The sequence below is a fragment of the Nicotiana sylvestris genome, chromosome 12 (assembly GCF_000393655.2).
Source record: "Nicotiana sylvestris chromosome 12, ASM39365v2, whole genome shotgun sequence".
NCBI lineage: Eukaryota > Viridiplantae > Streptophyta > Magnoliopsida > Solanales > Solanaceae > Nicotiana > Nicotiana sylvestris.
In genome coordinates this window covers 74,020,671-74,092,759 of record NC_091068.1, presented here as the reverse complement: position 1 = coordinate 74,092,759, position 72,089 = coordinate 74,020,671, and the positions used below count along the sequence as shown (strand labels likewise).

Below are 72,089 nucleotides of genomic sequence, written 5' to 3'. Positions count from 1 at the left end.
TTTCAAATGGAATTTAATTAATTTGTTTCATGTTGTTATATATTTTCCAGAAAATTATTAATGTTGTTTGAGTCATTTAATCCGTCATGTTTGTTGTGATAAAATAGATTTAATTCATATTCATACTTTGTTTGATTGTTCTTGAATCCGAACTTTGTATAGCTTGATTTCTTGTTTACCATTTATGATTATTTCTTGAATTTGTCTCATAATCTTGTTTAAAGTTTAATATAGGAATTATTTGTTGTAATGTTGTTAGAGTTGATTTTAAGCTCAATATTATTGAATTTAGAAATCTAAATATACTTGTTTGTTATTGTTGTTGAATCCGAAAATAGGATTGCTTGTTGCTAAAATATTGTTCAATCAAATTTTAGTTGTTCTTTGTTGTTCAATTTGTGTTCATATGATTTGTGGTTGAAATCATGTTCATGTGATTTATTGTTGAAATGTTGAAGAAATCATGTTCATGAGATTTTGTTGTTTGAACATTGTTGGAAATTGGTCATATTGGCTATATTTTGGTTGAGTGTGATTATTTGCTTTGTTATAGCTGATGGGGTAAAATGGTAATTGCAATAAGGTCGGAGGGGTAGTTTGGTAATTGAACATTTTGTAATTCTTAATGTTAAGCATGGGGGACAAAATGTAATGGGGTGGGCTGTGATATAATTGTTTAATATAAAGGGGGGACAAGACAAACTTTAGTGGGGAGGAATCTTGTATTTGTTTAAGTGAAGCATGGGGAACAAAATATAATGGGGTGGTGATGATATATTTATTTAATGTAATAGGGATGAGTGGGAAGATAATGGGTTTGGTAGAGAAAATGGGTTGATTTTAATTGATTAAAAGATTTATGGGATGGGATATAAGTAGAAGTCTTGAAATCATAACAGACAGAACACACACAGATAAGAGAAACGAATCTGAAAGAACAGAACAGAAAAGAGAGAATACAGAAATAGAGAGAAAAAAGGGCTGAACATTTAAGAGAAAGAAAAATTCCGAAAAATATTTAAGCTTTCAAAATAAAAATAAAAACTAAAAAAAAATCTTCTGCTTTCTTTGTTTGAAATCAGTATTAATTGTTGTTGTTTCATTCAAAGCTTGAAGTTTTTGTTTTTGGGATTACTGCTCTACTGGTTTGCAAACTCTTTTCCTGGGTGGTTACTGTTGCTGGGCTGTTGCTGCTGGGCTGTACTATTATTACTGCTGCTGATTTTCATCTTCATTTTCTTTTGCTTCCAATATCAGGTATATATTTTAGACTCATGTTGTGGAAAGCTTCAACATTGCCAAATAAATGAAGTTCGGAATTATAATTATGTCTTTTACTCGTTTAAATCTATTAGTTTAAATTTCAGTTTTGTTTCAGTTGATTAATATAGTAGCTTACATTTGATGTGAGAACTGTTAGTTAATCATCCCTTTGAAATTCGCATAAGCTTTGTAATAATGTTATTTATTTCAGAATTTCATTAAGTATAGCTATATTCAAATTATAAGATAGGGAACATGGCAGAAAGCTAGCCATTAATTAAATCTTATGATATTGTTGGCTAAGTATGGAATAGTATGGAACTATCAAGAAACTACATTACTAGCATATTTTGTCACAAAAGTCCGATTTTATTTAAAACTAGATTGATGTAAGTTGTATGTTGTTCGTACATGGCATGATAACAGTTACATGTATAACCATAAGTGAAAGGTGAGTTGATATAATTCGTTACGAGGTTAGAATATTAGGAATGGTTCATACGTACAACTATATTGCATGTGATGCAATTTTATTGAATCAATTTGTATAATAGTTCTCTTTCTTATCAACTTGATTCTTATCTACCATTGTAAACAAATTAACCAAACAATTATAACTTTGGACTAAAAACAAGTATATGAGAAGGATATGGGATTTATAAGCACGAATTGCAACATTTTATGTCAAGGATATGTAGAAATAGAGTTCGCATTAAATATAACAATGAAAATTCTTCAGAAACTATTAATTTATTTATCAAATTAATTCTTTTCCAGTTTTATATGCGATTCGATTTTTGGATATATTAATGTTGTATCCACGATAAATTTTTTTAGTTACATGTTGTTTGTTTCTTTTTCATATCATTAATTCTTTAAAATTTGAATAGTTTTGAAGTATATAATTCATACGCGTAAAATAAGACTTGCAGTCAACACATAATAACTTTTGAATTCTTTTCAAGAAAATTTAGAGACGTCTAAATCAGTATTTCTCTATGGCTTTCATATAAAAATAATTGGATGCAATAAACAATTACTAGAGAATTTTATCAAGAATATTTTGTGAAATTAGGGATACGTTCGCGTGGCCTAAATTATATTTTTTTAAGGCAGTTCGGATTATGCGTTCGCACAACTTTGAGCCAAAATTTTAATAAAAAAAGATTCGTCGGAGGATATTAAATTAATTTCATAAAACCCGAGATGTGCGGTTCACTATTTAAGAAAGGCGAATGTTCTTAATTTTATTTTAAGCACAATTTCGAATATCAAATAAATTTTTTTATAATAAAAATATAAAAATATTATCAACCTTTTTGTGTACGCGTATGCATGGCACGATTCTCTACAATTATAAAAGGTATATAATACGAATATACGTACGCGTGATTCGTTTATATAATTGTAAACAATCTAAATAAAAGCGGTAATAAAATCGGGCAACAAGAAAAAAGGTATTTAGTAAATCAAGATAATTAAGCCAAATATAAAAATGGTTAAGCGACCGTGCTAGAACCACGGAATTCGTGAATGCCTAACACCTTCTCCCGAATTAACAGAAATCCTTACTCAGGATTTCTGGTTCGCAGAATAACAACAGAGTCATATTCTCCTCGATTCAGGGATTAAAACCGGTGACTTGGGACGCCTTAAAATTCCCAGGTGGCGACTCTGAAACAAATAAACAAATCCCTTTTCGACTGTCCTTTAATTGGAGAAAACTCCTTGCACCCCCCGCGGGGGCGGAAAAAGGAGGTGTGACAATTCTTTTCAAAAAATAGCACGAATAATGACAAGATATTAGCAATAGACTGCTTTCATATCAAGGAGGGAACAAATTTTGGACGCTATTTGGGTTTTCCAATGTTTCACACACGTCAAAAAAAGATGGACTTTCAATTTCTGTTAGATAATTTTAAAGTTAAATTAGCAGGATGGAAAACAAAGTTTCTTACAATGGCAGGACGATCTACTCTTATCAAATCAACTCTCAATAACTTGTCAAACCATATTATGCAATATATTCACATTCCAGCGTCAATTATAAAAAGGATGGAACAATACTAACGAAATTTTCTATGGGGATCTACAACAAGAAGGAAAAAGATTCACCTTATTAAATGGGAAAAAATAACTCAACCCACTGATATGGGAGGTTTAGGAATTCAAAGTCTTCAGCAAAAGAATAATGCTTTACTGGGTAGTTTAGCATAGAGGGCATTACATTCGCGTCAAAGTTTATGGGCTAAAGTTTCAATTAATAAATATGTTCCTTTAAGTTCCACCACAAATCACTCCACTATTTGGCATAACATAATAAAAGGATGGAAATCTTGCCAAATAGGATTACAGTGGCAAATTGGTACGGTGAACATATAAATTTCTGGGATGATACGTGGATAAAGCCTGGCCTAACGGTTCGTTATTTAATGAGTGGCCCATTACCAAGTTCACATCTTAATAATAATATTAGTTTAATTTACAAGTGCAATAGTTGGAACTGGAACAACCTCCCTTTCTAGTTCCCGGAGGAATTAAAAAATGTAATTGGGAGCACTTATATCTCCAAGTACAAGTGCGAAGCTGATCATATTTTCTGGGCATTAACTAGGGATGGGAAATTTACGGTAAATTCTATTTATAAAGCTCTACATAATCAAGTTAAAAATGAACATAGTACCACTGTCTATTTCAAATGGATTTGGGACCTGCCAATACATCCTAAAATCAAATATTTTATTTGGTTGCTTAACCATAATAGACTATCAACCTTGCAATACCTACATCATCTTAACATCACTGATAAAGCAGAATGCACTTACTGTCACAAAGAAGAAGAATCCTTAAATCATTTGTTTCTTACATGTATGAATGCTAAAAATTTCTGGAATACGTTGGGCATGGGGAGTTATATAAATAGTTTGTTAACTTATAACACACCCCAGGAGTGGTTAATTCCTCTACTAAATTAAAGTCAGAAAAAATTTTCTTATAACTTAAATAGGCGCACTTATCTTCCATTAAGTCTTTGGAATATTTGGATAACTAGAAATAAAAATATGTATGAGGGCAGACAAGATCTCATCAATAAGAATTTCACCACGCAACAAGCGACTGAATTCTGTTATCTAGTCGCCTTGTCACATAAAATACAAAAAAGGATTAGAGTACCACTAAAATGGATACCTCCGAAACCTAACATATATAAATTAAATACGGATGCAGCACATTCGCAACACACTAATAAAAATGGTATTGGAGGAATAATTAGGGATCATGAGGGAAATTGGATACTGGTCTTCTTAGGTACAGTACTCTCTCAAGCACCTATTACCACAGAAATACTTGCTCTATTATAGGGACTTACGTTGGCGGTTCAACACAATTTAATGCCAATTCAAGTGGAAATTGACGCTAAAGAGGTACTTAGCCTACTCCAGAATAATAATATACTATATGCTAATCTACTAAATGATTGTAAGCACCTACTGAGACAGCTACATGATCCATCAGTAATCCATGCGTACAGAGAGCAGAATAGATTAGCATATCGACTAGCAAATGCATAAAGCTTTTTGAATGGAAACTCTACTATGCAGACTTTTGTTGAACCACCACTTTTTGTTAGTAAGATATCGGATGAGGACAAGCTTGGTGTATCTACTACACGCTTGCTACCACATTGTAGATATGAATTGCAAGTACAACCTGCAGTGTGTGAAACTAGAGGTTATGTCAGTAGTTACAATATTTTGGGATGTTGTACTAGTAACTTGCTTGCTGAAACTACAAACAATATAGCTAGTAGTAGTAATGGTTTACCTTATGTAGTGCAACCTGAGCACGAAAACCTTTGTACGCATATGTTTGTTTAATAGAATATCTATCTTTATTACCAAAAAAAGGTCTGGGGGGATAGTGTGTATGCATATTTACCCACTACCTACCTTTAAGAAGGTACAGAGGTTGTTTCTAGAATCATGTATTGATATGAATACAACGCATCAATTAGGATCTGGCATAGGTGATTTGCATGTGTAGGTTGTATAGAGTAAAATCAGTTCATTATATTAAAGACTCGAATAATAGAGCAACACGTGGAACCGGGGACAGACAGCAAAAGAGACAAATGAAAACCAAGATCGGGGACAGCAGCTTCGGTTGGCACCAGGCAGACCTCGAAGGGAAGATTATTAACGAAGACAAATGAATGGTTGTCACCCGATGATATTAAATAAAGAATATTTTCCAGTATTAAATACACAATCCATTACAGAGAATTTTGGCATTCATAGTCTGTCGTTACACGTTCATCAATAGCCCCCATAATTGTCACTTAAGAGAGGTTTGATCCTAGGACCTTATTTTTTAGGTGTAGGTATAAATAGTGACTTCAACAACCATTGCAAGGTCACGAAAATCTCTGACAATTTGATACTACACATTGTTCTAAGCTCAATAATACTTTATTTTCTGTCTTTTGATATTCTTATTGATGTCTTCGAAAGTCATAATCTTGGAACCAAGTTATTTGCTATCTTATCTCGATTTCAACACTAAGCTTTGTATTTTATTTAATTTATTTATCATTTTGGGATCAAATAGATTTGCTTGTGTGCAAACTACGTTACAAATTCAACTATATCGTTTTAAGGTTAAACAGTATGGTGCTGGCCCACCGTGGGGTTTACACAGCTACGTAATTGAGTTTATCCTTGCATCTATTATTAATCCGTTTGATTCTTTGTTCCTTAGAAAAAAAATCGTAAAAGATGGCAGATAACGATGTCAAGATTACACACAACATTGAGGCACACAAAAATTCATCTCAACACGAAGATTCAATTAGTGATACATGCAACGAGGAGGACGTAGCCACACTGGTCCATGGCGGGCAGTATCTAGGACACATACGTGAGGCAACTCTTGATGACACTGAAGACAAACATGTTGTGAAAACGGTGAGAATCCTGAGAGAACAACAAAAGTCTATCATGGGTCATCTCTTAAGGCAAGATTAAGCCATGACAGAATTGAGGCAAGCATTGTCGGTTGCTTCCAACAATGCAAATGGAAGGGGTCCAGTTCCTTCCAGTGCTCCCGTAAATCAAACAGCGCAAAGGGTTGATAACAACACCCCGAGGGGCTAGGTCAGCTTCGACTGGGTAAGGGGAACGACAGCGGATCTGGTAACAATAACGGTAATGATCCCTTTAAAACCGAACTCATGCAGTTTATGAGGGAAATAAATGCCTAAATGGACCGAATCCCGGACACACCACCAGTGTTAAAAGAACCGGACTCAAAGAAATACACCCAATTGATGTTCAAACCAAGCGCGGTACTGGAGTTAATCCTGAAGCGGTTTAAAATGTTAGACGTACCAAAATATGATGGGACTTCGGATCCTTAGGAACACATCATTGCCTACACAACGGTGGCAAAAGGAAATGACTTAGCTCCGTACGAGATTGAGTCAGTCTTGCTAAAGAAGTTCGGGGAGAGCCTCACGAAGGGGGCCCTGACATGGTATTCACTTCTACTCAAGCACTCAATAGATTTCTTTGAGATACTCGCAGATTCTTTTACCAAGACCCATGCGGGGGCTAGGAAGATATAGGCCCAAAAGGCAGATATATTCAGAATTATGCAGGGAGAGTCTAAATTGTTGCAAGAGTTCATGACCAGATTCCAGAAGGAAAGGATGTTGCTACCAGCCATGTCGGATGAATGGGCAGATGAGGCATTTACTAAGGGGCTGAACCCGAGGAGTTCTGACGCTTCCCGTAAACTAAAAGAAAGTTTTCTCGAGTTTTGGGAGATGTCCACAACTGCTACGAATGAAAGATAAGAATAGAGGATGACTAGATTGGTTTTCCAGCATCAACAAAGGGTCGAGATTAAGAGAAGAACAAAGAGAAGATGAAAGATGATTTAGACACAGATCGACGGTTTTCTAAAGGCTGGTTTTTGCCCTACGAAAGGGCCGAAGAACGTGGCAGAGGTTTTCGGTCGGCGAACAGGTTCGCTACCAATAAGAGAGTTGATCGTGGCCGGAATAATAGATCGTGCCCGGGATTCCACCAACCCCAGACTGTCCGAGTATAATTTCAATGTCAGCGTGGTGGAGCTAGTTTCGGCGATGAGGGACACTAAGGAAGCACGGTTCTGAGGCCGATGAGATCTGATCCCAGTCAGAGGGATCCTAATCTACGGTGTGAGTATCATGGGACTAACGGCCACCGGATTGGGGACTACCGACATTTGCGCGAGGAGGTGGCGACGTAGCAGAAAAATGACCATCTTAGAGAGTTCTTAAGCGGTCGGGCTAAAAATAACTACGGTCGCAATCGAGATAATGCGGAACCCTCGAAAACAGGAGAAGATCTTCCTCGTCTAATGATCAACATGATTTTCGAAGGGAGCGAGATTGATGGTGTAACCTTTTCAATAGTAAAAAAGACAAAAGTATCGTGACCCATAGTAGAAGTCCGGGAAGTCGCGGAGGACAATATCACATTCACGAATGAGGACGCCCATGGACTCCTACTACTGCACAATGATGCCCTGTAATTTCTCTTAATCTTTTAGATTTTAAAATTAAATGTGTTTTGATGGACCTAGGAAGTTCAATCAATATTATTCAATAGAGAGTGGTGGAACAAGTCAAGCTAACCGGAAGCATCATTCCGGCCACTAAGCTCCTTGCCGAGATCAACTTAGCAAGTGTGACAACCCGAGGAAAAAGCCTGCTGCTCACAAACGCCGACGACCTTGTTTGAAGCAGTAGACGGCGACATGGGGAACTCAAAAGAATTTCAAAACAATATTCAAGGATGTAACTGGATTTCAAAAGGAAATTTGCGCATGTAATATTTTGAAGTGACTTGTATTTTTATTCTGTAATTTCTGTGGAAAATAAAAGCAACTGAATAATTTGCAGGGTGTAGAGTAGATGCGTGGAAAACCGAGCTTGAACAATAGTAATAATCCAGTGATTTACATGGAAAAATCATGGGGCAACGTTGACCCAAAGGACAAAGTACAGCTAGTGACTATAAAACAAACAAACAACAGTGTTGAAACTCACTGCCAATATATTTTGCTTTTAAAGCATTAAACAGTCTGCATATATATATATATATATATATATATATATTTACCTGGAAAGGCCATTACATTCTGTATCCTTTCAGATGCTCTCTCTTTTTATCCTTCTTTCGGAAAGAACCCTCCTGCCTTTGCCATGCCATTTTATTTTGTCCTTTTCGCTTTCCCATATTTAATTTCCGCCCTTTGACCTACCTATTAATAAACACTTGTCATTTGTACATTTTGTTGACTCGTGCCAAATATACACTCCTTTATTTACAAGTCCTTTCATTATTACTACATTAATAAATACTTGTATATCATATGTGAGGAGTATCGTGGTTTAAGGTTTACTTAGAGATTGGTAATTGGTCAGGACTGGTGTTCTTGTAATCCCTTTCCTGAGTCCCATTCGGAGGCCAAACTTGTTTGCATAGCCTATATGTATAAATCAATGTGAACCCCTATAAGGGGCTAGATTACTTTCAGATAATAATCTGAACGTAGCATGATCACTATCTACGGTGATAGTCTCTTCAGTAATTTTAACTACTTGTTTTAAACATACCTTTCAAAGGTACCTAACTTGTATATTACATTAGGCTTGACTAATGGTATAGTCCACTTACTAAGCAGATCTAATTGTTGAGGCAATTCATATTCTTCTTTTCTAGTGTTTTTAGCAGTAGATATTCATTAAGAAAATAATGTTAAACTTAGCTTCTAAAGTTTTTTTACTAATATGGCTCTGATACCAAGGGGGTACAGGATCGCTTCCGAATGGGACTCAGGGAAGGGATTACAAGAACACCAGTCCTGGCCAATTACTAACCTCTAGGTAAACCAAGGTTTTACACCTCAAACTCTGGAGCATCGTCCTAATGGTCTCACTATTATCAGACCATCTTCCAGAAAAGTGTTCGATGATATTCATGACTAAAGAATAAACTGAGTTTTGAACAGTCTTATCGTCTTCAGTCTTGGTTGCATTTATTATCTGAAAGCGCTGGTCATAAGTGAGATAATTATCCCACCAGCCTTTTAGCTGACCAGTAAATCCGGCAATAATCATTTCTGCAATTGTCCTATCTGTATTCTTATTAACCTTACAGATAGTACTGTACATAAGCATTCTATGTACTGTCGTATAGATCTGTCTTTCAGCAAGACCATCTATATTCCACTCATATATAGGCCCCTTATAGGAATTCACATAGATTTATACATATAGGCTTAATACAAGTCGCATTTAAGCCACTTACGTTAAGAGACTTACCTGAAAGTTTCATAGCAGCTCTCAGAGATGGCAGAAACCAGAACTGGAAAAGGTCTCTTATAAGGACTGTGCAAACCAGTTTGGCCTATGGCCCTGTTTATTTTAATGCTTATCCCAATTTGCAAATTTCTCTTAATGATGAGAATTCTTTAAATGCTTTAATACTTAGCATTAAATTATATGATTATGATTATTTACCTGGTACAGAAGTCATATGTATCTGTTATAGGATTTATTACAAACCTCTATATACTTTGAATCCTATGTGATGGGGAAAGAACACTAAAATTGATAAAGAAAATAGTATTACTTTAAAATTTAATTAGTCAATACATTCAGATATCAAATATGTTTAATTTTCTTTGATCGATGGTTTTTTATATGTCTTTTAAATTACTAATTATTATGACTTATAGTATTTTGGGAAAATTTCACATAAAAATAATTGAGCTCTCTACTTTTCAATTTTATAGCCCATATTTTAATTTACAATCAACTAACCCAAAAATAATGGGCTAAGATTCAACATCCAAGTTCAATAGGTTCTCACAATTACTATTTAATTTTTAAAAAAGATTACTCAAGCTTTTAAGTTAATTTTTGAATCAGTAACTGTGACTCAAATATTAGTTCAACACACCAAATTTATTTTGGTGGTGAAAATTAGATTTTTAACAAGCTTAAATATGTGGGTTTAAATTTCGAAATTGATTTTGTGAGAAATTTGAAGTGGGTGTTATCTAGATTTGTTAGAAATAATATAAGGAGGTTGTATATAAAATTTGAAGTCATTTAATGGAGATTTGGACTGGTTTTGAACAAGAATTGCAACTGAAAATCGTAAAAGAAGTTCGTCTACAGACGCTTGTATAAACGTGTATAAAAGTGTATAATAATGTATAAGATATGTTTATACACTCATAAACACTATTATACAAGATTATACATAATTATATAAAAAACTAACTTCGTCTTCTTCCTTGCGTTTTTTCTGAAATTTAACTCAAATCTTGCTCAAATCTACTCCAAATCACTTCAAATTAAATTTTGAACTTCTTTTGATATTTTGAATCATTTGGAACAATACTCAATCCAAACAACTAACAAACTCAAAAAGTCCTATTTTCGAAACCAAAGTTTTGAATGGCCTTCAATAGTGGACTTCTACTCTTTAATTTTTTTACATTGCAACCAGGTGATATAGGGGGAGAAGCAGTAATAGCGAACGTCCCCTTAAAGCATATGTAAAAGAAGTGAGAAGAAGAGAGAGTGAAAGCAATGGTTGTGAGAACACAAATTTAACTCCATAGCTTTTAGAAGCAATGGTTGTCGGAACACAGATTTTGAATTTGCAAGAGCTACTGTTTTCAAATATGTACAATATGGGCTAGGTGGGGTAAAACTTAAAAACATGAGCTATTTTTTGTTATGGTGTGAACTCATGTGTATTTTCTTGTAATTCTTTCTAGTATTTTTTACATAGCCTCCAAATATATAAATTACACTTTAAAAGAATTTAAAAAATTCATGTCCGAATTTATGATTAAAATTAAAAAGTTTACTCTCGAAATTGAAAATATATCAAATCATCCGTTGGGACATAGAGAGTATTACTGAGTATAAGTTTTCCCTCGTATTCCCTCTCCCATCACCTCTCTCTCTCTCTTGGCTTGATGATGTCTTCTTCTTCTTTTTTTGTCATTCTTTCAAAATTTCCAAAAAAAATGGAGCTACCCGGAAAAGAAGTTTTATTTAGAATAGCAAGTTTTGAATGAATTAATCATTTAATTACTATCATCACTTCACTAAACATATGTTTACAACTCCTAAACCACAATTTCCACTTCACTCCCCGTAAACTATAAGCAACGGATTATTTTACAACTCCTAAACTAGTATAAAGTTGTGCATAATTTGGTAAATATCGAATTACCGTATCGAAATCGAAAATTTCGATATTTGATATTCGATAATTCGGTAATCAGTATAGTATTTGGTTTAAGTTTTAAAAAAATATGATATTAGATTATTTGGTATTTTTTAATGAAATACCGAAATATATAGTATATTACACAAAACACATATTATTAATTATAACATAAATGTAAAAATCGAAAATTTACTTTTCTTTATTCTCTAAGTTCATCAATTAACTCTAAGCAAGTAAGAAGATATTTCTAATGATCGAATTTATTCCTTCATTTGCAGTTTTCTCTCTCTAGGTTGATATATTTGCTTGTTTTGGACAAAACTTTTGTCAACAAACGTTTTCTGTTTTGTACTTCTGAGTATTTTATTTAAGAATATTATAGTCTATAACTCTATGCACTTGTTAGATTCAAATTGTATAAACCGAAGTTACTGAACCGAATAAATCGAAACCGAAAAGAGAAAAACAGAACCATACCGAATTTAATTAGGTACGGTATGTTAGGTGTTTGCCATAATTTTCTTACCATATTTGGTTTTCCTATTTGTTGAAGGAAAGGGCAACATGAACACCTTAATTGGGTTTTCCTTTTTGTAGAAGGAAATTAAAAATCTTCCATATTTGGCTGGTCCTTTTTCTTGTAGGAAAATGTTTGGACTTCTATAAATTGAGGATTATTTCTTCTCATTCAGTAGCATCTACAATGTAGCCATAGGGGGGTTGAGAGTCTTGTTTAGTGGGAGAACTTTACGGGACAAGTGTTAATGTGTCACTTGTGTTTGCCTCTTCGTGAGGTTGTTCTCTCGATATTTTGTATCTCTCTTTTATATAGTGGATTGCTCATCTCCGCGGTGGACGTAGGTTAGTTGACCGAATCACGTTAAATGTTGTGCCTCGTTTTGGTATATTTCTCTTTCTTGTATGATTTATCGTCGTTGAAGGTTTTCTTTGCTAGCTTCCGCATGACACCTGACTTTTTTCGGTCCTAACACGGTATGGTATAGCATTTTAAGAAACCGAATACCAAAAATACTGAACCGAAATATTTAAATACCGTACAGTATTAGCCGATGAGCACCCCTAAACCGGTATAGCTTTGGCATTTTGGGGGGAATAACACACTTGAAATGTTAATATTACCTTAAAAAGTGAAATGAAAAGGAACCACCTAAAAGGGAAAAGGGAAAAAACAAGAAAACAAGAAAACAAGAAAAGAGATAGAGGAGCCAGCTAACTAAGAGTTTTAAGAGAATTTTATCGACGCCCTTTTCCATTTTGTTGATAATTAAGCTCTATTCTTTTTTGCTCCATCCGCTTAGGAACAAAATTGTCCTTTCCAGTATATTACTATTCATGATCTCTTGCACTCTATGTGCTGACACTTTATTCACCAGAAAAATATAAGGTTCCTTCTTGTTTATTCTCTTCCTGTGAATATATGTGCGGATATATTATATTGTATGAATGAATTATCAGATCAGTTTACAATCAAAAGTCGCCAGAATCATTTGAACCAATATATATACGTTTTAATCCAATGTGTCGTGTCGTGACTTTTTATATTCATTTCTGTACTTCTTTTAGGATCTCTTGTAAAAGTGATCGATGCCACATAAACACTAATTCTGATTAGATTATCATGCCATATAAAATATTTAATGGACCAAATATATACACAAAATTTATGGCCAAACGGCTCCTTTAAGTTAAAGATGAGTAAGTTAGATGAGTAAGTTTAGTGAGTTGTTAGCAAAAATACATTTCTCTTTACCAAATCATGTTTTTAACATGTCCCTTATGTGTATGTGGTCAGCAGTCTAGTAGTTACTTAGCTTTCTCAAATTCTGATTGACTGATTCCCACTCTCAGCTTCATCAATTCTCTCAAGTTTCTTATTCAGTAATCGTTTTTTTTATCTTGGTGGCGACAAGATTTGAATCCAAATTAAAACTTATATACATGTTCTGATATCATATTGAATAGAGTAACCATCTTACCTAAAAGTTCAAGCTACTTGAAAAAAAAAAGCATATTTTTCTATACTTAATAATGTCTTCAACAAATTTTTCATTGCATCCTTAATATGGTAAATCAACAAATAAAATAACTGATAGTATAAAAATATATGCACATAATCCATTATTCTCGCGTCTAATGAGTGCAAAACGGACCATGAGCACTATCAAAATTGCTGTTAACAATTAATTAATTAGGTTAAAACAAGAGCAATGTCGCAAATACGCTCAAAAAACACCAACTTTTTCTTGAAAATCGAATTATTGTTTCCTTCCCAGTATTACCACTCTATAGGTTCCCAGCCTTTCTAACTCTCCCCTCTTCCAATTAATGCCAGATACATAAAGAGTCAGGTTTAATATTTCCGATAAGGTAATAATAACTATTATAAAAAACAGACCCCGAAAAATTGATTGACAAAGAAAAATAAACCATGCTCAATATCCTCGGAAAAGTAAATCCAAAAGAATTGGATTCTTGCTTTTAATGAAAAAGATCTAGTCCTTTGATTTTACTAGTTTTACAACGATAACAGACCAATGTTTCAAAGAGAGAACAAAAGAAATACAAAGGGATTATCCATTATGAGAGAATACATAAAAGAGTTTATGTTAGTGTGTATTAACAGTGTAAAATATTTGTCCAATCCAATTATTACTTGAAAAGAACTTAAGCTAATAGAAAGGTTTACAAAAACAGTGCATAAAACAGAAATTTAATTTAAAAAGCATTGATTATTAACTGGAAATGAATAATAAATAACTTATCATAACATATTAACTTGAACCATACTACACTCGGTCTCCATGGAGTAATTGATTAATAAAGGAAAACAAAACATGCACAACCCTGGGAAAAGTGAAAACGAAAAAGATGGAATTCTTGCTTTGAATGCAAAAGATTTTTACAACGAAAACAGACCAATGTTGCAAAGACAAAGAAATTATCCATCCAACAGAGAGAGAGAATAGTAAAATGCTAAACTTAAAACTACACTACACAAGTATGTGAGAGGAGTATGACTGAAAGGGTTGGGTTCTTTTCCCTTGATCGAGGTAGAGAGATCAGAAGAGTGCTTTTTTGAGTAGAAAAAGAGAGATTTACACGCAAACCCATTGGGTGGTAGCAAGCTGTTTCCTTTGTGCCAGTTTTCAGCCATGGGGAGTGGTCGATTTTTTAATTTTCCCCTTCCACATGAAACATGAAATGAAATCTTTTCTTTTTCTTCATAGGATTTTGTAAATGTCAACAAGACAAGTATAAAATCTTTACATGCAGATGGAAGCAGCAAATGATCTTGAATCATTGTTGTTGTCGTCATCGTAATCTTCTTCACCAACACCAACACCAACACCAACACCAACGCCGCCGTTTCTTGCTTCTTTGTCATCATTAGTTCTGTCCATATAGCCATTTTCATTATCATCTACTAGCCTACCAACTTCTTCCACTAGTAGTTGTTCTACCGAATCAGACTCCTCTTCTTCTTCTTGTTCCTTATAGGAAGTGACGGCAGAAAGGAGTAATGGAGGAGGGTTCATTCCTCGACCCACTATAGGAACAGCTTCTGTTAATAACTTGCCATCTCGAGGTGGTGAGAATATTACTGGCATGTATTCCTCTGCTTCACATGGGAACTTTGAGTTCTTGAAATGTTCTTTTAGTGCTTCTATTCCCTTCATTCATGCATTTTTTAATCACAAACTAATTACTCCATACTAAAACAACAAATTTTTAATACATGAATTAACTACTTATTTTAACACATTTTTTCTGTCTCTAAAATAATTTAATTTTATTGCTAATACACATAAAATAATACATACATAAATTCTCATGTAACTTATTCAATAAATTAATGCCAACCAAAATAAAAGTTTTTAAAGACAAACTAAACAATGAGCTCAATGCTGGAAAAACAAAAAATAATTTGCTACTAATATAGAGGGAGGTGGAACATACTTGTAATCTAGCATAAGTAACTTGGCAGATTTTTCTAGAGTTGAAGACCTCCCAACTTTGATGGTGAAAAGCTTTGTAGAGTCTCAAAGTTGCCTGTGGTGAAGTCATGTTCACGAATCCATATCCCACGTTGCACTTGTTACTAAAAAAAAGTTTATATGATTACATGTTAGAACTAATTAAATTAATGGATAAAAATTCAATCTTAATTGAATAACCCACATGAAATCAATGGGAAGATAAACGAAATCGTAGGAGGATTTTGGCTGCTGCTGATCATCGCCGTCGGCAATCTGCTCGTTATAGTGAATGCAGTGGTTGTCCAGCATGTTCAGCAGCAGCTTCTGACTGCACCACACCCCAAATATATGTCAGTCAAATATACCAAATACCAACATTATTACACTATTTTACAACATAAAATATTGTATAAAATTAAACTAAATTTGATTAGAGGGGTACTTAGAAATGCAATGCCATTTGATCAGCTGTATAAGAAAAAACAATTCCCACTTAATTTTATGCAACATTTAACTGGTGGCTATTATCCCAGTAATATGTTACCTGAAATCTAGTACTCCTATATATATTATACGAAATGACATAAAATTAAAAAAAAATAGCCTTTGACAATTTTTCCATGTATTATTATTCACTCCATAACAATTTGTACATTATTTAATCAACATATAACCTTCATTAGTTATTCACCGCGTAAAGGGGACTTCCTATAGCATTTAAACATAAAAGGGGAAATTAATTAGAATATGAATAGATATAAGGAAATAAAGAAATAAAATATTGAATTTAGGATGATTACCTGTACTTGTTGGGTATGTTTTTAATCATGACAGTAGTTCTGGTATCACTGCAATTTGATTCCATAATGGCATCTTCGTTAATTAGGAAACGAGGATCATAATCTCTGGCCTGTTTCCATGGTTTATTGCTCTTAACTTGTAGTAAAATCTGCTTCGACGAAGAAGTTGTAACACTGCTACTGCTTGGACTAATAGTTTTAGTACATGTTTTGGCATTCTTGATTTTCCCAGGCCTACCATTATTTGATATACACAAAGATGCCAATGAATCTTGAACAGACCCACTACCTGAACTCTCACTTCCACTAGGGTTTCCATAATTTGATTTCTGGGAATGTGAAGTGTACACCCTTTGAGATTTTTGTGGAGGAGAATAATTGTTGTTGATTGAATTACGACTGAATTTAGGTGATGAATAATTAGGTCTTGAAAATCTTCTGCTATTTCCACCTGGCCTACTGAATTCAATCAACAATTGCTTCCCATCTATCTCTTTTCCATTCATCTCCATTAAAGCCCTTGCTGCATCTCTTACATCATAAAACTCCACAAACCTTTGATGCCTCTTCATTGGTGTCTCTCTCAATTCCTTCACATTCCCTAAATATATATATTCAACACAAACATAATCAGCAAGTAAAACATATATTCACCAAGGACCAAAGCGAGGAATATGAGAATTCATTATACTATTAAAAACCAATAAGGAAAAAGACTAAAAAATTAGCATATATACCAAAAGCTTGAAAAATATCTCTAAGATAAGTAGAAGAAGTATGAGAGTCCAAATTGAAAATCACAAGTGTCCCTTGGTTATTCCCATCAGGAAGACTAGAAGTCAGAGGGAAAGTAAACTGAGCCCAAACAGCTCTTCCAGCAATAAGCCCACGCGCCGGGGGAGGAAGTGGAAATGGAAGAGGGGGAAGAATTAAACCACCCATAGTAGTAGAATAAATAGACTCCTCATAATGCCTCCTTAAACGACACTGCTGTTGCATGTTCTGTTCTTGAATCTCTATCAACGCTGCTCGCGCGTGCCTCAAATCATAAAAATGAACCGTTACAATCCCTTCTCTTAACCTTCCCATTTGCACTGCTCGAACATCTCCAAAAACTTCCAAATCCCTTCTCACTATAGACTCACTCACTTCAACTGGAACCATACTTAACAACAAAGTTCTTGTAGCCATTGAACTTGGAGGTGGCAAAAAAGGCGTAGGCATAGGTGGGTTTGAGCTAACGTACGCCGTGTGTGTAACTTGATGGTATCCAACATCATCACCGTATGGCGGTAACGACGGCGGCAACGGCGGCGGCAACTGAGGTGGACATGGATAAGCAGGATAATAAAATTGATTAGGGAGCAAAGGTAAAGAATTGTTAGGGGGTTGGTGAAAAGGATATCTTGGTATGAATTCTTGGGCTCTAGGATCAAGATTCCCATGAACCATACCATTGTCCTCCATTTTTTCTACCGGAGAAACAAACTTTATCAGCAGAGATGGGCTTTTTTCTTTGAATCTATGAGATTGAGATGGGGTTTCTTTTCCTAGGAAATTTGGCTAAGTTATGGTGGTGCTACAGTGCATATAACAGGTGATGATAATCTCTGTAGCTAGACTATATTTTTTGAGACATAAATTAAGACTAGTAGCTCTTTGGTTTTTGCTTACTCTATCTAGTTTTCTCTCTCTAGGGTCTATGTTTAGAAGCACACTCTATACACTGGAGTCTCTAGAGTCTTGTCCATGTAGCATGAGAGAGAGAGAAGAGAGAGAAACCAATTCAAGAACGTTAAAAGAACATATGAGACGACTAATGCACGACCATCTTTTTAACCAAATTTTGCTTCAAATGTTTTTGGGACTGTCAAATGATATATTGAAGTTACCGAAATACCCCCATTTAAATATTGAGATTATGTCTTTTATCAACGACATAGACCATCAAAATCTCGCCGGTGGAACCTGGGGAGGGAATAGAGGTCTTACCCCTATGAGATCTTACCTCTATCCCGAATGGAACGGAGATGTTGTTTCAGATTATGTCTTTTATCACTTCAATATATTAAAACTAATGTGGTTTTGATGAAAATCCCAAACGTAAAAAATAATTTTTTCCATATAATAATTGTACACAGTAACGTACGCAAAAAATTTCATAAGGCGTGTCAATAGTGGAAGAAATGAACCAATGAATAAATTACTGTAATGGCAAGTGATATTGTATAATTGTACATAATACTTTAATTATATTTATTATTTATATATATAGATTAAAAAAAATTACGACTAAACGGTATCAGTGATAGTGGCAAGATATCTATGCCCCTAGGAACTAATTGATAGTGCCACGTTCCTAGTACTTGTTTTGGTAGAGGAGTAGTAAAACACACTTTTTTTTCTTTTTAGTTAGTCCAAAAAAATATTTTCCTATAATATTTTCCTATATTTGCTATCACTTAAATTTTAAATTTCTCTTTATACTATCGGAAAGTTTCTAACTTCGTAAACTTCTATGGTAAGGGTTAATATTCAATTTTTTTCTTTATTTCTTATATTTCGTGTTCAATAAAACACATTTACGCAAATTAGGACAAAGAGACTAATGTAGTAGTGTGTATGGTATTTTTTAACTTATAGCCCGTTTGGCAGTGTTGTAAAAATCAGCTTATTTTGAGAAGTGATTTTTTTCAAAAGTGTTTTTTTCAAAAGTACTTTTGGTGAGAAGCAGTTTGTGTTTGGCTAATTAGTTTGAAAAGCACTTCTGAGCAGCAATTAGTGTTTGGTCAGGCTTTAAAAAACTGCTTCTAAGTTATTTTCTCAAAAGTGTTTCTCAAAAAAGTGCTTTTGGAGAGAAGCTATTTTTTTCTGCTTCTTCAAAACTGCTTCTGCTTCTCCTCAAAAACACTTTTTTTTTTCCGGAAGCTTGACCAAAAGTGCTTTTGGCCAAAAAAATACTTTTGGCCAAACAGGCTATTAGTTTTTAACTATATCAAGTTTATTTAAGAATTCTACTCTGCAATGTTGATATCAATGCAAGATTGTGATTTTTCATCCTTGCATAAATTTTACTAGGTGATACATGTATAATGATCTGAGGAGTATGTTCTTTTTGCGTCATTTCTTTGGGTGTGTTTGATATGAAGCAAAATATTTTCCAATTTTTTCATATTTGGTTGGCTAAAATGTTTTGAAAAACATTTTCTTTATTAATTCATTTTCCTCCAATTGGAGGAAAATATTTTCCTTATCAAAAGAAGGGAAAACATTCTCCAAAACTCCTTTTCAACCTTCTCCACTCTTACCAACCCACCCCACCCCCTAGGGGTGGACGTTCGGGCAGTTCGGATTGCATATGAAATTTCGGTTTGGATTTTTAGTTTTTGGATTGATGAAATGACAATCCAAATCCAATCCAAATAAGTTCGATTGGATCGGATTTTTTAAGTTCAGTTTCGGATTAATCGGTTAGGATATTTTGGATTTTTGGTTTTGACCTTATAAGTTGAGATGTCTCTTCTTTTTACAAAAATGAATATCCAAATGAAGTACTTATGTTAAATTGCCCTGAAAAGTCCTTCATTCTCACTGCAATCATCCAAATGAAATATTAAAGTAATGAAATTATTATATAAAAAATAAAAATAAAAAATACAATAGAGACATTAATACGACAGATAAAAAATAAAAATAGTAAAACCATGTCCAAATAGAAAGTATTCTCATAATAACTTAGTAATTACTATTGAATATATATGGTAATATCTAATGGGTAGGGTATTGGACTTATTACTATTGACATATGGATAATGGACTAAAAATAAAGTATAATAATTTTGGATTATCGGATATCCAAAATTTTGAAGTACCAAATCTAATATCCAATCCAAAATACAAAAATTTTAAAAATTAAATCCAAAATCCAATCCGTAATCCGAAAATCCAAGAAATTCGAATTTCGGTTTGGATTTCAGGTTTGCCCAAAGTATGCCTACCCCTATCACCCCCCCCCTCTCCAGAAAAAGGTTTTTTTTTTCAAATTTCAGTTTTTCCGTTACCATCCACCCTACTACGCCTCCCCCCCCCCCCCGCCGCCGCAAAAAAATAATTTTTTTTATCTTCATTTTTTTTTTTGCAATTTAAAATTTCTGTTTTTTCATTCTACACCACCCACCCCAACCCCCCACCCACACACACACACACAAAAAAAAATTTTGTAATTGAAATTTCTGTTCCCCCCCCCCCCCGAAAAAAATTTAAAATATATTTTTTCAGTTTTAATTTTATTATTTATCGGTTTAAAGACTCAAAATTTTACAAGTTCCAAAATTATGAGTTCGGAGGTTTATGTGTTTGGAAGTTTATGGGTTCAGAAATTATAAAGTTTACGGGTTCGAAATTCCGCGGTTTTTAAAGTTTAGCGGTTCGAAAGTTTATGAAATTTGTAGGTCCGGAAGGTTGTTGGTTTGAAAGTTTATGGCTTCATGTTTATTATATCTAAATTATTTATGAATATTCTTGAGAAGTCATTTTCGTTAATTTGCGTACCAAACACCGGAAAATGAATAAGATTATTACTTGTTTTCCAAGAAATATTTTCCACGGAAAACACACCCTTTATCTCCAATTATTTACTCTTTTTAGTGCTTTGATGTAACAAAATGCTAATTTCATTCGATTTTGTTTGAGAGATTTTGTCAAACTTGATCTTGATGAATGAAAACAGTCAAATAAGTGGGAACGAAAGAATTATTACTTATCCCATTTTTTCCTGTCTTTTTCCTTTTGAACAAATTTTTAATGTACATTAATTTCAAATAAGGAAAATATTTAATAAGCAAAAAGTATGGAACTACTTAATGATATCTTCAATTATACACTGTAAAATTGGTTTGACTAACTGGATCATCTAAACTAATTATAGAATATCCATCAAGTTTGTTAATTTAAAGGGAAGTACACAAAAGGAAAAATGCAAAAACACGTAAATGCATTAAAAAGTTAAATTTGGCCAGCGAAAGTCCGAGCTGTTTTGAACTTGTAAGAATTGCAGTCAAAGCAAATACATAATATTAACAATCTTATTCTAAATTGAGTAACTGGTCTGTATATATCTAATATTTTTCTAATTTTAAAGGATATTTTTCAAAGGAGAAATTATTATTTCAAAATTACTCGATTAAAAAGATAAACATAACCCAGTTGCCAGATAATGCAAAACCATTATTATTCTCTTATGTCATAATCAGTTAGATTTGGAAAAAATGATTGTGGATCAGGTTGTTCTTTTAAACCAAGGAAAAAATAAAACAAAAAGAGAAGAGTAGGACAGGTTGTTTACGTGAGGAAGATAATAATTGCTCTGAGTAAAGAGTACTTTTTCATGTGGCTATTTTGACTACTCACTCCATATTTGGCTTTATATTTGCTGTACACATATTATAGAAATGACTCTTTTTCGTGAGTCCCAATTATGGTTCTTTTGGACTCAAAATACATAAATAGGTGGGGAAAAAAAGTTATATTTTTATATATAGCGTCACAGTACATGGCGCTATATATTAACAGTAATGGCACCGTTAATGTATAGCGCCAGGTATTGTAGCGTTATACTGTAAAATCTGACACGCTCAGGTATAACACCACAATACCTGGCGTTATACATACATCATTAATGTATAGCGCCATGTATTGTGGCGCTATACTCCTTTTTCCTGGCTACCAACAATTCCTGACTTCAATAATTCAAAAGCATATAGTGCCAACTTTTTGGGCGCTATATATATATATAAATTCCGGCTAGCCATTTCTTATATAAAGAGGTTAGGATTGTATAGAAATTCATTCAAAAAAAACTTTAACTCTTGTTGAAACGTTTATTGTTGTTAAATTCTCCAACATTTTTTCATTATGTCTGAAGAGCTAGAATAAGAGTTTCATTATATTGGGGGAGTGAGGTTGTGATGGAGAATAACTCTGTAGGCTACACTTTACCTGCTCAGTGTCATGTTAAATTGCCACTTACAATAGAGTACGATAAATTGATATCGTTGTTATGCAAAAAAATGAGTGTGAGGAAACGTTCAGTGATACTTAAAGTAACTTGAAGATATTCGTATTCCGTCACTCCGCAAGGGGTTGCTTTTTACTCGGAGTTTAACATCGACGATGATGAAACTTTGAGTGATTTTCTGAGGACTCCGGACGAATGCCGGGAATTTCTTGTAATCACAATGTTGGAGATGTACGTGAAGGTTGAAGTCGTTCCAAAAAACGAGGTTGTGCGTAGTAGAGATAACCCCCAGTCATCGGGTGGTTATTCTGGAGCAGCTTTTGCCGGACAGGTTCCGGATGAAAGAGTTTTCCTTGATTTAAACTTATCACCGCCGACGAATGATCAGCGAGAAAATAATTTATACCCTGCTTTCCATAATTCACAAAACGAGTGGTAAACTTTAATTTTCATTTGTGTTAATTATGTATATTTTTGGCGTATTGAATTTGTATTAACGCTCATATATTTAATAGGGGATACCGTCCGGATATGAATTTTACAAGTGGCTCATCCGGTAGTCATCACCTAATTGAAAACGTCCAACATGAAATTTCATCATATTACGACTTGTAAGTGAAGTGCTATAGCCATATGGAAAGCATTTATTAATTCAGTAGCTTATATTTTTGTTGGTTGTGCAGTGAAAACAAGCAAGTTTAACCACCCGTACTCACTCAATTGACCGAAAATGACATATTACATCGGGATCTAGCAGATGCACAGAGTGAGGAATAGAACAGTGATTACGATAACAATGCCGATGAATCCGGAGACGAGACACCCTTTTTCGTGAGGATGGTGATGAGCAGGATGAGGGGGAATGACCTGATTTGAAGAGAGACCCCCCTAGACGAAGAGTGTACGAGTCTGAAGTGTCGTTTCATTCAAGGGAGATTCCTTACATTGATAACTTGTCAACCGTACCGGATGTGGAAGCTCTCACATGGGATTTTGATGAAATCCGAACAGCAATGTGGGATGAGTCTAGACCAACGGTGCTTGCAAAGGGGATGCTTTTTCCCGATAAAGTGCGCTTAAGCAGGGCTTGTAAAATGAACAACGTAAAAGAGTGTCGTGAGATGTAGGTATGGGAGTCAAGTCCGATGGTATACAAGGTTGTTTGCCGCAGGTGGTTTTGGCCATGTAATTGGATGTTGCGTGCGACCAAGAAAAAGACAGGTATGTGGAAAGTGGGTAAATATATTCTCACCCACACATGCGAAATGGACACATTCAACGGGAATCACTTAAACTTGGATATTGACTTGATTTCTCTTGTACTTATTCTGCACCTCGAAGCGTCCATAAGGTATACAATCAAAGAGTGCATTACATCAGTCCACCAGGAATATGAACATACCATTACGAAAAGAAAGGCATTTCTCGGGCCCAAACGGGCGTTTAAAATTGTGTACGGTAATTGGGATAAGTTATTTGCATCTCTGCCAAAGTACATGGCCGCACTGCAGCACTTTAACCCCGGGACAGTTGTTGAATGGAAGCTTAAGCAGAGTTCGGGAACACCAGAATACATATTCAATTACGTGTTCTGGGCCTTTAAGCCAGCAATTGATGGTTTTTCGCATTGCCAGCCCGTAATATCCATAGACGGAACTCATGTCTATGGAAAGTACTATATCAAGCTATTGATAGCCGTGGCAGTGGATGCTAATGGACAGATATTTCCTCTAGCTTTTGTTGTTTGTGCCAATGAAAGCATGGAGACGTGGACGCTGTTTTTGAACCACCTGAAAGAGCACGTTGTCAAACAGCGTTAAGGTATTTGTCTAATATCTGATCGGCACGGTGGTATATTAAGTTTTGTGGAGAACTTGCTTGCATGGCAAGAACCTTATACATACCACCGTTACTGTGTGAGGCACATTTAGGCCAATTTCCAGAAGGCACATCCCCACAAGGATCTACATGATTTGATGTAGATGGCAGCAAAAGACCACCAACAACATAAATTCCGGAGGCATATGGATTCTATCAGGCAAGAAGACGAGGCAGCCTATCGTTGGTTAATGCGACATGACCCTGAAAAGTGGACGTTGCATGCAGATGGTGGCAGACGATGGGGAATTCTTACTACAAACGTGTCAGAGTCCTTCAACGGGTTACTGAAGTTGGCAAGAGGATTGCCCGTCATAGCCATGGTGCGGATGTCGTTCAAGCAGATGGCGGAGAGGTTTGTTGAACGGTCTGCAGCTGCAACGAAATTGATGGAGAGGGGTGTTGAATTTATGCCAGTGCCGATGCAGAGATTTGAGAAATACAGACGGCGGGCACATTGGTATTCATTTTTGCAGTATGATAATGAAAGAGGTGTTTTTGAAGTTCGCACCGCTATCCATAATAATCGGGGTAATAATGTACATACCCTAAATGAATCAGCAAGGTTATGCTCCTGTGGGAAAAGGTCCATCTACCACATGCCTTGCTCACATGCCATCAAGTGTTTTCAACGTGTTGGTTACGCGGAGACCAACTATGTTGATCAACAATATAGTATTTCCAAGTACCTAAACACATATAGTGGTCAGTTGCAGCCAGTGGGTGCTGAGCATTATTGGCTTCCGGAACCATTTAAAATGGTGTGTAACAAGTCCTATTTTAGTAAAAGACAGGTGCAGAAGAGAACGCGAATACAGAACCAAATGGATGTTAGTGACACCGTTTATGCGCGCAAATGTGGTATATGCTCGCAAACAAGACACGACCGTCGTAAATGTCCTTCGGCTGGTTTGGGTGGCAAAACTAATCAAGCTCATGGTGGGTATTCTTCTAGTGTACCTAACTACCCATGAGTTGATGTTGAAATAATTAGTTGTTATGTCTATGTTGCAAAATTTATGAAATAAAATTATGCTTGTTAACTATGATTTGTACTTTCCCATTTTATCTATTTAAATAATAATTTAATAAAATTATCTGTATATTTATTATGTGTGTGTTGTCTTGTCAAACTGAAAAAGCTGACTAGCTGACATAAAGTTGTCTTGTCAACATCATGATATTTAACACGCAAAGTATAGCGCCATTAGATAGTACGTTATGTGTGTGTTGTCTTGTCGAACTGAAAAAGCTGACCAGCTGACATAAAGTTGTCTTGTCAACATCATGATATTTAACACGCAAAATATAGCGCCATTAGATAGTACGTTATGTGTGTGTTGTCTTGTCGAACTGAAAAAGCTGACCAGCTGACATAAAGTTGTCTTGTCAACATCATGATATTTAACACGCAAAATATAGTGCCATTAGATAATATGTTATGTGTGTGTTGTCTTGTCGAACTGAAAAAGCTGACCAGCTGACATAAAGTTGTCTTGTCAACATCATTATATTTAACACGTAAAGTATAGCGCCATTAGATAGTACGTTATGTGTGTGTTGTCTCGCCTATAAATAACGGGCTCATTGTAGTTATGTTGTGTACTCAAAATTTACTAAAAGCAAATATTTTATTAAAAGTAAGTTTTTTTTACTAAAAGCAAATATTACACAAATGACCCAACCTCTTCGTCCACCAAAGTGAAATTGTGGAAAAGCATGCTTGATGCAAAATTGTTGGGACGGTGGTGAAGTTGGACGCCGTTACTGGCACTTTATGAACCAGTTTTACAAGGTTCCCGGCGAACCTATTTGTGATTTTCAGGAATGGGTTGATGAACCATGTTATCAGGAATGTTACAGAGAACAACTGCAGTTTCTTCATAATATGTGTTTAAAACAATGGAAACATGAAAAAGAAAGCAATAAAATTATTGCAGACTTAAGGGCGAACCTGAAGGAGGTGGGAGAAGAAAAATGGAAAACACAATGGAATTGTGAAGCGCAAAAGGATCGTAAAAAAATATATAAACTAGAACTTGCGGAGGTAAAGGCGAAACTGAAAGAGGTAGAAGAAGAAAAAGAACAACTGGAAGAACGATTTAAGTGGTTAGAGCGGAGAATAAATAGCAACCGGGGCTAAATATTGGCATGTATGTGTTTAGTGTATTTTTCATATTTCATGTATTTTTATTATGTTGGTCTGCTATGTTTGTGTTTGTGATTGTGTTTGTGCTGTAGTAATGATTTCCTTGTTTGTTGTACTAAATTTTATTTTAATTGAAGTAGAAATTAAGTTTAAGTGCTTGTGTTGTACTACATTTTATTTTAATTGAAGTAAAAGTTAAGTTTAAGTGCTTGTGTTGTACTAAATTTTATTTTATGAAACTATCAAACGAATGGAGAACTAAAAGAAGTAATGCGCATATTCGATTAAATATTGTTTTTAATGTATACAAAAATATTATTTACACCATGTCAATGTGTCCCACATCCGGTGTGTCTCAATGCAGCCGCTGGCCTGAGGCGCATCCCCTCCCGCTCGGGTACGCTATCACGATTATCATCATCAAGTCTTCTCCTTATAGCCGGATGCGGCGCATGATGACATGTATCGGTGGTGCTGTCAGCTCCAGTAAAAGGCTACATAATAATATGAAACTTAGTATAGAAAACTACATAACAATTCACAACAATTTATATTGTCTTACCATCATCGTCTCTAGATCCTGAATGTAGTCATCTGTCGCTGCATCGCATGAAGCCTTAAAAAGGAAATTAATAAAGTTAAAGAAAATAAATAAGTTACAGTTAAAACAAATTCAAATCAAATACTAATAAACTCATACCTGCGCATGTGATGTGGAGCCATAACTCAGTCGACGCCCACTGTAAAAATCTTGGGTCGGTCGATCCTCAATAGTGGTAGACGGGCTTGGGAAGTATCTACCCCAATCCACTCCTTGAATATCCGAGCCCGTGATCAATAATTGACCCGATGGGGTCACCTGCGATGGCACTGGAGTGTGATAAATTCCAAGGCTGTAAGACGGCATGTCCGTCTCATGCATGCCACCTGCCATATCAGTAGCAATATCATTAGCAGGAGCCTCAACGCCCCTTTGCTGGGGACCACCTCCTCTCCGCCCACGACCACGTCGTCTGACACCACCAGCTCGTCGGCCACCACCAGCTCATGGGATACCACGACCTCGATGGTACTGCGCTGGGTCCATATAATCAGCCTCGTATGCCAAACACTGATCCGATCAGGCTCGCTGCAGTGTCTGGGCAGCCACATCCATGAATCGATGACTATACTCCTGCATGGCCACAGGATCGTGGACATAACTCTGCATCTGCTGTCCCATATGATAGACGGTATGCAATCCAATCGCCTGCACAAAGTAAAAAATATAAACTACATATTTGGCACTAAATTGCAGGTATATACCTAATAATAACAGAAAACATACCAGGGCCTCGTGTCTCCCGGCATATGGGACGTACCGACCATGTGCCTGATGAACTGGGTTCCCGATAAAAAGTCGTGAAACAGTGCGGTACCATGCCATATAACGTTGAATAGGAAAGTGCTGCGGAGGTGGGGTCAAGTCCCCTCGCATGTCCCAAGTACCCAACTGCTCGTTAAGCCATGCCATAAATGTGTCGTCCGCCCTGGACCGATCATACCTCTCATAATGTAAAGCATGCCATGCAGGCGGAGTCGGTATAAGTTGCGGCAGGCCAAACTGACGAAATACCCGCTCGGAGGCATGGTGCTCGACAATATCGAGGAATATGAGCGGGACAGAAGCCCTCCAAATATGTCGGCCGAACGTGCAATACGCTGGCAGGGTACCTATCACCTCATCGTTGTACGACGTCCAGATGAACTATCAAATAAGAACACAAACCGTTAGTATGCACAATACTAAGTTAATCCATAACAAGTAAGTTTAGTTAGATATTCATCTGTGCGTCCTCCAGCAGATCCAACATATCCCTGCAGAGGGGGAAATTATGATGGGCATCATACTCTCGTGCAAGAGTACGACGCATAACCCACCTACAGGCTAGAGGGAGTTGCGAAATTTCTACATTAGCCGGTAGCTGTGGTAAAGGTGGCTGAAACTGCAAAAATTGCTCCCAGGCCCAAACCTAACATACAAAGTTGACGTAAAGTATAAGATTAACTATAACTAGGTAGAATTGTAACTAATGGACATATTATTTGAATATGTTGTCATCTGTAGAAGCGACAGAAAGCCACCAATGTCTCTCTGTGTGCCGATGCAAGCCCGACACATCTGCCTGTATAGATATGAGATGGCAACACCACCCCACTGTAGATGGCTGTATCCGAACCGGGCAATATGATGCAGAAAACGGAGGCTCACTAGGTTCCCCGAAGTGTTCGGGAACAAGACCCCCCAAATAGAAGGAGCAACAACAGCCTCGTATATCGCTGTACATCCACCTCCGCTGACTCGTCGGTGATAGTATGGTGGATCTGCACCAGGTGGTCTTTAATGGGGACCAACTGTATACGACTGGACCCAGACGCTACCGCCTCGTCCTCCGGCATGAAACCCGTGAGCATGTGCAACATATCCCAATATGCCTACCGCGAATAATATCTCATGGTCGCAGGCAGAAAAACTGGCAAGCCATCAACGGACAGGCCATATAAAATCTCAGCGTCCTGGAGTGTGATGGTGGCCTCGCCGATGGGCAAATGGAAAGTGTGCGTCTTCGGTCTCCACCACTCAATCAAGGCCGTGATCAAAGCATAGTCGAGCTATATCCGGCCAATCCTAATAATCCTATATAATCCCATCTCCTCCAGGTAATGGACCACGCGGGGATGTAAAACGCGGGGAGGACTCAAAAACTCCCACAATAGATCCACTCTCCTAGCACGGAAAGTCTGCGTAAGCAACTGTCCGTCCCATATATACTCGGATCTATGCTGGAGCTGTAGGGCTAATAGATCCAACGTCCGAGGGCCGGGATGTATAGTCGCGTCCATGTCGTCAACTGTAAATTCATATTTTTAATAACTTAATTGTACAAATTATATATATATGGATTCGGGACTCGATATTTTGAGGACCAGTGACACCAAACTATCATTAATAATTACGTGTTTTTATTATAATTTAAATTCATATATTTTAATAAATTAATTGTACAAATTATATATATATATACATATGGGTTCGGGGCTCGATATTTTGAGGACCAGTGACACCAAACTATCATTAATAATTATGTGTTTTTATTATAATTTAAATTCATATTTTTTAATAACTTAATTGTACAAATTATATATATATATATATATATATATATGGTTCAGGGCTCGATATTTTGAGGACCAGTGACACCAAACTATCATTAATAATTATGTGTTTTTATTATAATTTAAATTCATATTTTTTAATAACTTAATTGTACAAATTATATATATATATATATATATATATATATGGGTTCAGGGCTCGATATTTTGAGGACCGGTGACACCAAACTATCATTAATAATTATGTATTTTTATTATAATTTAAATTCATATTTTTAATAACTTAATTGTACAAATTTTATATATATATGTGTGTGTGTGTGTGTGTGTTTATATATATATATATAAGTTTTTATACAATTATTAACTTAATTGTACAAAGTTTGCATTTTCAACAACCAGTATAAGATACTTAAACAAAAGGAATTCTAAGCTAAAATATTACACATTACTACGCTACAAGGTTCTAAATTTTACTACGCTAAAAGGATCTGCGTTTTACTACGCTAAAAAGGTCTAGATTTTACTACGCTAAAAAATAATCTGAACTAACCATAAACAATAAATAAATTTAATTGCAAATAAAACACAAAACGACATGAAAACACATATATATAAATCAGGATATTAACAGACAAATTTATTTTACAAATTTATATTTTTTTAGAAAACACTAATATTAAATCCGGATAAATTTAACATGCTAGTTTCGGAAAAAAACACACAAACCGAAATAGAACACATACAAATCTAATAATATGCATTATTATAAATGTTTCAACTTAAAATAAATCGAAATATCTCGATTTAGAATTTTCGGAAAGCAAAAAGATTGAAATTTTGATTCCGGAAGTGTGAATCAACAATAACACAAAGCTCTCCTCGAATGTGGGACCTAAGTTCTTCAAGTTTTATGTGTCGGGGGGACCCAATTTTTTTTTTTTTTTAAAAAAGAGGGCAGAAGCGGGTATGGGGTGGGGACCAAGAAGAGAGGGGAAGGTTAAAATAATGGAGGAGGAGTCGACGAAGAAGACGGAGGGTTTAAAAATGTATGTATAGCGCCACAATACCTGGAGCTATACATTAATGATGTATGTATAGCGCCAGGTATTGTGGCGCTATACCTGGGCGTGTCAGATTTTACAGTATAGCGCCACAATACCTGGCGCTATACATTAACGGTGTCGTTACATGTCCTAAACTAAAGTTTAGTATTTATACATGCCTAATAATTTTGGATTTCAGATCGGATCGGATCGGATCGTATTAAAATTATACCAATCCGAATCTGATCCGAAATCCGAAATTTTACTAAACACAATCCAAAATTCAAAATCCGAAATTGAATGGATCGGTTCGGATTTCGAATATCCGATCCAAATGAACAAGCCTGGTCGAAAGGTCTTGTTGGTTTTGTCTGTTTGGTTCACGGAGACTCGTTTTGCTGTTGCTGTTTTAATGTTAAGACTGGTCCTGGATTTTGTTTCATTACAGAATACAGAATCCACCTACAATGTGAAAAAAATGTATTTGCTCCAGGTCTTCCAGCTAAGCAAAAAACTGTGTAATAGCACAAAAATAAGACGAGCTAATAGTAAAATTCTGAAATATTGATGTGCCCTAATGGAGTAAAAAAGATCATAAGGACACTGCCAAAACTCACACATTACCAGTCACTTCTCCATCATGAGGGGCCCTCATCACTTGTTTTTCTTTATTATTTTTTTTCACCCGATATTTTAGAGTACGAATTTCTGCTGAAAAATCCCATATATGTTATACTACTAAGATAAAAGAATACTTAATTATCATTCAACCACAACATTTATTATTATCGTTATTTATTGCTCCTGCTTTATCTTATGCTTGAAAATAAATGAATATAACATTGATTCTTTCCTTTTTTTTTTGTCACATATGCGTACTAAGTTAACGAGAGTGTATAGCATATATGAGTATGAATTATATGAAACTTTGCAATGTCAATAATAGTGTTAAAGGTTTGACGTCTAGCGTCACGAATTTTTCTAGTTTCAACTCTCAGGATGGATAATAATAGTCGGAGGCGGATCCAGGATTTTAAGTTTATGGGTTCCTGTCGCAATTTCAAATTAATATACAATAATAACTGGGTTCACAAATAGATATTTATAGATATTTAATAAATTTTTTAACAAAAATACAGAGTCTACGCAAAAGCTACTGGGTTCCCGGGAACCCGTATACTACACGCTAGATCCGCCCTCATAATAGTATATATGTAATATGAAGAATAAAAAGAACTTACATGTAATAATGAAAATAGATTAATAAATCTACTTAAATCTTGTATTTGCAATTGCTGACGTAGGGGTCATTTGGTTGGAAAGAAGTTATCCCAGAATTAATTATTCTGGGATTAGTTATTTCACCTTTTCATGGGATAAAAAAATACTACAATCTCGACCGGAATAATTAATCCTGAAATTAATTATATCGCAAATTTATCCCAACCAAACATGAGATAAACTCTTCTTAAATTTAATACTGAAATTAATTATTCATTATCCTTCCTACCAAACGAGCCCCGCAGTCAATTAGACCGATAGGATTTAAGTCTGACTCATTGCAATTTTCGTTCCCTTGTATGAATATTTTTTCGTTATTCTTGAAGAATCTTTAAAGAATTTTCATTCATGATAATAAAAGAGTCAAATTCATTCATCACTCTATTGTGTTTTTTGTACTTAGCTCTCCTTTTGGCAGGAACTCAAATTGACTAAGGTATATATGATATCAGTCTTTGTTGCTTGAGAATGAATTTAATTGTCAATATCTTCTCAATTTTAATTTGTTAACTGTAATGCTAATATAGGTTTAATTCTTGTCGAATGTTCATAATATAATATTGTGTATATGTATGATTATTTTACTGGAAAGACAAAAAAAAGAACACACATAACCAGATGAGAAAGAAAGCACACGTGCACAAGAGATTATAAATTGAGACTTGTGAATTTCAAGAAATGGACCAGTGACCACAACCTCAAATGAAAGGCAATTAAGATTGAAATTATGGGTCAATTGTTGCTTTGCACGCTTTTGTCTTCCATTATCTACAAACACATCTTAATTATTACTATTATAGACAGATTTAAAATTTAAATTTTATGAAATTAACTTTTAAAATTCTTATCATTAATAAACTTGTTATATTTTTAAAAGTATGAATTTATGTATACTATTTATTGTAATTTTAATAAATATTTACTCATAAAATTTATAGTTCATATTGGAAGTATTGAGTTCGATACCGCAATGCTACATCTGCTACTGATTACTAAGATGTTTTTTGGTTAGGGTTGTATCATATTTAAAACTACTATGTCCATATTATTATGTTCTTCCTATATATGCAATTTATAAAAGTACGTAGTGCTCCATTACTTGAGGTTCCTCTCTTGTCTATATCATGTTTTGGAGCTTCCAACATCTTGGTTGTGATAATTTAAGAGACCATACTCTTTCATGCGTGATGAGTGTAATAAGTATCCAAAGAATACGGAATACAAGAATTTACACCTTAAAATAATTTAGTCGTACTAATTGAAAACTTAAATGGAGAAAACTTATCATAACTTACTTTTCCTTCTCAACCATACCGTCCACATAGTATTGTCCATGGCAACTAATAATTTACATTCTATTTTTGCTTTGTTTTCACTGTTTTTTCCTCGACCAAGAATCAGAAATTATATTATGTTAAGACACGTACTTTATATGTTTGATATACACTTAAGATAAATTCCATATCAACAAAATGGGGGAGGATGTATAAGGTATAATTTTAGATTTTAGTAACGCATTTTAAAGCTGTGAGTCTAAATCTAAAGCGAAAAATATTATTACTAATAAAGTGGACTGTAACATTAGATGTAGGAATGACCAAGAGAGAATTTCAAAGTCTTAGGCATGTTTCCTTGAAGAAGATTTGATGAATAAAGTTTTGTAAATTTGGAAACCAAAATTTTAAGTTTAAAAGGATTTTGGAGTACAAATTTACGACGGCCAGACGTGTTTTTCACATTCTAGTACTATAATTCAGAGACTTTGGAGGGTAAACAAAATATTATTAACTTAAAATCACATTAGATTTTAGCTATCAAATGTTTTTTCAACAGTGAGAATATGATAAGTTCGTGGCAAACAAACAATTATTGGTGGTATAATTTGTCTTTATTAAGGATGATTTTCATAAATTATGGAATAGATTACTAGGTTTTGTTCTTGTGTTCCCCATTTCAAGCACATAGGTGATGGGCCACAAAATACTCCTATTTTTTCATCTTTACAATTGTTTTTTTTTTTAAAAAAAAAGCCTAAGAGGGTCCCCTCCCTTTTAACTAGACTTGACAAAAAGTAAGTGAAAAGGATATGTCTCCTCCATTCCCTTCTCCCTCTTTTTAAGAAGGTTACCAATGTTTGGTTCCATGCCCACAGCAGACATTCCTCCTTGTGCTCTTTTGCTGCCTAATCACCCAAACTAGCCCAAATTTTCTTTTTTTTTATTCTTTTACTTTTTAAGATGGCCGACGAAGATGTAAAAATAGTCAGTTTTCGGACTGGTTATTTAAAAATAGTCAGTGTTTGCAAAATCATTGAAAAATAATCACTATTTTGCTGCAATACGAAAAGTTCCAGCATAATATACTGGAGATCGGTGCACCTGTGTATGAACTTCCAGCATATTATGCTGGAACTCCAACACGCGGAAAGTCTAGCATAATATACTGGAGATTGGAGCACTTGTGTATGAACTTCCAACATATTATGCTGGACCGGTATATTATACTGGAACTCCAGTATATCATGCTGGAAGTCCAGTATATTATACTGGAGTTCCAGTATACTTACGTTGATATACTGGAACTCCAGTATATTATACTGGAATTTCAGTATATTATGCTTGAGTATTTTCCGGATTTTAAATAGTGTTTTCGTTTAGCTTTATCTTTACATGAAAAGTGGCTAAATTTCGATTACTTTTAAAACTGTGGCTATTTTTAAATGTTCACTTGTAAGTCTGGCTATTTTTTAATTTCTCCCGGCGAAGATCGATTTTTTGACCTATTACAATATACTCTTTTAGTTATAATGATGATCATTCGCGCACCTATGCTATACAGAGAGGGGTCACTGATACCTGTAAAGTTTAATAAATTTTTTATGTATACATATATGTCTTTAGAAAATAGTGTTATATTAGTAGTGAACACTCTAAACAGATTTTGATTTAATCTAAAAGTGCACATGCGACCTTTAAATCCTGGGTATGCATTTAATTCTTATATAAGATCCATAAAATATTAACATACATATATGTCTTTAGAAAATAGTGTAATATTAGTAGTGAACACTCTAAACAGATTTTGATTTAATCTAAAAGTACACCTGCGACCTTTAAATCCTGGGTATGCATTTAATTCTTATATAAGATCCATAAAATATTAACAAGAGATCGATAAATAAAACAAAAAATATTCTTATAGGATTATTAATTTCTTCTATTCAAACTATAATTGGTTATAAGAAATTATCTACTCGATATAATGAAAGAGAGGAGCTTGAGCTTTCTGAAATACCATGTTCAACTTTGAGATAAGTCCCGGCTTAGGTCTCTTTTCCGACTTGGTCGTTATCTGGTTTTGATTCTACGGAGACGGTTGAATCCTTCAAATAGGGATAAAAGAGTATAGCAAAAAACTTTTAGTGAGATTTAAATTGTAAATATTAGTTTTCAACTCAATTTAATATTGAATACCAACTACTTCCCTGGATATTCATATTGATATTTTATACTTCAATGTCACACAAGAGCAGGTGATTTGTGTGGTGTTCGATCAATTTCACGTGCACAAATTATAGAAGGACCTGGTTCTTCTATGTGTTCCTTAAACTACTATTGCGGAAATAACAAATGCAGAAAGTATAGAACACAAATATTTTTATGTGGAAAATACCCGGCTCAAAAGGTGAAAAAACCATGACCTACTACTCAGTAGGAATTTTTCCAACACTTCACTAAATCACCGAGCCAAAACAATATTTACAAAAACTCTTTATAAACATAAGAATTACCTCTAATTCCGTTGTGGCAACCAACCTCTAACTGTTGCGACAACTTCAAGTTAACTCTAACTTGAATACTCAGAGTACCTAATACAATTGCTTCTAGATAAAGCTGAAAGGAACAATTTAAAAACCACCTGCTACAACGAAACTAAAATAAAAGGCAGACACTTAGAACTGGTTCATGCAGCTTCAGGTTCACACACTTAAATCACACAATAATAGCTTGCAAAATGCCTTGCTATTTTGCTCTGAACTCACGTATAACTTCATCGTTTGTGCGTGCATATAAAGTGAGAACATCCTGTAATATATAGAGTTAGTAGAATAGGAAATAACTAGAGTTCCAATGATATACTCTTCCTTGGTTGAAAAGTTCTAGTTAACCTCAACTTCTAAATCTTCCTTATCTTGGATAGTGTTCTCTTTGAGTAAGGAGTCCTTCTCCTTATCAATTATGCAACCTTTTCGATCAGGAGATATCAGATATAACAAGTTAAGCTTATCTCCCTCACGTGCATCTCTTATGCTTGAATCTACCCATGTCTGTGTATACTGTGGATGGACCTTGTTCATGCTTGAGTTCCTTTGTCAATCTTCAAAACCAACTTCATTTGGGCCAACAAATTTCTCCTTTTGATGATGACAAACTCTATGCTTTTCATAAGCGTAGGCCTTGTTTCAACTCAGCTCAACCTCAACACAAAGTTAGAATATTTTTACATTTTTAAAGTCACTAATCTTCAAGGACCAGGTTCATTAGGTTATAAACATCACATTCCAAAGTAAAACCACAACCTAATTCCCCCTTTTGGAATCATCGAAAAGTTGCATAATTATGTGAGATAACCAGATTTTAATAAAACTTACTCATGGCCACTGAGGCTACTGCAAATTCAATAATGGATTTAAACATCATCTATCAATCTAAGGATATTAGCCATCTAAGAAACATCAACAAACAGTTAGAGCAAAAGGCAGTGAATTTTATTGATTGATAAGATCATACCACAAAGCATAAAAAGAAATAAAAATACTGGATCATGAGCAAAAGAAACAAAAAAAATCCCGAACTGGATCACTAGTTGATCTACACTAAGCTAGGAGGCTTAAGCCTGGGAAGGACCAGGTTCTTGGTTTTTGGCTTGGAGCAGCTTCATTGTAGGCACAAAGGCCTACACTGAAAATAATGTCAGGTCTGCTGGCAGTGAGATATAACAAAGAGCCAATCATTCCCCTATACAACTTCTGATCAACAAATGAACCAGGTTCATCTATATCCAATTTTGTGGCTGTTGCTATAGGAGTATTGATTTCTTTGGAATCTTCCATTTTAAACCTTTTAAGTGACTATTTCACATACTTTTGCTGATGGATCATAGTTCCATTTGAGTTTTACTTAATTTGTAAGCTTAAAAAGAAATTAAGCTCACCCATCACACTCATTTAAAATTTACTCTCCATTAGTTTAGTAAATTCTTTACTTAATTTATCAGTAGTTGCTCCAAAAATTATGTCATCAATGTATATCTGAACTACCAAGAGATCTTTACCTTTTTCTTTTAAGAATGAAGTATTGTCAATTTTACCTCTCTTGTAGTCATGCTCAAGCAAAAAATTTGATAGTTTTTCATAACATGCTCTTGGAGCCTGCTTGAGCCTATAAAGTGCCTTGTCAATCTTGTACACTTGATTAGGACATTCCTTGTTTTCAAAGTCCGGAGTTTGCTTGACAAACACTTCTTCCTTTAGATTTCCATTGAGGAAGACACTCTTGACATCCATTTGATGGACAGTGAATTCCATGTAAGCAGCAAAGACTATAAGGAGTCTAATTGCTTCCAATCTTGCAACTGGAGCAAAAGTCTCATCATAGTTTATGCTCTCCTCTTGACTATATCCTTGAACCATTAATCTTGCCTTGTTTCTTGTAACTATTCCATCTTTATCAAGTTTATTTCTAAAGACCCATTTAGTGCCAATTATTGATATGTCATTGGGTCTTGGTACCAGATGCCAAACTTGACTTCTCTCAAATTAGTTGAGTTCATCCTGCATTGTATTCACCTAGTCTGTATCCTGCAAAGCCTCAGCAACATTTTTAGGTTCAATAAGATATAGAAAAGCATCAAAAGCACAAAGATTCTTCAAAGAAGATCTGGTTTTGATTCCAGAGGTTGGATTAGTAATTATGTTCGCAGTGGGATGAGTACTTTGCTTATAAGTTTTCACAACTAGCTGGTTTCCCCTAGATATTCCTTCAGTGTTTTGTTGTTGAGGAACATATTCATAGATAGATTCCCTCAAGGTTTGAGGATCAGTTCTTCTTTGTTCAGTTCCCCCTGTCAGGTTGCCCTGGGTAGAAGGATCTGTTCCATCACTTGTTCCTTCCTCTGGTGCAACTTCAATCTGGGCTTTGATTTCATTTGAGTTTCTTACCAGCCCAATTGCTTCATCTTCATGTTTCTGTCTCTCAGAAAGAATGTTAGTTTCATCAAAAACCATATGTACACTTTCTTATACACACATAGTTCTTTTGTTATAAATTTTGTAAACTTTACTATGTGAAGAAATCCCAGGAATACTCCCTCATCACTTCTGAGATCAAACTTACCAAGGGAGTCTTTACCATTGTTTTGCACAAAACACTTGCATCCAAATGCCCTAATATGGGATATATTTGGCTTTCTCCCTTTAAGTAACTCATAGGGAGTCTTCTCAATAAGAGGTCTAGCCATGCACCTATTTATGATGTAACATGTAGTGTTTACAGCTTCTGTCCAGAAACTATGGGGCAGTTTACTAGAAAGAAACATAGTCCTAGCCATTTCTTCTAATATCCTATTCTTTCTTTCAACTACTCCATTTTGTTGTGGAGTCCTAGGAGCAGAAAAATTATGATCTATGCCATGCTCATCAAAAAATTCAGCAAATTTAGCATTTTCAAATCTATTACTATGATCAGACCTAATTGATGCAAGTTGATTACCTAGTTGTTTTTGAGTTTTTCTAACAAAAAAGGTGAACATGTCAAATGTTTCATTGGATGTTAGAAATAGTGTCCAAGTAAACCTAGAGTAATCATCAACAAGAACCATAACATATCTCTTACCACCTCGTCTCAAGGTTCTCATTGGTCCATAGAGATCCATATGGACCAGTTCCATCGTTCTGGTGGTACTCACCATTTTCTTGCATTTGAAAGAGGATCTTACCTGCTTCTCCCTTGCACAAGCCTCACAAGCTTTATCTTCCTTGAACTTAATATTAGACAGTCATATCACCAAGTCCTTGAAGACTAGTTTGTTGAGTTGACTTAGACTGACATATCCAATTCTTTTGTGCCAAAGGAAGGGATTATTATCCAACACACTTAAGCAAGTGAGTTGATTATCTAAGAGTGTGGACAGATCCACAATATATATTTTGTTCACTCTTTTTCCCTGCAAAACTATCTTATCAGTGATAAGATTAATCACAAAGTCTTTTGTAGAGGTGAATGCAACCATATTACCTCTATCACACAAGTGTGAGGTACTTACTTTTAGGATCCCACTTAGGTGCAGGGGTCCCGAAGCCAAGTCCTCTCTTGTTGCTACTATGGTGTTCATGTAGCCATGAAAGTGCATCGGAGGACCTGTTCCATTTACATGTTCTGTCTAGATCATGCTTGACCTTGCTTAGATCCTCCTTTAGGATTCTTATATGCTCATCTCTTTTGTACAACTCATCTTTTATTTTTCCTATATTTTCTTCTAAAGTGAGTTGCGTGTGATCAACTGTTTTTTTACCTGTTCCTAATTTCAATTTTAGATTTTCAGATCTAAGTTCTAGGACAGATGTATCAAGTTCATGAACTTGGTTCTTCAACACAACATTTTCACTTTTAGTGTCACTAGCCCTATGTTCCAAGTTTTTGCACTTAGCCTTTAAAACTACACACTCTTTTGACAGCTTTTCCTTTTCATTATTTACATCCTCAGGCTCATCAATTAGCTCTAAGAGCAACTCAGATAACCTTTCTTTAGACAAAAATTTAATCTTATTTTTGAGATGAGAAACACTTACCTCAGATTCTTCATCAGATTCTCCAATAGCCATAATTGCTCGTTCATCATCATCATCATCATCATCATCATCATCTGAGCTTTCTCCCCAAGCAGTGACCATAGCCTTTTTTGATCCTTTGCTGTTGCTTTTCTTGGGTTGAACCCGTTCCTTCTTCATGTTCCCTCGTTCAGCTCTTTCCTTCTTCCACTCAATTTTCCATAGAGGACGGTCCTTGATGTGGCGATCAATCTTTCCACACTTGTAGAAGCCATCATTGGTTTGTTTCTCAGGAGCTTTTGATTTGCTGTAGCTACCACTTCTTGACAAACTCTTTTCTCTCCTTAGGTACTTCTTGAAATTTCTTTTGGTGATAATGGCCATTTTATCATGTTCCAGATCAGAACCTTCAGTTATTTTGATAGCCAAACTCCTTTCCTTCTTAGGTACATCCATCTTCATGGTCTGTCTCCTAAGTTTATAAGCAGTAAGATTTCCAATCAATTCATCCAGTGGGAGAGTGGCAATATTCTTTGATTCCTGGATGACAGTGATTTTGCTCTCGTATGTAATATGCAAAACTCTAGTCAATATCTTTTCAACTCTTTCTTCTTCAGGATTAATCCTTCCAAGAGATTTCAGTTCATTTGTCAGTGTAGTGAACCTTGTGTACATCTCTTGAATGGTTTCTCATTCCTTCGTAGCAAAACTCTCATATTGAGAGTACAATAGAGTTCCTCTTGATCTCTTTACCTGAGGTGTTCCTTCATGAGCCACTTGCAGTGTGTCCCATATTTGTTTAGCAGTGGTACAACTTTGGATTCTGCTGTACTCATCTGGACCAAGTCCACAAACAAGCCATTTCTTGGCTTTATCATTCTTTTCCCACTTTCTCAAGTCTTCAGCAGTGCAATCTGCTCTTGTCTTTGGCACATCTACTTCTTCAGTATTTTTCTTCAAGGTAGTCAATGGACCATCGGTGACAATGTCTCATAACTCGTAGTCATCTCCTATCATGTGATGTCTCATCCTGTTTTTCCACCAAAAATAGTACTGGCCATTAAAGAATGGCGGCCTAGCAGTGGATTGCCCTTACCAATTTCTAGGTGGTGCACTCATGTTGATCTTCTCTTAAGGTGTAAGCCTCTTCAAGGATAACCTACTCTAATACCACTTGATGCTTTATACTTCAAAGCCACACAAGAGAGGGGATGGGGTGACTTGTGTAGAGTCCAATTTTCACGTGCACAGATTATAGAAGGACCTGGTTCTTCTATGTGTTCCTTAAACTACTATTGCAGAAATAATAAATGCGAAAAGTAAAGAACACAAGTATTTTTACGTGGAAAACACCCAGCTCAAAAGGTGAAAATATCACGACCTATTACTCAATAGGATTTTCCCCAACACTTCACTAAATCACTGAGCCAAAACAGTATTTACAAAAACTCTTTGTAAAGCTAAGGATTACCTCTAATTCCGTTGTGGCAACCAACCTTTAATTGTTGCGATAACTTCAAGTTAACTCTAACTTGCTCAAAATACCTAATACAATTGCTTCTAGATAAAGCTAAAAGGTACAATTTGAAAACCACCTACTACAATGAAACTAGAATAAAAGACAAACACTTGGAATAACGCTGAAAGGTACAATTTGAAAACCACCTACTACAATGAAACTAGAATAAAAGACAAACACTTGGAACTCGTTTTTCTATCTGATTCATGTAGCTTTAGGTTCGCACACTTGAATCACACAAGAATTGCTTGCAAAATGCTTTGCTATTTTGCTCTCAACTCACGTTTAACTTCAGTGTTTGTGCGTGCCTATAAAGTGAGAACATCCTGTAATATATAGAGTTAGTAGAATAAGAAATAACTAGAGTTCCAATGCTATACTCTTCCTTGGTGGAAGAGTTCTAGTTAACCTCAATTTCTAAATCGTTCCTTATCTTGGATAATGTTCTCTTTGAGTAAGGAGTCATTTTCCTTATCAATTATGCAACCTTTTCTATCAAGAGATATCAAATATAACAAGTTAAGCTTATCTCCCTCACGTGCATTCCTTACGATTGAATCTGTCCGTATCTGCGTATACTGTCGATGGACCTGGTTCACGCTTGAGTTCCTTTGTCAATCTTCAAACTAACTTCACTTGGGCCAACACATATACTATCACTTTTAGTGACTTATATGTTATCAGATTAACAGTTTTTCTTTTCGCTATTCTATGGTAATTCATGTTGAGCCAAGTGTTTTGAAGGAAGCTCAATATAAATGTGCAAAAATAAGTATAAATAAAGTTAAATTTACATTTTATTATACACTTTCCTTTAATTCAGAACTCACTACGTTAAAATTCAGTATCATCAATTAAATAAAAGAGACAGACAGTTAAAGCACCACTACCAATTATCTGCTTAAAATTATAGGTAAAGCACTTAAGGCTCTATGTCAAAATAGCTGGAGACAGTGATTCCAAGAGACCATACTTGTTTGCTTCCACCTTGTAACCTGGAGAAATGCTCCCACCACCCAACTCCTCGCAATGGTTAAAGTAGGCTGCCACCCACCATAACCATATATACATACATATATATACATATATATATATACATACATATATATACATATATATATATATATATATATATACATACATATATATACATATATACATACATACATATATACATACATATATACATACATATATATACATATATATATATATATATATATATATATATATATATATATATATATATATATATATATATATATATATATATATATATATACCCTCCCCACTACAAACTTAAAACATACTCCCTCCGTTCTAACTTATATGAATCTGTTTGATTGGGTACGAAGTTTAAAAAAAAATAAAGACTTTTGGAATTTATGTTCCTAAACAACTCAAAAGGGGCCAGATTATTTGTGTGGTTATAAAAACTTCTTATTAAGGGTACAATTGTAAGTTTAAGCTTAATTGTCACCAAATTTAGAAAGGAGTTATTCTTTTTGAAACGGACCAAAAAGGAAATAGGTTCACATAAACTGAAACAGACGGAATATGTTTTACTTCTTGAGGTGTTAATCTTATAATGTTTCTTTTATAACTCGATAATATGTTCAGCCTCCATTTCCTACCATCTCCTACCGGTACAAGTATCAAATAGCGTTGTCCTTCCAAAATTTAGGCAGATAGAAAGAACATTATACAAAAAGTTTAACCCTATATGGTCGTTGCAGAACATCCAAACGACTTCCTCGCTAAAGCAAATCCCCTAGGACACCAACTTTACGATGTAATAAAACATATATAATTTTAATTGCCGTTAACCACGACCAACAGAATCTGGAGAATCGAGGTTTCCGACGTGGGACTCTTGTCGTGTCCGGTTACCGTGGCGAATTGTGTTGTCAAAGGGACATGTGGGGTGGAGAAGAGTTTCCTAGACAAATGTTTTTATTAGTAGTAGCTTGGAATGCTGACATTTTTAATTCCCTCCAACACTATGACCAAGAATGTTCAATGGAGTAAATTAATCAACAAGTATATGGAAAGCTATAAACCCAATGTGGTCAGACAATTACTTTCCTACTTCCTAGATATATGTTAAGTATTTCTCAATCTGTCTTTTTGTGAAAAGAGACACAATAAAAATAGGTGCTTCTTCCAAAGTGTCTTGTGGATGACTCTTTTACCTTAGACTATGTATTGATATTAATGAATGCTTCAGGTAATAGAGAGCGAAATGTTAATTATAGTGCTGTAACAATGTAATTTTTCTGGCACTGTCAATGGGAACTCAAAAGTGCTGATGTTTCACTTCCATAAATACAAACAGTAACAAGCAAACACAAAATAAAGAATTATCTTCAGCTGAACAAAAATCCATTAGGATACAGTATTCCTGGAAAAGAATAAAGAGGGTTCCCCAAAAGTGAGAATAAAATGTACAAGTGTAGCTATATATAACATTCAAAATTTCAATTTAAACAAAAAGGATATAAGTGATCATACAATTCTCTAATAAAATCCCAACAAGCTAAAAGGACGACAACAAATCGTATGAGAGCTTATTATCTTGCCTTCTAAACTTAGTATACTTGTGAACCTCAGACTGAACCAAACACTCAGAAAACGACATTCAGCTCAGGTAATGTTCAATTGGTCTGTGAAACTTATCTGCTATTGAAGTGCCAATGACTCTCACAATCATATCGTCCAGGCCCAGGACAGATGTGCTCCCCCATCGTTCAGTGATTGAAATCTACAATACACTGTCTCTGATGACCTGTTAACTTAACATACACAGCCGCTCACCGATGTAGGATTTCAAACCGAAGCTGAGCAGTAGGGCAAGGATCAGGCAGTTGGGAAGCCAACATGACGATGAGAAACACCTTCACTGAAATTGGAATTTGAATCATTTCAGTATCAATACATTCCCTTAAATACAGGGTTTGTGCGACATATGCTAGCCCCATATTCCTCATATTCAGCCTTTGTATGGCAAGCCTGATATAACGAAACAACTAAATAGGTCACATTCGCACACCAGCAACTTACAAAGAGCAACTTCAGTTGCAGTTATAAAACCTCAAGTAAACAGAAACAAAATGATTTACTGCAAAAAATTCAGGAGTTGAAGCAAGTACAGATCCTCCAAACCAAACTGCATATCTCTGAATAGGATGGCTGACCACATTCACTTCAACTGGTTGTGCCTAAGTGAAGATTTTTCAGCAGGTGAGCATTTTTAAGTACCAAAAACCAAAGATTCATTTACCAGTTAATTCAGATATAATAAAGCACAGATGCTTACTTTTACATTTCCACCTAACCGAGCATCTGATGTCAGAACGCGAGCATCCACAATCTTCTTGAGATCTCGTTGCAATCTTCTATGGAAGTCTTTGAACATTGTGGATCCTCCAGATAAAACAATATTCTGGAATTTTCCAAGGACATAATATCACATCCACATTCAAAGGGAAAATTTCAAAGAGCATGATATCGAGATCTTTAAAGACTTTTAGCTCAGCCATATAAGGGAAACTTTTGTACTGGTCACAAAATGCTGGATCACTTGATAAACAGAAATCTTATCAAGTTAATCGACGAAATAACTTTACCTTATATAAAGCTCTTCTTGTGTCTATAGGCGCAGACTGAATACATTTGTCTATCACATCAGGTAAAGGAGTTGTAAAATCACTGTTATACATCTCGGGATTGAAGAAAACCTGCAACGACCCGAAAAGCATTAAAGCAGAAAGACGTTCACCCAACCTAGTGATAATGCATCAGAAAGCAATCACCCTACAATCCCTGTTTTCTTATTTAGCTACTACTATGTAGATTATTAGAGCTTTTAGAATTCACTCTGCCATGCAGCAAATCAGCAGTATATGAGGTGTACATCTGTAAATAAGTGGCACAATGTCTACTCATTAACCAACTTATAACTACATGATTAGTCTGCTTGAAACAAGCTGCAAGAAAACCTTGGAGTTTGAAATTATCAGAGACCAGAGAGTTGGAGCACAAAGCAAACCTCGGGACCAAGAAATCGTTCATAGCCAGCGTCACATGAATAAGGTGCTCCTGTCTTTGGTTTAGTACCTCTCCAATGCTTTATGTACTTCCCTGGCTCTTTGTCATGCTTATTAAACTCCTGAAATCAGTTGGGAGAACAAAATAAATCACAAGTGACCCTCGGTTGCAAGTTTCACCTCGGATATAAGATGAGGATGATCAACAGCTTAAATCTTTACAAAATCAGTTTGCTGTCACTCTCAGAAACGTAGAACAGATTCTTCAACTCAAGAGCAGGATGTAAGAACAACAAGCAGAGTAGGGATTATAAGGAACTTCAAACTTCTAGTTTTCCTCCTATTACTAGGCATTGTTATGAATGAATCATACCTTGACAATGTCTGAGCAAGTGTAACAATACATTTCCTTGACTTTCCGGGCTACTTCAAAGGAATCCTCAAGTGGAACATGCTCCCCCCTTTCCTACAATGAACCCAAAAAAAATTAGATTGAACATTTAAGAGCTGAATTGCTAATAAGCACCTTTTGAAAATTCAAACTGAGACCTCAAAACACGTCTATGTGCTGGTACTCGGATAAAGTCAATTGTGCAAGCTTTAGAACGATTGGCCACGAGTGAAGGACATGTGGAAACACTAGACAACCCCGATTTTGGAATCAAAACTCTAAAGGAGTAAAAAGAGGTTCATAGCATGAATCAGCTAATGTAGCGGTACTTTTTTAAGTGAAAATAAATTGTAAGTTTAGCAATAGAGGATCAGTCGGAGATTGATGATAAAAGATGTCTTTCTACAAATCTTCCAAGATAACACTTGCTACAGCAACTAACAAGGCACTCTTCCAAACATAAATGTTGCACTTGCATAAAAGAACAATGCTGTAAGACCTCAGTGTTATCTTTCGGGCAAAGAATCCTTTGATCATTATTGAGGATGAGCATACAAAGAGGAGATAAACAGCGCACAGCCATCCTGTCTTCACATTAACGAACAAATCTTGAAACTACGTATTGCCAGTCTCACCTTAATCACTCCAAGTAGAGGAGCTTGCACACTATGGAAGATATTTCTAGTCATTTAGTCAATTAAAGAGATGGTCATTTCTAGTGGTGCAATTACTATATAGTTTCCACATCTTTTTTCTAATAAGTAATCTTTTGTTTTCATTCTTTGGATCCTTTTTGAACTCCAATTAAATTTATTATAGCAACAACGACAAAATGCCAAATGGCAGGATATAAGAATTCTATATTATTCGTCTGACTAGATTCTTTTTCTTAATAGTTTTATTCGTCTGACTCGATAGAAAAGAAAATTAGGGGAGTTGAATGACGAGAATAACACATTTTTTCTTTGAACCACTTCTGAGAGATGGGGTACAGACCCTCATGAGCTGTTGAATGAAGAGTGTAACATCTTTCCCAGCAATGGGGATTGACTTAATGCTACTTCCAATAACATAACCTTCAGCAACAGGTACGACATGAGTAGCACCATCTCCAATATCCACTATGACTCCAGTCATTTCACACTAAAAAGGGACAAGTAATATCTGATTAGTATATCAAGAAATATTATGGATCTCATAAAAGACCAGTCAGGAAGCAGATGTAAAATAAATATACAAAACAAGCAAGTAATAGATGTACCAACAACAGAATGTCACCAAACATCTTGCAATTCTCTTCATAGCCCAAGAAAAAGGTAAAAAAGAATATCTACGTCTAACTGAAGATGCGACGTGAGCTTGTTAGGGCCTTTATACGATGGTTCTTCAATGATAGCCTCAAAGTTTGATGATGATTACAACTAGACTCCTTTCAGGTTCCTAGTATGACATTATCTTAGGATTCTTCTCCATCCCTATGTGAAAAGAGTAACTTACTACGCAAGACAAGCTTGCTAGCGTGTTATAATGTTAATTTTGATGGTGGCCCTTAACGTTTGGATAATGATTATTGCCAAATTTGTTTCCAGTTATGATATTATGGGAATTCTTTCCCATCCTAATATATTTAGCATTGTTGGAAAAAAAATACTATCACTAGTGTTTTTAAAAGCACAAAACGCAAAAAATCAACAAGGTCCACAAGACTTGAAGGCTGAAGCGGAATGCGCCTTATTTGAAATGAACCGCACGCTTCTTTGAATGGAGCACAAAATTTAAGAAAAATAAAAATATCAAACATATAAGAATTGACCGAACCGAATCTTACCAAACCGGTTTTTTTATTATTTTGTTTTACAAAACCGTAGGTTTCAACATAAAAATCCATAATTGTATTAGGGTAGGTTTTTTATTTTATAAAGAAAATCGAAAAAACCTAACTGAACAAATTTATATGAAAAAATATATTTTATATATCAAGTTAAAAAATAACGGAACATTAGAAATTTTTTTCCATGGGCCTTGGGGTGGATTTGGATGGAAACTGCTACAAATAACACCTCAGACATACTAAGCTACTATTGAAATTAAAGTAGTTTCGGCAATTTTTAGCTGCAAGCCACCAAGGTATGTTTTCTCCTTTTTTTTCTTTCCCCTTTGATTTTTGTGAATTTTGAGTCAAATATTAGGTCTATATTTATTTTTCAAAAATTCAAGCAATGCCACATGTTATTTAATAAGATTTTATGTCTTATGAACTGCAATTCTTTTATTAGCAACCCAGTAATAAGTATAAGATAGACCAATAGTTTTTGGTAATTTCTGTTAGAAGTGCACATCTTGTGTTGCAATATTTGCCATGTAAATCAAAACCTTTCTGAGCATTGCATGTATACAAGCTCTTGTAGTAAAAATTATACTCAACGAATATATAATACTTATATACTTTATGTGTTATATTAAAACATGTTGTTATTAACATAGCAAATCAGACATCCTAATAACACTACAGCCTCATTTGTTTGCACTTAATGGAGGTCTGAATCTTAATCATTCTGATCGCAGACATTAAGTGCGTTTATTTTTTAATTATAAATCTTAATCATTAAGTGTGTTAATTTTTTTTACTTTACATTCACTTAATGGGTCTGAATAGGTTTGTATTGATTAAGATCTATCACATAGACTTAATTTCATTAAGATGCTAGCATCCACATTCATTACTAACTACCGTCACCGCCTACCATTATCAACTACCACCCCCACCATAATCAACCATAGCCGCCACCAGTACCCCCACCCCCCACCCCCACCACCATCATCCTCAACCACAATCAAACACTCACCCACCTCAATTATCACAACCAACCATCCCATCACCATAAACAATCATAGCCGGCACCGCCCACCATTATAAACTACCACCACCCACCATCACCTTCCTCAATCACAACCCACCATTATTAACTATCACCACCCACCATCCTCAACCATAATCGTCATTGCTACCAATCACCATTAGCTACTACTGAGAACTACCACCATCAACCAAAACCACCACCAACCACAACCTCTAGTTGGCATCCACAAGCTCCTCTATTAGCCATCGCCATCACCAACTACCATATTTTAATATATATTTTTTATTGATAGGATATTAGATTAATTAGTATTTTCTATGAATTTTATGTTTATTAATTTTTAAATAAAGATAAATTTTATATATTCAAATGGTAAAAAAATAAACAGTCTTAATCATTTAGTATTCAGATCTCAAAACACATCTTAATATTCAGATATGTATTCAGATCCAAATATCTTAATCTTAATACACATCTTGATATTCGGATATGTATTCAGATTCAGACGCCTTTATCTTTTAAAAAAATAAATGAGGCCTACAACTCCTACATGACGTTTTAATAATAAAATACCGAACGACATTGAATTGTACCAATACCAAAGAAAAACCAATATGATTGGATGGTTTCGAAAAGTCTAATATTAGTTATACACAATAGAGTAACCAAAAATTGGTATGATATAAATTTCTTAAACTAACGGGCCGAACCGAACCACTGACACCCCTAATAAATGATAATTAAACTCGTTCACTACCATTACATTTTCCTATTCTATTAATTAACAACACCAAGATTGTGTTTGGACATATATTTCACTCGAGAAAATGTTGCAATTTTGTGAGGGAAAATGAAATTTTACATGAAAAAGTGATAAAACCCACTTTTTCAAACTTAGAAACTCATCTTCAAGAAAATTTTGAAAAATTCAGTCTAATGTAGAACCAAACAAGTTTTGAAAAAAAAAATCGATATAATGAAAAAAAATTCGTATGGACAAATGGGCCCTAAGCTATTTGTTAAAATATAAGTTTCATCTACAGTTGAGAGCATTGACACAACCCTCCGAAGTGAGTAGGACCTAGGCATGAATCTTTCCAAATACACCAAAAGCAAATCTATTCACTATGATATTTGTACATATACTTCACAGTTGCATGGTTGACGAGCTCTATTTTACCCACTCTAACTGTACTCGCAATCCACATGCATTATTCACTATGATATTTGTACATATACTTCACAGTTGCATGGTTGACGAGCTCTATTTTACCCACTCTAATTGTACTCGCAATAAATGAGCTTAACAACATGCAAACACTCGTATTGAAAGCAAGAGATAGCCATCCTTTTTTTGATAAGCTAAAGTAAGAGATAGCCATCTATCTTGGCCCTTACACTTCATCCAACAAATATTCGGTAAAAGTAGACTTAAGTAGAATTTATAACATTATGCATCACAATTCACAACCAATCAATAATGTCGTATGTAAGTGTAGATCAGCTCATCAGCCAATGGACTACTAATTGTATCATTTTCTGGATATGTGCAAATAAAAGCTGCCATACCATATTACAGTTATACCATCTCGTGCTCTAATTTATTTAACTGAACAAAGCAAATCAACAACTACAATTTTTATGACCAGTAAAGGAGGCAATGATTCCATATGACCAATTATTTACCGATCTCTTGTGATATATTTATACTGATCTCCTGTCAAAAGGGCAATATAGCTAAAAGAATATCTGTAATGGACCATAAAACTGATCTCCCCTAAGAAGGAAAGAGAGTTTCCTGCATTGGTGCACTTACTCTTTTATCAAGATACTAGTTAGCTAAGCAAAAATAAATCCAAAATTTTAAAAACATACTAACAAACTTAAGACTATAAAGCACGCATATTGCTGCACATATTTTATTCCCTTCCAAACGAAGCAAGGTCAATCATGAATAATTTGTAAATTTAGTGCTCCTAATGGTACATGTAATGATCCAATTTATTAGCTTCAACACAAACAGCTCATTCCTCTAATCCCCTAGAAATTAAAAGATCCAAAATTACTTGAAAAGGCTATAAGTTTACTGAACAGTGTTTTTCTTTTTGTTGGATAAGGTCCTTTTGCTACCGAAGTATTATCCGGAAATATATACTAATAAACCTATCAATAGCAGAAACTTTCAAGCACATAGGCTACCAACCTTAGATGTAGTGTAACCAGCAGCCAAAGCAAGCACCGGTTGCACAGCAATATAAAGCCCCGGTACATTGAAAGTCTCAAACATGATCTCACCAGTATATTCTCGACTTTCAGGTGCAGTCATGGGGCTCTCAGTTAATAGAAAATAGTGATCCTCCGGATCACAACGAAGGTAATCAAATATACACTGTTGCCAGAAACGCTCCATCGCATCCCAGTTATTAACCTGGCCTTGTTTAATAGGATAGGTAAGATTATAAGTGTTACTACTAGATTTAGATCTAGCCAATGCCTCTTCCCCAATAAAGAAATCCAGATCCGCCATAACACCTGCACTGTGCTGGGCTAGCCAATTGCTACTCTTAGTAGTGGCTCGAGTCTGGTTCACAAATGTCTCGTTAACCGCAACCACTGTTGGTACAATGAAACTTGGCTCCACATTTCCAGCAAAACCCAATTTAGTGTACCTGAAAACATGTAGTGGTGACCATAGGTAAAAACACACCAAAAGTTTCCAGCAAAACCCAATTTAATATAGCTGAAACATTAGGGGCAAATGTAGAGTGTAACTACTGAGTTCATTTGAACCCAGTAGCTGTGGCTTTGACCCTATATATGAGTAAATAATTGATTTTGGACCCTGTAAATCAAATGAGTAGTCATAGAATCCCGAAATTGAACCTATAAAGTTCAAATCCTGTATCGCCTCTGTCAAACATTAGAGGAATAACAAATTTACAACCCCAATATCGTTTAATCAAATACTTAATGGGCAGTAATTTAGAGAGCATACCCGGTTCCATTGTCGATGACTACAGCAGGGCGAGAGGTAGCAGGGTCCATGAAGAAGAGAAACTGAAAGAGAAAAAGCTGAATGGATAGTGACAGAGGATCTGCGGTTGAGATCCAATGAGAGGTTTAAGGGGGAAGATCATGGTCGTTGAAACAGAGAAGGGGGTTGATGAAAAGAGGACGTCAAATGGAATACTAAAAGAACGGAATAGCAACAGCAGAAGATTCTGGCGAGGATAATGGAGGTGGGTGAAAGATACAATCCATCCATTTTCTCAATGACAAATAAGGAGACAAGAATTGAAGTAGAAGTAAAGAAGGAGCTTAGGAGGAACATTCATCAAACAGTTGATCAGCATTATAGTCTCCTCAATTGTACTACTCCTAGTAGCTTTTTCACTGTGTTTTTCTTTAAGATTTGGATTCTTTTATTAGCAATCAAACAATTCAGCCACTCATTCAGACCCCAACGCAACGTTGGATCCTAAATGTGTCTTTTGGTCGGTTGTGGTATTGCGGGCCACCTCCCCAAATAGGCTCGACATACCCTGTCACCACCCAAACTCCCTCGTAATTACTTACAACAACTAAACAAAGCAGAGTTTAATATAAATATTAAATAAAGGTGATATAAGGCTACACAACAAAAATTACAATAATCCTCCCAAGACTAGGTAATATAGAGTCACGAACTCTGGATAAATACATAGAAATATCTCAAAAAAAAGTACAATAAACGAGTTAACAGTACAATCAAAAGGAAAAGGACTCAAAGGACTGCGACGACCTAGTAGCTCTATGTCACAACCCTAAACCCGGATCCAGTCGTGATGGCGCCTCTCGTAAAGACAAGGCTAGCCGACACACTCCCAAATCATTTTAAGTAGTTAAAATACTACAAATAAGTCTTTAACATAATAATAAAATCTCAAAATAAGGTGAATAATACAGTTTGCGGAATAGACATAGCCCGACATCGGAGTGTCACCAGTCATGAACATCTATTATAAAAACTACAAGTCTTAAAGAGTCTACTCAACCATTACATAACTAAAACAAGAGAAAATAATATATAGGGAGAAACACTGGGCTGCGAACGACAAACAGCTACCTAGTGAATCTTTGAAGTCTGTTGGAAGCTCTCAACCCTCGCAAGCAGGACCTGAAGTGCCTGAATCTGCACACGGGGTGCAGGGAGTAAAGTGAGTACTCCAACTCAGTGAGTAATAATAATAAATGTAGATTGAGCAATAAGAAATCACGTAAATGCACAACACAGGCTATAAAGAAGCAGTAAAAGCCAGTAAAACAATGAAAAATATGTAAAGTCACTTTAGTTCAGTTTAGTTTCTTTAGAATGCCTTTTTAACAGTTAAGCAAGTAAATGACAGGCAACTAGAAAAGATAAACACATAAAGAACCGCCCCTCGGGCACAATACCAACAACATCAGTCCATCGGGCAACACATGGAACAACACCAGCCCCTCGGGCTATATCTCAAATCACAATGGGTACCGGCGCTTACTGGGGGTGTGCAGACTCGGGGAGGGGCCCCTTACGGCCCAAGCGCAATATCAAGTCATCTCGTGGCGTACATCAGTAGGTGTATCCTCACAACACAGACCCTCGACCTTACTCAGTCAGAATCTCATAAGCCACTCGGGCAACAGTAAAACATGATGCTCAGCCAAATTATCATTTAGAATATCATTTAATGTGTTAAAACAGAGTAAACATGATTGAGTTATGAAAACAGTAGAATATAGCATGACTTAGTACAAGTGTAAAGTCAAAACAGTGAGAAAATATCAGGAAAAATCCCCTAAGGGTCCAAATAGTTGGCACGAGGCCCAAATATGGAATTCAACCCAAAACATGATGATAGCAAATAGTTTTCAATCAAATACGCGGTAAAACAGTCATTTGGGATGGACTAAGTCATAATCCCTAACTATGCACGACCCCACGCTCGTCATCTAGCATGTGCGTCACCTCAATATAGCACAACGATGTGTAATCCGGGGTTTCATACCCTCATGACAACATTTACCATCATTACTCACCTCTACCCAGTCCAAATCTCTAGCGCGCGATGCCTTTGCCCCTCGAATCGGCCTCCGGATGCTCCAAATCTAACCAAAATCAGTGCAAAACCATCAAAATATGCTAAGGGAAGAAAGCTCACTCGAAAGAAATCAAATGAAACACAACTACCGAAATTGGCCAAACCCGCCCCCCGGGCCCACGTCTCGGAATTCGATAAATTTTACATTAATATATTCCTTATCTCCCCACGAGTTCATACATATCAAAAGTACTAAAATCCGATCACATATGACCCCTCAAATCCTTGCTCAAGGTCTCCAATCTCAAGCCCTAGTTTTCTTTTAAAAAAATTCACCCTTAATTTCCATAAATTACAAGCCTAATCCGTGAGATAATACCATAGAAACGAGTTTTAAGTCCAAAAGTTTTACCTCAATGAAATCCCCTTGAAATTGGCCAAACCCGACCCCCGGCCCCACGTCTCGAAATTCAATAAATTTTACATCAATAGATTCTTTATCTCCCCATGAGTTCATACATATCAAAAGTACTAAAATCCGATCACAAATGACCCCTCAAATCTTTGCTCAAGGTCACTAATCTCAAGCCCTAGTTTTTTTTTTAAAAAATTCACCCTTAATTTCCATAAATTACAAGCCTAATCCATGAGATAATACCATAGAAACGAGTTTTAAATCCAAAATCCTTACCTCAATGAAATTCTTCTTCAAATCGCCCAAAAAGTTCCAAAAACCGACTTAGAAATGGTGGAATAGCCCAAAATTCGCAAAGGAAATAATTTATATGTTCTGCCCCAGCTAAACCGCTTCAGCGGTCCCAAACTCGCACCTGCGATCTCAGGGCGCCTCTGCACAAATCACTTAAGTCGCCAAACTCCGCATCTGGAGATGCATAATCTGCACCTGCACTATCGTAGGTGCGACTCCTTGACCGCTTCTGCGGTTCCAGCTCTCCTTGGTCCTTTTCGCTTCTGCGACTCCTTTCCGCATCTGCGGGGGTCGCACCCGCGGCCTCCCAAACGCAGATGCGGTTATGACAGCAGCTCCAACACTTCAGCTGCCAATTCCTATTTCCATTCTTTCAGTCAACCACCCAAAATCACCCCGAGGCCCCCGGGACCTCAACCAAAAGTACAAACATATCATATACCACCATCCAAACGCATACCAATCTTCAAAACACCTCAAACAACATCGAATCAACATAAATACATCGGATTCAAGCCTAAGTTCCTAAAATCTTCCGAATTACACTTTTGATCAAAAAGTATACCAAACTACGTCTGAATGACCTTAAATTTTGCACACTCATCCCAAATGACCCAACGGAACTACTGCAACTCCCATAATTCCATTCCGACCACTATATCGAAATCTCACTTATCAACCGGAAAAAGCCAAAACTCTAATTTCGCCAATTCAAGCCTAAATCTACTCCGGACCTCCAAAACACATTTCGTTCATGCTTCTAAGTCCCAAATCACCTCCCGAAGCTATCCAAACCATCAGAACTCACATCCGAGCCCTCTAACACATAAGTCAACATCCGGTTGACTTTTCCAACTTAAGCTTCCTCAAAAGAGACTAAGTGCCTCAAAGCTTTTCAAAACCTTTCCAAACCCGAGCCAACCAAACCGATCACATATAGAACCGATAAATAAAGCAATAAGAAGCAGAAATGGGGAAAACAAAGCGGTAACTCATGAGACAACTGGCCGGGTCATCACACTCTACCTTGAATCCTCGCGCTTAAGAAGCCAACCCAGCCTGAGTTTGTTATCTCCAATACCTTAATCTGCACAAAAATGTGTAGTATAAGTATACCATGGTCGATACCCAGTAAGTATCAAGACTAACCATGGTAGTGGTGACGAGGTACAAGTCAAGACACCTACTAGGCATAATAACTTGTGCAGTATATCAATATGAAGCTAATGATGGAAGCAATGATCAGTAAATGGAAACAAGAAATAACATGTGATAAACTAGTAAAGTAATCAGAACATTGTTAAAGTACCAGTGAGACCAAATAAGAAAATCAATGACAACCAAATAATCAAACCGTTCTAACACAAGTTTCACCACGAAATTACTTAGAGATACCTCATCTCATAATCATAAGTCACGAGTACCAAATCACAAATCATATGCTCGTGGCACCTCGTGCCTACATTATTAATCACAACACGGACATATCACGTGCCAATATTTCAATCCTCTCAGCATTATCACATGCTCAATATCACAATCTGCTAGGCACGGTCACAGGCTCAATATCACAATGGAAGCAGATATTACAAGAATATATGTGCATGATCAATAAATGTCAAGTTTCATACTCTTGAACTGGTATAAGTGGCATACTACGGTGTATGCCTGCGCAAGTATTCTATTACAATCCAATTCAACAAGTAATATCAAAGATATCGGGTAGCTTATTGGAAACAACACTACAAGTCATGTAAGGTGCACAACACACAAAAGGAAAATCACACCATCATATGAATCTCATCAACATTATGCCCTTATGCCGACACATATCATCCCTGACATTGCCACTCTTATCCCTATATATTGACAATATCATAATAGCCACATGTATCGCTCTACCTAATCATTTAATACAATAGCCACTCGTATCACTCCGCCTAGACATTAACACAATAGCCACCTGTTCACTCCGCCTAGATAATATATCAATAGCCTCCCGTATCACTTTGCCCTGACAATATATCATTAGCCATTTGTATCACTCAGCACAATCAATAACAGTGAGATACACAACAAATCTACACGTGCTAATATCACAACGACACGACATATTAACTCGTACCACAAGTGCCCCATATGCCACAACCTTTCAAAACAACAATATCAATATCACCATAACACATAGTCCACAACTCAACCACAATGTATACAAGAATCTCAATAGCAACAAGATGAAACATGGAAAAATAACTCAACAATGAGCAATACTCCATTATACGACAACTTCAACTAAAACAGGTTAATGACATTCAATAACTTCAACTTCAATTAATTACATAAGAATAAACTCAATAATGAAGGTATTTTCATGAAATGACAACTTCGAATTCTAGTGTATGACATAAGCCAACAATGAAGAGATGGAATGAACTAGCAACTACGTCTAAATGCATGAGAATAACTTGACAGCGAAGGGATATCATGTAATAGAACTTCAATAAGAATATCCAACAATGAAAGAGGTAACGTGAAATTAGAAAGGTAACAACTTCATATAAAGCATATAAGAGTAAACTTAAAAAAAAAAAGATAGAACATGTGCTAACAACTTCAAATAATGCATGTAAGAATAAACTTGACAGTGGAATATGGAACATGAAATGACAAACTCAATTAAAGCATATAAGGATAAACTTAACAAAGGAAAGTAGAACATGTAATGAAAATTTCGATTAAATGCATATAAGAAGCCTAAGAGTCTAATCCAGTCAATTTTCACATATATGGCTGTGTATACACTCGTCACCTCATGTACATGTCTTCCACATAATCCAAATAGTGCAATTAAACAAAATCCTACAAGGTAGTTTCCCCACACAAAGTTATGCAAGATACTTACCTCAAAGAAGCTAAATTAATACTTTAAAAATACCTTCCCGTGTGAAACAACCTCAGGATGACTCGAATCTAGCCAAAAATAACTTAATATCATGAATAAAAGCCATAGAAAATAATTCCGGATAATAAAATTTCGATCTTTCATGAAAACCCAAAACTCAACCTTGAGACCACACCTCAAAACCCAACAAAAATTCGAACACCCATTCCGATATGAGTCCAACCATACCAAAATCATCCAATTCTATCTCAATTTGACTTTTAAATCATTATTATATGTTTTAGAAAGTTTTCACTAAAATCCCCAATATCTCCAATTCAAATCACTAATTAAATAATAAAAACAATGATGAAATCATGAATATAACCAAATCTGAGTCTAGAATACTTACCCCAATCCAAAACGTGAAAATCCCCTCCAAAATCGCCCAAATTCGAGATCTCTAACTCTAAAAGTGATAAAATAACATAACCCTCGAAATAGAGTATTTTTATATTCTGCCCAGGTATTCCTTTTCGCGCACAAAACATAAGTTGCCAAAATCACCTCTATGCGAACACAATCTGCAACTCACGATCGCTACCCATCAGCTCAACTGACCTACGCGAACGCGACCCTATTCATGCAAATGCGATGGCCAATCCACTGCGCCCCTCCAGCTCTATCTCTACGTGATCACGATATAAGAGATGTGAACACGATGACCATCTTCCCATAGGCTACGCCAACATGATGACCAAATCGCGAATGAGATGAGTAAATATTCAGCCACACCAGATACACTTCGTGATCACATTCTTTCTCATGCAAACGCGATGAACTACAGAATACCAGAGAAACTAGAAACTCCAAAACATGAAGAAATGACCCATAGCTTATCCGAAACACACCCGAGGTCCCCGAGACCCCGTCCAAACATACTAACCAATCCCAAATCACAATACAAACTCGCTTGAAGCCTCAAATCACATCAAACAACACCAAAAGCACGAATTACACATCGATTCAAGCCTAATGAACTAATGAACTTCCAACTTCTAAAACTAATGCCAAAACATATCAAATCAATTCCAAATGAACTAAAATTTTGCATGCAAGTCCGAAATGACATGATGGAACTATACTAACTCTCGAAATCACGATCCGAAACCAATATCAACAAAGTCAACTCACGGTCAAACCTCTCAACTTTCCAACTTTCGCCAAAATGCATAAATCAACCTACGAACCTCTAGATCCAAATTCGGACATACACCTAAGTCCAAAATCACCATACGAAGCTATTGAAATCATCAAAACACCATTCCAGAGTCATCTACACAAATGTCAAACTTCGGTCAATTCTTACCACTTAAGCTTCTAAAATATGGATCTTTCTTCCAAATAAATTCCGAATCACCCGAAAACCGAAATCGATTGTACACGCAAATCATAATACATAGTGTGAAGCTTCTAAATATCTTTAACCATCGAACGGAATGCTAAATCTCAAAATGATCGATTAGGTCGTTACATACCCTCTTAAACAAATGTTCTTCTTCGAACGTGCCAAGAACTGTTCCGAAGTCATCAAATCACTTAATGAACTCACCATAAATGTACTCATGGGTGATCCCATGTCACCCCAATTCACATAGGCCCGACAATACCATCTCAACTAAAAATTATTCCTTCCACTTATACGGATAGGCTTTAGAACCAAATTTTCAACATCCAATCACCCCCCAAAGACTCAATTCTCATATAAACACTCTTGATCAACCTTAACCAGCTGCAACAACTCAACATACACCCATAAGGTATAATCACATGACGTAATATATCACCCATATGCCCATAGTAACAACTCTGACCACAATAGCTGTCCATAATCCATTCCAACACCAGTAAATATCCTCATATTTTCTAAAACTATGTCCCAAACTTTCCCAACACTTCTAATGACGTAAGAAACAAGAAGATCTCATAACCACTCACCCAATCAACAAGTCACCCCCAATGCCACCTGGGCACATACCTCATAATCTAAACCCAACAAGCACGACTCAAATATAACTGAATATGGAAAGAGAAACACATGAGAGAAATACCGAACAAGTCCAGCAAGCACAACCCCCATCTATATCATGCTATGAATCCATTCTACAAGGGAAAACAAAACATATGTACTAATCACAAAGATCTCATCCTAATATAACTCCACGGCATCACGTAGCCCAGTCTAAATATATCAATCGACATGAAGACACGAGGATCCTATCCTCAGCTCTAAATCACAAGTAGAATCGACATCACACCAACCAAAAACCCTTCACTAACTCAATTTCGCGAAACAAAATCACAACACATAACTGACTTCCCATACCGGTAGAGCACCCAAATCACAGTCGTGCTAAACTATCCAGAAATCATATCAAAACATACAATATTAAGTAACAAAAAGTTCATCCTAGTCGCATAACTCTCAATAGTGAACAAACCAAAATGATAGACACAGGATACCACTATAGAATCTCTCAAAAGGGGTAAACACATAAGCAGTGTATCAGAATCACGAAACAAATCCATATATAAAGCAAGATAGGAGGACTCATACTGATAAAATAGGACCGGATCAAAATAAGACTGATACTCCTCCATTAAAACTAAAACCATACCTGTAGTGACACCATCTGGTGCAACAGCCTTTGCCCTATCAGGGAAAGAATATCAACGGGCCAGGTCTCCCCTTCTAGGACGCCTTCTACTCGTATGTCCTCTATCTCTAGCTAGTTGCCGCGGTGGAGTATCAACTGGAGTGGAGCCCATAGCCTGAGGGCCCTAATGAAATCCATCTCTCCCGAGTTTGGGACAATCCCTCATGATGTGCCTAGTATCGCAACACTCATAACAACCCCTCTACGGGTATGGCTGCTAGTACTGATTCTGTGCTGGATGACCAGAATAATCAATGTAGGAACCCCGTGCAGGTGGTGCACTAAAAGATGACTACCCTATATGAGTACCCTGAGGTCCCTAACTAGCTGAAACACCATGAGTAGTCTGAAGTGCGGACTGGACTAGCCGACTGACTGAGCCTCCGCCATCATGGGTCAGAGCTGAAGAGTAGAATCTATTGAATCCTCCAAAACCTTGAGACCTCTTAGACCCTTTATCCTCCCTCTTCTCACCTCGAATATGCTCTAACCTCCTGGTAATCTCCAGAACCTGCTGAAATGGAGTATCAGTCTCCAACACCCGATCCATACTGAATCTAAGACCATAACTAAGCCCCTCAATAAATCTACGAACCTGCTCTCAAATGGTAGAAACCAAAATAGGTGCATGATGGGATAACTCACTAAACCTGATAGTATACTCCGACACTATCATAGTGCCCTGATGCAGTTGCTCGAACTTTGTGCGCCACATATCTTGGAGAGTCTAAGGAAAAAATTCCCTAAAGAATATATCTGAAAATAGAGCCCAAGTGATTGGGGTCGCATCCCTTCCTCATAAGTATACCACCACCTATATGCTGCTCCTAATAGCTGAAATGTAGTAAAGGCTACTCCGCTTACCTCTACAATTCCCATGGTTCGAAGAATATGGTGACACTTGTCTAGAAAATCTTGCACATCCTGAGTCACTGCGCCACTGTAAGCAGGAGGGTGGTACTTCTTGAACCTCTCAAGTTTTAGTTCCTCCTCCTAAGATACCTCTGGCTTGACCTCAGGCTGAACCATGATTATGGGCTATACTAGCACCATACCCGAAGTATGAACAACATGAGCCTGTTGCTCAAGAGTACGGGTGGCTGGAGTCTAAGCTCCTCCCCAATCTGTGAAGTAGCTGGTGCAACTGGGATTAATCCCGCCTGAGCCAATGTACCAAACATGCTTAGGAACTGTGCTAAAGTCTCTTGAAGTCCAAGGGTAACAACAGGAACCTCCGGTGTCTGTCCCCCAACTGGAGCTACTGGTGGCTCCTTAGTTGTTGCTCTGGTAGGTGCTCTAGCTGCGGCACATGCCCCTCATTTGCCTCTACCTCAAGCCCGACCTCTCATGGCTCTAGTAGGGGGTGTAGTGTCTGCTCAGCTGATCCAGTAGTATGTGTCCTCACCATCTGTTAGAGAATAGAAATACAAAGGCTCAAACTCCAAAATCAATAAATTCGTACGATAGGAATGAAAGAAGTGGAATTTTTCTAATAGTTTCGTAGCCTTTCGAAGATAAGTACAAACGTCTCCATACCGATTTGCAAGATTCTATTAAACTTACTCGTGACTCATAGAACTTATGAACCTAGAGCTTTGATACCAACCTGTCACGACCCAAAATCCCGCCTTAGACGTCGTGATGACAACTAGTCTCTAAGACTAGATAAGCAGATTACTTGCAACAGTTAAACCAGTTAAACCAGTTGCAATATCATAATAGCCATCATTATCGCTCTACCCAATCATTTAATACAATAGCTATTTGTATCACTCTGTCGAGACATTAACACAATAGCCACTTGCATCACTCTGCCCAGACAATATTTCAATAGCCACCCATATCACTCCGCCCTGACAATAGATCACAATCAATAACAGTGAGATGACACCTAGTCTCTAAGACTAGGTAAGCATAACATTCACAAATACTTAACTAAATTTAATAACTAAGATAATAAGATAATTCGATAAACTCATAATAAACCTGAAATGAAACATCTGTAACAAACTCCCAAAATCGGTGGAACTAAGTCATAAGCTCTACGGAATATTCTAAGAAAAATGTCTACTACAACATAGTCTGATAAAGGAAACAACAATAATGAGGAAATAACGGAAGGTGACTCCGAGGCCTGCAGACGCCGAGTAGGTATACCTTGAAGTCTCCAAAAAGCAGCTAACAAGTCAATCATTAACGTCTTGCACGGGCAGACTTACCCGGATCTGCATAAAAATGTGTAGAAGAGTAGTATGAATACACCACAATGGTACCCAGTAAGTATCAAGCCTAACCTCAGTAAAGTAGTGACGAGGCCAAGTTAAGACACCTACTAGGATAAGAAAAATTGAACAGTATAGTATAGTCTAATAATGAAAATGAGAAAATAGTGGCAATAAAGCAATACAACAAGGTAAGCTACAACTGAATTTAATACAATAAAGGCAACAAGGAAAGAGCACATAATAATAACATCAAGAAAATAATGTGGACAAATACAAGTGAGGTAAATGAGAGATAACAACAAGAATCACAACCAAGGTACCACCTCGTAACCTCATTTCACATCCAAAATCACAATCTTTTCTTATACCGCCACATGAGCCTTACATTAGATAATTTTGAAAATATATTTTCCGAAATAGCTACACGTACTTTAGCCCACCTTATGTCGTTATGGCTTCAAGTAATTCCCTTACTAGCAACACACACATAATCCCACCTTATGCCACCGCATGTACATTAACCCCGATCCTTATACTGCTGGATGCGTATCAATATCACAATACAACAATAACTCGCACCATAAGTGCCCATATGCCACAACTTGCCAAAAATCAACAATATCAATGTTTTCACAACAAATAGCCCATGCTCAACCACAACGTGCACAAGAATCTCAACAATAACAAAACGAATATGAATTGTCTCAACAAGAAAGACATCTGAACAATTAACAACTTCACCTCATGTGATAACGACTTTCACAACTTCAACACCAATAACTTAACAAGAAGATATTTCACGAAATAACATTTTCAAGTAAATGTAATTCAAAAATTTAAGGATGTAACAAGGCAATAAGGAAAGCAATAACTTCAACTAAGTATATAAGAGCAAAATAACAAGTAAGAGGTAGAACACGTGTTAACAATGTCAAATAAATCAGGTAAGGGTAGATTAATACATGTAAAAGTTGATTAATAATGAGGGGTATAACATGTTATGATAATTAAATTAAAGGCATGGAAAGAGTCTAAATAACCTAAACCAGTCAAATACCACACGTAACTGTGTACCCACTCATCACCTTGCGTATACGGCTTTCACATAACACAGATAACACAATCAGTCCCAAATCTTAAGGGTTAGTTTTCCCACACAAAGTTAGGCAAGATACTTACCTCAACTAGGTCAACTCAACACTCGAAAATAGCTTTTCCCCTAAAATTTGCCTCCACACAGCTCAAATCTAACCAAAATTGACTTAATAACAACAAACAATGCAAGAGAAATCAATTACAATAGATAAAGCTATAATCTTTACACTTTTCTCAAAAAGTCAACCCTAGTCCTTCCTGGCCAAAACCCGGGTCCAAGGGTAGATTTCGACTATCCATAACCCCACGAGTCCATATATGTGATTAGTTTCAAAATCCGAGTCTAAATTGACTCTCAAAACTCGAAACTTAGGCAAATTTTCTCAAATTTTCACTTTAATTCACATAAATTTAATGTCAAATCTAAGAGATATTCATGAAATATAGTTGAAAATTGATTAGAATCACTTACCCAATATTTATAGATGAAAATCCCCTCTCTAGATCGCCTCCAACCGAGTCTAGGGTTTTAAGATGTGAGAAATCAGACCTAAATCCCGACTTTCTAACCTTTTATTTAATTGCAGGTATCGCAATTGCGACACTAAGTTCGCAATTTCGAACCCTCGCAAATGCGAAGAAAAGCTCGTAATTGCGGCACTGACAGTCTTAAGGGAAACCTCGCAAATGTGAAAATGGGTTCGCAAATGCGTACCCTGTTCCCTTCACGAAAGAAGCACAATTGTCACACATACGAACCTAGCCTAGCCCAGGTCAACTTCGCAATTGCGACCCATGCATCGCAATTGCGACCCATGCATCGCAATTGCGATACTTGTGACCCCCCTACTAAGGTCACAATTGCAACCCTGGTGGTTGCAAATGCGACACTAGAGGCATCAACGCACTATCAGATAAATTTCTGTCCAAAACTCATTCGAGCCCTCGGGGCTCCAAATCAAACATCCACACAAGTCTAAAAACATCATACAAGATCTTCCGTGCGATCAAAACACAAAAATAACATATAGAACTACGAATTAGATACCAAAACACATGAATTTCTAAGTAAAGTTCCAAGAGCTTCTAGAATTGCAACTAAGCGCCCGAATCCTATCAAATCAACTCCAAATGATACCAAATTTTGCAGACAAGTTCTAAATAACATAATAGACCTATTCCAAGTCCCAAAAATCCAATTCCAAAATGTATAGACAAAGTCAACATATGGTCAAAGTTCTAAATCTCAAATTGCCAAAATCACAATACGAAGCTATCTGAGACATCAAAATACCGTTCTGGAGTTGTTTTCACAAAAGTCAAAGTTTAGTCAATATTTCTAACTTAAGCTTCTAAGACAAGAACCAAAGGGTCTACATCAACACGAAATCTTCTCGGAACGAAAATAATAAAAACCCTAAGTCATAAAACCAAAATTACACATGTGCAAAACATCAAACGGGTAAACGAGGCGCAATTACACAAAATGACCAGTCAGGTCATTACAACCAACATCACAATGACAAGACATATCGACTCGTACCACAAGTGCCCATAGGCCACAACCTATTCAAAACAACAATACCAATATCACCACAACACATAACCCACAGCTGAACCACAATATGTACAAGAATCTCAATAGCAACAAGATGAAATGGGAAAAAATAACTCAACAATGACCAATACTCCATTTAACGACTACTTCAACTAAAACGGGTTAATGAATTTCAATAACTTCAACTTCAATTAATTGCTTAAGAATAAACTCAATAATGAAGGTATTTTCATGAAATGGAAACTTTGAATTCTAGTGTATGACATAAGCTAACAATGAAGAGATGGCATGAACTAGCAACTACGTCTAAATGCATGAGAATAACTTGACAACGAAGGGATATCATGTAATAGCCCTTCAATAAAAATAATCGAACAATGAAAGAGGTAAAGTGAAAATAGAAAGGTAACAACTTCAAATAAAGCATATAAGAGTAAACTTGACAAATAAAAGATAGAACATGTGCTAACAACTTCAAATAAAGTATGTAAGAATAAACTTGATAGTGGAATATGGAACATGAAATGATAAACTCAATTAAAACATATAAGGATAAACTTAACAAAGGAATGTAGAACATGTAATGGCAATTTCAATTAAATGCATATAAGAAGCCTAAAAGTCTTATCCGGTCAATTTTCACATATAAGGTCGTGTACGCACTAGTCACCTCATGTACACGTCTTCCACATAATCCAAATAGTGCAATTAAACCAAATCTTATAGGTAGTTTCTCCACACAAAGTTATGCAAGATACTTTTCTCAAAGAAGCTAAATCAATACTCTAAAAAGACCTTACCGTGTGAAACAACCTCCGTACGGCTCGAATCTAACTAAAATAACTTAATATCATGAACAAAAGCCATAGGAAACAAGTTCGGATAATAAAGCTTTGATTTTTAATAAAAACCCAAAAGTCAGCCCAAAACGTCAACCCCATGCCCACATCTCGAAACCCGACAAAACTCATAAAATCCGAACATCCATTCCGATAAAAGTCCAATCATACCAAAATCATCCAATTTTGACCTCAAATCGGCTTTCAAATCATCATTTTATATTTTAGAAAAATTTACAAATCCCCAATTTCTCCAATTCAAACCACTAATTAAATAATAAAAATAAAGATGGAATCATGAAATATAACCAAATCCGAGTTAAGAATATTTGCCCCAATCCTAAACGTGAAAATCCCATATTCGAGCTTCTAACTCAAAAAGTGATACAATAACATAACCCTCGAAATAGATTACTTTTACATTCTGCCCAAGTATTCCTCTTCGCGATCGCGGAAAATGCATCACGATCGCGTAGCACAAAACATAAGCTGCCAAAATCACATCTACAAGAATGCAATTTGCAACCTGTGAACGCGACCCATCAGTTCAACTGACCTACGCGAATGCAACCCTATTCACTAGATGGCCAATCCACTACTCCCCTCCAGCTCTATCTCTACGCGATCGCGACATAAGGGATGCGAATGCGATGACTAACTAACGAACGTGATGAGTAAATCCTCAGCCACACACTATGCACTTTGCGATCGCGTTCTTTTGCACGCAAATGCGATGAACTAAAGAATACCAGAGAAACCAGAAACTCCAAAACTTGATGAAATGGCCCGTAACCCATCTGAAACATACCTGAGGTCCTTGGGACTCCGTCAAACATACTAACCAATTCAAAAACATAATACGAACTCGCTCGAAGCCTCAAATTACATGTCACGACCCAAATCCCGATCGTGATGGCGCCCAACACACTACTAGGCAAGCCCGACCATTATTCAACACTTAACCCAATTTATCAAAAATAGCGGATGGAAATATCAATTAATTCAATATCATAGTACTGAAGAGTTTAACAAAATACACAACATAATCTCACTAGGACCCGACGTCACGAATCTGAGCCTCTAGAGTACAGAATATAATCCTAATACATAGTGTATCCAAAGTCTAATAATGCGGAAATAAAAAAAAAGATAGGATAGGAGGGAAGAATCAATGCTGCGAACGCCGTACAGCTACCTTGATACTCCACAAAATGTTGGATCCGTTGATCAACTGGATCTACTATGCCTGAGACTGTCCTGGATCTGCACACTAGGTGTAGGGAGTAAAGTGAGTACTCCGATCCAGTGAGTAATAAAAGTAACTACAGTCCGAAGATAAGAAAACCTAGTAAATACACAAAGTAAGCTAAAATCCAAATATACAGTAACATATGTAACAGAGCAGCTAAACAACAGTATAGATACAAATACATGAATATAATGCAATGCATATGATGGTACATTCCAGTACCCATTGCGGCGTGCAGCCCGAGCCATCCATATTTATTTATCGTCGACGGCGCTCACTGGGGGTGTGTACAGACTCCGGAGGGGATCCTACAGCCTAAGCGCAATATCTTGGTCAGTCATTGTTACCTGACCAGTCAGCCATTATTACCTGACAAATTTATATCATACAATGCCATTGTTACTACTGTTCAAGTATATCATCCAGTGTCATTATTACCACTGTTTCAAGTATATCACACAGTGTCATTGTTACCACTGTTTCAAGTCACTTTATAATCTGTCCAAAAAAATAATATAATAAGCCCCTTGGGCATTTACAAAACAGAAGTTCCCAGCCCGGAATACATTTAAAAATATCATTTAAGTTTTCAACACTTAGAATTATGGCTGAGTTTGCAAAACAGCATTTAAAACCTTGGACTGAAATTAAATGATATGCAAATCATGCTAAGCAGTAATATCAATCCTCGAAGGATTTTACAAATCGGCACAAGGCCCCAAACGTGGCATCAAGCCTAGTAATATCAATAAAGTATGTGTACCAATCACCAGTATAGTATAAACATCACACGGGATGGACCAAGTCACAATCCCCAATAGTATCCGACCCCGCACTCGCCATGGAGTGCGTGTCACGCCTCAATATAGCGTTACGATGTGAAAGTCCGGGGTTTCAAACCCTCAGAACAACATTTACATCTATTACTCACCTCTAACCGGCCGTAGACTAGTCTGCAATGCCCTTTCCTCTTGCATCGACCTCTTCGCGCGTCGAATCTAGTCAAAAACACAATGAATACGTTACAATAGTCAAAGGGAATATAACCCAATTGAAAAGACTCGAAAAATGTCGAAAATCCCGAAATTAGCAAAACCCGAGCCCCGGGCCCACGTCTCAAAATTCAGAAATTTTTACATCAATACGACCCTTATCTCGCCACGAGTCTATACATACCAAATTCACAAAAATCGGTGTTTATTTGACCCCTCAAATCACCATTTAATTCTCTTAAGTTTCAAGCCCTAAACCACCATTTTTGTCCATAATTTACTTGAGTTTTCAGCTCTAATCCATGTATTTAACTTGGAAATAAGTAGAACAACTCACCTTTGATGCTTGATGAAATCCTCCTTGAAATTCTCTCCAAAATAATCCAAGCCAAATGAAAGAAATGAAAGAAATAAGCCAAATCCGTGTTTAAAAGAATCTGCTCGTGCTTCGTCGAGTTGTACCTTGTAATTGTGCTATACAAGTTGTACATCCTATTAAAAATTTTCCTTGTCGGACACCTTCTGTTTAAACACCCATAACGTCTTGTATAAGTATCCAAATGACAAACGGATTGAATATTTAGAAACTAGACTCGAAGATCTTCAATTTGATAGGTTGTACACCATATAACTCTTTATATATCCCGAGATATGAGCTTCTAAAGTAGGCTCCCCGAATCAGAAAATTCTGGAGAACGAGCTCCACAGTCATATTCAATCGACTGTAACATTTTCTACAAATGTCCAAATTACGATTTCTTTAGCTTTTTGGAAACTAGACAAAAAGGGTTACAACTTCTGTTTTTCAACTATCTCAAAATTCCTTGTATATCAAAAGATATAGGCCTCCGAAGTACGCTCCACGATTGTAGTCCAAAGACCTTCTGCAGAAAATTGCAGCAGAAATTTCTGCAGCTTTTTCTTTTCTTTTTTGTCCGAATTTCATTCCGTTAACCTTCCGAAATCCACCCAAGGTCCTCGGGACCTTAACCAATTATATCAACATATCCCACAATATCATTCAAACTTGTCCCAACCTTCGAAACACCCAAAATAACATCAAAACATCAAATCCTCATAGGATTCAAGCCTATGAATCTCACGAACTTCCAAATTCCATTTTTGATAAAAAACCCAACCAAACCATGTCCGAATGACCTCAAATTCTGCAGATAAGTCCAAAATGACATAACGAAGCTACAATTATTCTCGGAATTCCATTCCGACCCTCGGATCAAAATCTCACCTATCAACCGGAATTCGCCAAAATACTAACTTTGTCAATTCAAGCTTAATTCTACACCGGTCATCACAAAAATATTCCGGACACACTCCTAAGTCCCAAATCACCTAACGAAGCTATCCGAACCATAAAATTCGCATTTCGAGCTCTCTAACACATAAGTCAATATTCGGTTAACTTTTCCAACTTAAGCTTCCTTAAAAGAGACTAAGTGTCTCAAACCTTACCAAAATTATTCCGGAATGACTTCAAATTTTGCACACAAGTCACATTCGACATTACGGACTTGCCCCAACTTTCGGATTCACATTCCGACTCCGATATCAAAATTTCCCCTTCCGGTCGAATTTTTCTCAAAAACCTTCAAATTTCTATACTTAGCCAAATGACTTCAAAATGACCTCCGGACATCCGAATTCACTTCCGATCGCGCTACCAATCCTTAAATCATCCCCCGAAACTAACCGAGTCATCGAAAATAAATTCTGAGACCTCTAACTCACAAGTCAACTTTCAGTTGACTTTTCCAAACTAATTCTTCATTAAAAAGACTATTTGTCCCAATTTCTACCAAACTCGATCCGAATTGACTCAAATTCACCAAGTACACATATTGAAGCATGAATAAGCATATAACGGGGAATACGGGACGGAATTACAGGAGACGGCGGGTCGGGTCGTCACATTCTCCCCAACTAAAACAAATGCTCGTCCTCGAGCGAGTTAAGAAACATACCTGGAGTTTCAAATAGGTGTGGGTATCTGCTCCGCATCTCTTGCTCGGTCTCCCAAGTAGCCTCCTCCACGGGCCGATCTCTCCACTGTACTTTCATTGATGCTATATCTTTCGACCTCAATTTTTGAACCTGTCGACCCAAAATAGCCATTGGCTCCACATCATAAGTTAAATCTTCCCCTAGTTGTACTGTACTGAAATCCAATATATGAGATAGGTCCCCTACATACTTTCAGAGTATAGAAACATGGAATACCGGGTGAACACCCGACAAACTAGGTGGCAAGGCAAGCATATAGGCCACCTCTCCAACCTTCCTAAGTATTTCAAAAGGTCCAATAAATCGCGGACTTAGCTTTCCTTTCTTTCCAAATCTCATAACACCCTTGATGGGTGAAACCTTCAGCAAAACCTTCTCACCCGCCATGAATGACACATCCCGGACCTTCCGGTCCGTATAACTCTTCTGACGCGACTGAGCTGTGCGAAGTCTTTCCTGAATCACCTTCACCTTTTCTAAGGCATCCTGGACCAAATCCGTCCCCAACAACCTAGCCTCGCTGGGCTCGAACCAACCAACTGGAGATCTACACCGCCTCCCATATAAAGCCTCATACGGTGCCATCTGAATACTGGACTGATAGCTGTTGTTGTAGGCAAACTCTGCAAGTGGTAAAAATTCAACCTAAGAACCTCCAAAATCAATCACACAAGCACACAACATATCCTCCAATATCTGAATAGTATGCTCGGACTGTCCGTCCGTCTGAGGATGAAATGCTGAACTCAGCTCCACCTGAGTACCCAACTCGTGATGAAAAGTCCTCCAAAACTGAGAAGTGAACTGAGTACCTCTATCCAAAACGATGGAAACTGGAACACCATGCAACCGCACAATCTCCTGAATAAAGATTCTCGCCAGCCACTCCGAGGAGTATGTAGTACATACTGGAATGAAATGCGCTGACTTAGTCAGTCGATCCACAACGACCCAAATCGAATCGAACTTCTTCAAAGTCTGAGGAAGACCAGTCACGAAGTCTATAGTAACTCTCTCCCATTTCCACTCAGGAATAACCATCTGCTGTAGCAAACCGCCCGGTCTCTGATGCTCATATTTCACCTGCTGACAGTTGAGACACCGAGCCACATATCCCACAATGTCTTTCTTCATTCTCCTCCACCAGTAATGCTGTTTCAAGTCCTGATACATCTTTGCGGCACCCGGATGGATGGAATACCGCGAACTGTGGGCCTTATCAAGAATCAAATCTCTAAGCCCATCAATATCAGGCACACAAATATGGCCCTGCATCCTCAATACACCATCATCACCTATAGCCACATCTCTGGCATCACCTCGCTGAACCCGATATCTAAGGTCAAGCAAATGTGGATCATCATACTGGTGCTCTCTAATGAGATCATATAAGGAAGATCAAGAAATCACACTCGCCAACACTCGGCTAGGCTCAGAAATATCTAGCCACACCATCTGATTGGCCAAAGCCTGAACATCAACTGCAAGAGGTCTCTCCCCAACCGGAATGTAAGCCAAACTCCCCATACTGATTGCCTTTCGGCTCAAAGCATCGGCCACTACATTGGCCTTACCCGGATGATACAGAATAGTAATATCATAGTCTTTAAGCAACTCAAGCCATCTCCACTGCCTCAAATTAAGATCTTTTTGCTTAAATAAATGCTGAAGACTGCGATGATCAGTGAATACCTCACAAGATACGCCGTACAAATAGTGCCTCCAAATCTTCAAGGCATGAACTATAGCAGCCAACTCTAAATCATGAACAAGATAATTCTTCTCATGGGGCTTCAACTGACGAGAAGCATAAGCGATAACTCTACCCTCCTGCATTAACACACAACCAATCCCAACTCTGGAAGCATCGCAATATACCGTGTATGAACCTGCAGCTGATGGTAACACCAACACTGGAGCTGTGGTCAAAAGTGACTTGAGCTTCTGAAAGCTCTCCTCGCACTCGTCTGACCATACAAATGGAGCACCTTTCTGAGTCAACTTGGTCAAGGGCGATGCGATGGATGAAAATCCCTGAACAAACCGGCGATAATAGCCTGCCAGCCCAAGAAAACTCCGGATCTCTGTGGCTGTGGACGGTCTAGACCAACTCTGCACTGCTTCTATCTTCCTTGGATCAACCTAAATACCCTCGCTGGACACTATGTGTCCCAAGAATGCCACAGAACTTAGCCAAAACTCACACTTGGAG

At 36.4% G+C, this 72,089-nt stretch overlaps 2 protein-coding genes across 5 annotated transcripts; both read right to left on the bottom strand.

Moving 5' to 3' along the window:
* Positions 1–14,439: 14,439 nt before the first annotated feature.
* Positions 14,440–18,147, bottom strand: LOC104221901 (protein terminal ear1 homolog). Its single transcript, XM_009773046.2, has 5 exons — positions 17,100–18,147; positions 16,363–16,963; positions 15,765–15,890; positions 15,543–15,684; positions 14,440–15,256 (listed from the first exon to the last, which is right to left on the bottom strand). The coding sequence occupies exons 1-5, from the start codon at positions 17,827–17,829 to the stop codon at positions 14,849–14,851; spliced, it is 2,007 nt and encodes a 668-aa protein (XP_009771348.1). The 5' UTR covers positions 17,830–18,147; the 3' UTR covers positions 14,440–14,848.
* A 25,441-nt stretch (positions 18,148–43,588) lies between these two features.
* On the bottom strand, positions 43,589–51,948 carry LOC104224839 (actin-related protein 3). Of its 4 annotated transcripts, none has more exons than XM_009776548.2 (9): positions 51,529–51,948; positions 50,737–51,202; positions 46,669–46,815; positions 45,655–45,747; positions 45,284–45,403; positions 44,862–44,972; positions 44,552–44,677; positions 44,355–44,453; positions 43,589–44,244 (listed from the first exon to the last, which is right to left on the bottom strand). In XM_009776548.2, the coding sequence occupies exons 1-9, from the start codon at positions 51,576–51,578 to the stop codon at positions 44,164–44,166; spliced, it is 1,293 nt and encodes a 430-aa protein (XP_009774850.1). In that variant the 5' UTR covers positions 51,579–51,948; the 3' UTR covers positions 43,589–44,163. The 4 variants fall into 4 exon arrangements, with proteins under 4 accessions (XP_009774850.1, XP_070021149.1, XP_009774851.1 ...); XM_070165048.1 differs by having other exon boundaries at positions 44,326–44,453; positions 51,529–51,928; XM_009776549.2 differs by having other exon boundaries at positions 44,385–44,453; positions 51,529–51,928.
* Between the last annotated feature and the right edge of the window lie 20,141 nt (positions 51,949–72,089).

Coding starts and splice junctions, on each gene's coding strand:
- LOC104221901 (XM_009773046.2), bottom strand. CDS start 17,829: ATGGAGGACAATGGTATGGTTCATGGGAATCTTGATCCTAGAGCCCAA. Junction 15,685..15,764: donor TATCTTCCCATTGATTTCAT/GTGGGTTATTCA, acceptor ACTTTTTTTTAG/TAACAAGTGCAACGTGGGAT. Junction 15,257..15,542: donor TTACTTATGCTAGATTACAA/GTATGTTCCACC, acceptor GCATGAATGAAG/GGAATAGAAGCACTAAAAGA.
- LOC104224839 (XM_070165048.1), bottom strand. CDS start 51,578: ATGGACCCTGCTACCTCTCGCCCTGCTGTAGTCATCGACAATGGAACC. Junction 51,203..51,528: donor GTCATCGACAATGGAACCGG/GTATGCTCTCTA, acceptor ACATGTTTTCAG/GTACACTAAATTGGGTTTTG. Junction 44,973..45,283: donor AACGATTTCTTGGTCCCGAG/GTTTGCTTTGTG, acceptor GGGTCGTTGCAG/GTTTTCTTCAATCCCGAGAT.